This window comes from Mercurialis annua, linkage group LG3 (assembly GCF_937616625.2).
Source record: "Mercurialis annua linkage group LG3, ddMerAnnu1.2, whole genome shotgun sequence".
In the NCBI taxonomy this organism is placed as follows: domain Eukaryota; kingdom Viridiplantae; phylum Streptophyta; class Magnoliopsida; order Malpighiales; family Euphorbiaceae; genus Mercurialis; species Mercurialis annua.
The window spans coordinates 49,852,476-49,924,564 of record NC_065572.1 but is presented as its reverse complement, the minus strand read 5'-3'; the positions used below and the strand labels follow the sequence as shown (position 1 = coordinate 49,924,564).

At 36.9% G+C, this 72,089-nt stretch overlaps 3 protein-coding genes across 3 annotated transcripts; 2 read left to right on the top strand and 1 right to left on the bottom strand.

The window, feature by feature from the left end:
• Positions 1-18,185: 18,185 nt before the first annotated feature.
• Positions 18,186-22,222, bottom strand: LOC126674780 (uncharacterized). Its single transcript, XM_050369289.1, has 6 exons — positions 21,971-22,222; positions 21,704-21,900; positions 21,200-21,280; positions 19,157-19,396; positions 18,719-18,796; positions 18,186-18,630 (listed from the first exon to the last, which is right to left on the bottom strand). The coding sequence occupies exons 1-6, from the start codon at positions 22,074-22,076 to the stop codon at positions 18,373-18,375; spliced, it is 960 nt and encodes a 319-aa protein (XP_050225246.1). The 5' UTR covers positions 22,077-22,222; the 3' UTR covers positions 18,186-18,372.
• Positions 22,223-43,791: 21,569 nt separating this feature from the next.
• LOC126672583 (uncharacterized) lies at positions 43,792-45,807 on the top strand. Its single transcript, XM_050366538.1, has 6 exons — positions 43,792-43,929; positions 44,004-44,142; positions 44,248-44,365; positions 44,626-44,788; positions 44,976-45,235; positions 45,285-45,807. The coding sequence occupies exons 1-6, from the start codon at positions 43,792-43,794 to the stop codon at positions 45,805-45,807; spliced, it is 1,341 nt and encodes a 446-aa protein (XP_050222495.1).
• A 15,684-nt stretch (positions 45,808-61,491) lies between these two features.
• LOC126672581 (uncharacterized) lies at positions 61,492-68,569 on the top strand. Its single transcript, XM_050366536.1, has 3 exons — positions 61,492-61,534; positions 67,865-68,158; positions 68,397-68,569. The coding sequence occupies exons 1-3, from the start codon at positions 61,492-61,494 to the stop codon at positions 68,567-68,569; spliced, it is 510 nt and encodes a 169-aa protein (XP_050222493.1).
• The last annotated feature ends 3,520 nt before the right edge of the window (positions 68,570-72,089 follow it).

The following is a 72,089-nucleotide window of genomic DNA, read 5'->3' as shown; positions in this document are numbered from 1 at the left end:
GATTTAGGTATGATTTGATTGAATGAATGGATTATATTTGATTTAGTGTCACGGCCCAAATTATTGAGCCGAGACCGGCGCTAGGGAATGAGAGTGGTAGCTCCAAAACCCGTAGCAAGCCTAAAACCACTAATAATTTTTCGCATTTAAAAGTATAATACTGTATATAAAACATTTTCAGAAAACTCTTTTAAATAATATAATTATAGATATTAAAATATCATATCAGAGTTTACATTAAAATGAATCATTTGAAGTCAATTCACAAATCTGCTACTGACTCCTATTGACTACTGCAGCTCTAGGACCTCATACTTGTGCAAGTCCAACGACTTCTGGCACAATGAATATGGTTTGTCTGATCCGACTTCTACTACCTGCAAACATCAGAGTGGGGGGTCAGTATTTGGGAAAATACTGAGTGAGTATGCAAATTATTAACGGTATTATTAAATTTACAACATCGCATACTCAGAATATAATTCATGACTTTTCATTTCATAACTATCGTACTTAACCTCATCCTCCTGACATCGATAGCGAAGCCAACCGATGTATCCTGCATGCCTGACATCGATAGCGAAGCCAACCGATGTATCCTATATGCCTGACATCGATAGCGAAGCCAACCGATGTATCTCATACGTCTGACATCGATAGCGAAGCCAACCGATGTATCTGATATGTCTGACATCGATAGCACAGCCAACCGATGTATTTGATTCAACTCACACAAACCAATCTAATATATCATGCAGACCATAAACATCACCACAAGGTTGATGTATCAAAGCAATCAACCATAACAAAGTCCCATACAAACAAATCATATAAATGCGATGTATTGATAACAACATTCATAATATATGAAAATAACTTTTATAATAATAATACGCGAAAGTAATTTGCCACTCACAGTGACCGCTATTCCTTATATCTGAACGTAAGCTCCAGAAGACTGGTCCGTCAATCCTCGTCGAGCTTCTTGATTCGTCATACTTGTAGCTCGATAATCCGTCACATCTATCATAGGATTCTATCATTAAAAATATGCTTAGAGAATCCTATTCTAGCAATCATTCTAACCACCAAACATGACCAAAAGCGCAAAACGTAACCCGTCGCGTTCTAAACGTATCTTTCTTGATATCTATTACCAAATCTCATTCTTACACTTGGTTAATACCATTAGTGGTGTTCAACTAATCAATTAAGCCTTGCTTAATATGCTTATTCCAAAATCCTAACTCAAAACGTCAAGTTCCATGTCCATTTCATGCTATCGGAAGCTATTTTTCGCTCCCGGAGGTCACGATCGAAGTAGGGCATGTCGTGCTAGCTTGGCACGTCGTGCCCCTCATTTTTCATGAAGGGAACGTCGTGCCCTTCCTTGTGCACGTCGTGCACCCCTGGTGGTGCACGTCGTGCACCCTTGTGGTGCACGTCGTGCACTCTTGTGGTGCACGTCGTGCCCACGACGTTTTTGACGTCTCTGGACCGTTTCCGAGGCTCCAAATCCCTCAAAACTTATACCAATTCATATCCAATTCATTTAAACATGTTATAAACACTTTAATCACTCCGGAATCAACCATAAACGCCTCAAAACGTCGAATTCCATATAATTACGATATACACGGAAAAACAGCCCCATATTCTTCATTTTTCGTGGTAAAAACGTGTAACTAACCTTGTTTTGATGCTTGGGATAGGTAGAGGCTTGAATTCCGAAGAGATCGACGCGAAAATCGTCCGAAACGGACGCCGCGGAGTGACGATGTTTTGATCGGTAAGAACGAATGATTTCTGGATCCTTCTTCTGATCCTTAATCATAATCATTTTCTTATATATATATATATATATATATATATATATATATATATATATATATATATATATATATATATATAACATGGCTAAAGGTTAGCTTTGATCTTTCTTTTCTTCCTTTATTACAATTTATCCTTTGAATTTTTCTTTTGTTCAATTTAGTCCTTCGCTTAATCAATTTACCTTTTAACCAATTTGTATACGTATTATTTATATCTAATAAATAATACTAACCCAAAATTATTATTTTTCCATCAATAATCTTCTAATTGCTATTCTCGAGGCTCAACTGGCTAATTTACAATTTGGTCCTTGAACTTTTCAAAAATTGTAATTTAGCCCAAACGCATCCGCGTCCAAATTTTAAAAGGTCTCCGATTGACCCGAGACTTTTACCACTATTACTATAAAACATTTCGCGGACCTTGGCGAAATAATTACCCTTTTCGGGACTTGACTGGTTAAATTACCACTTTAGTCCCTGAACTCTAGTTTGGGACTTTTCTTGACATTTTTCCTTTCAATTCAAATTCCAACTTTAGAATTGGAATATGACATTAAATTCCGTATAATTACTTTAATTTCTTAGAAATTATTTTCCTATATCGCCATCCTGGCGAATCAGAACTGGACACGTGGTCCAATTAAATACTTAAATATTTTGGGGTATTACATTCTTCCCCCCTTATAAAAATTCGTCCTCGAATTTTTATATACTCTTTTCTTACTTTAATCCCCTTTACGTCTAGAATATTCATTTATGGTAGGGATTCCGTGTTTGTCTTACGACACTGGACAGCGCAAGGAATCGTCAATCCAACTTCTGTACTTCTTGCACTTTAATGTCAGTTATTACTGACAACCTTACTTTTGATTTCTTCTCTTTATTCTATAACACAATCTTTGTGTTTGTCCTTTGTCTGACATTCAATATTATAAACTTTTAGTTTAATACCGATATCCAATGATAGTTCGTTCTAGCGATACTTTATTACTAAGAACGATAATCCTTGTCACTCGATATTTCCCTTTTTTGACGACATTGGTCGTATCCATCTGTACTTACGATTCTCTATTCTTGATTCTTTACTTTTGTTTACTACGTCTGATCTTATCATCATTCCTCGTTGAGTAATATGAATACTCAGTTAGCTCATGCTTCTTTACTTACGTAGTTTCTTTTATATTGTTGTTGCTGTCATCCAATTGTTAATCATCGTAGTGCTAGGAACTTATCTCCTTATCCATTATCCTCTTTTGTATTACTGTTACTCCTCTTATCGTCGATTATCTTGGTTATTCATGAGGTGAATTCTCATGACCTATCCTTATAAAGTCTTTATTTACTTTCCTTCTTGTGTCAGTATATCTCGTATGTTTATTGACCTAATTCCTTTCCTTTAGTGTAACACGCTATTCTTGAAACTTCTTGTTCCTTCTTACTTTACATCAATCTGTTTCATTAATCTGGTTCTCAATCAGATAGGATTCTCATATTGGTCGCTGACTTCTTATGTTAAAGACAGCGTGTGACCTATGCTTACGTAAGCTTTTTTTTTTTTTTTTTTTGCTTAAAATCCTTAAATGAGGATCTTAATCCTCTTCCAACTATATACTTACATCAGAATGTCTTCTGATAATGTCGTTACTCGCTTCATATTTAATCTTTTTATTCATCATCTTTTCTCATTTCATCTACATTTTTCTTTGCTCCGTCACTGTTTAGACATTGTTCGTCTATTGACCTTCAAAGATGCTTCTAGCATTTATTGTCCTAACTAACTCCTTCTTATCTATACCTTCTTCCTAATACTCAATTTTAGTTTGGCTCTTAGCTTCCAAATCATTTCTCTTTACTATCATGTAGCGTTAAGCTTACTTCTCATTACTATCTACGATCTTGCTATTCCACTTGTTATTTCTACCTTTATCCGCATCGTTGATGTACTTCTTTGTAATTTTCCTTTGACTTATTGTCTTTTGTCAACCAATAGGATTAATAGTCTAAATGCTATAATCCTATGATATTCTTCTTACGTTCCTTATCCATGATCTTATCGTGTTTCTTAATCATTTTCTACTGCATTCTTTGCTTTCCTCTTCAGTGCATCTTGTACATCGTGTACTACCTACTCTTAATATCCACAACATCGATCATCAATAGAGAGTTGTGGCCTCCTTCGTCTGAATTTCTCGATGTAGTACGTTCTCATTTGTATATGTTTCATCTTATCGTACTTGTACTGTCATCATGGTCGTCTATGAAGCCGGCCATATAATGGTATCATTCCTATCACATCTCGCATTTCTAATATTCCTTATATCAGCACTCTGACCGTCGATCACCAATTAAATAATGGGTCACAGTTCTTTTTCCTGAATTATCGACGTAGAGCGTTCTCGATTACTTACATCTTGTCATATTGTACCTTTACTAACATCTTAACTGTCAGTGGATTCGATTCTATGTCTCTGTTCTTTTTGTCTTTCTTTGTTTCTATGCATCTGCGACTATATAGATTCCCATTTCTCTAATCTCCTTGTCAACTTTCCACATGACTTTTCTCTTTTTCATTTCCTCGATTACTTCTATCGAGTTCCTTGCGTCATACACAGATTATCTGTACTTTTCTTAACTCTAATAACTTTAACTGATTTCTTATTATCCATAATCTACGTTTGCATCCTCATACTTTATCATACATGTTATGTATCTTCGACATTCCCTCGACCATACGCAAAAAGTCAGTGGAATACAATCCCACTGGTAGCGTTCCTTAAGGAAAGGAGCGCATTTGCCTCCTAACCTATTTTAGAGCCACTCGTGCCTGACCGTTGGCTATCTCTGCATCCTCCCTCAGACTACGATCTTTTCGTACACAGGACCAGAAATGCTCACTCTGGTACTCCTCGACATCGGACTTGTCTGATCATTCTCTTTTTCCCAAAATCCTCTTCCTGAGAATCTTCTCATGGGAATATCTCAAACAGGTTTGATTGTGTCTAACATATCTTAATCCTTTAAGGATCATAATCAATCTCTCATATCGATCACATTATGCACTTTACTCTTTATTTGATCTAGTTTGAATTTTAAGGTTTAGCACCTCACAAGTATCCATTACATTTGTACTTTTCACAGTCTACTATTCTACTCTATAATCGAAGCCTTGAGGTGGAAGTTTTAATTCTTAATCCACCACTTATAGTTCTTGTTGTTTATCTTTCGATCTTTCTTATTGTATACTTCAATTATTCATTTTCATCATATCTTCTGATCTAAGTACCTTGATTTCCCCCGATTATTCTTAACGGGAACTAATGGTAGAAAGAATTTCCCAAGTCGGGTTACAAACTTAGTCCATATTATCTGGTCTATCACTGCTTTAATTGCTTGTCGAAATTAATCATGGGTTGAACCTTTCATCGACACCCTAGTTCGACAATACAGTTTGTCTTTCATCCGCTCGATATGTACGAACATCTTACTTTACTTTTCCTAGAGGATCTAGCATACTGCTTGATCCGTTAAATTCTTTTAGCCTTAAATTTATGTATACCACCACCAAACCTCTATAGGTGTTCCTTTCTTCATGTTAATACTGTCTTTGTATCCGTCGTCCTATTATTGGCACATAATTCCTTATATCAATTACTTTTACGGCTAACTGATTCACAATGACGTTGGGTTACTGCGGCATTCCCGACGCCTGTACATTTTTACTTCGTCTTACTGGGTTCCCATTGACCTTCATCTCGTTTCTGGCCTTCACCGGCCAAATGAATTAGATTACACTTGTTCTTGTTACCTCGATCTTCTTCTCGCGCTTCACATACTTGCTGTGCAACAGCACACGTTCACGCAGTTCTTTGTTCATAGTATAGCGATTATATAAAGGAATACTGATAAATTCCTTAAAATATATCACTTACTAATCATCACAACTACTCGTTGTCCACGTAAGTTGGACTATCCGAACATGTCCTACCTTGTGACCTTCCATGATTACGTCTTTCGTTGCAAGTCTTCTGAGTGTTTTAACTCATTGTAGACTTGCAAATTATCAAAACATATACTCACGTTGTATATGTTAAACGCATATTACTATCGTAGCTATAAGCATCTATGTTGACCGGATTCAAGAAAATCAGTGTCCCCTAGATTTTCTTGATTACGTATCGCATCTTAAGTCTTGCGAGCATTCCGCTCACATAGACTTAATCAAACATCATGAGTATCAAAACATATCATACATGTTCTATACATTATTAATCAGATATAAATTATTACCCGAACACATTTACTATTCTGATCATGTACTAGTTCGTTCAATCAAGGCTAAGTTCATTAGCTAGAGGCATAAATCCTATGTTCTCACAACTATACATATTCATTCGCCTCATAGCCTAGATCACAGCTTGCTCGCGAGCACTTCACTTCCGTCACAGAGTTTTGGTCTAGGTATACTTACATAAAAACAAAACTTCTTGAAAACTCTTTCAAATACAACGACTCATTTGAAAATTTCATTTAAATCTTAGCAAAATTGTGCACTAGGGTGATGACGTCTCTCATCCCCAAAGAGTTGCCACATCTCACCTCTTCGTCTGAACATAATGCATATGATGCATGTCCTATTAATGCATGTATTTATGTATGTAGTGATGCATTTCTATTAATGTCGTGGCAAGCATATATTTATGTATCGGGTCTAGGCACAATTATGCTTTCCAAATCGTTAAACAAATAACTTTAACAAGTTATAAACTTTACGTTTTGTAAGTTCTCTAGACCTTAAAACTCTGTCTCCGGCAAGTTTCTCCCACTTCTGTAACTTTGCATTCCTTCTTCACACTCCTCTTAAAATTTCGATCGATCGAATTTAATAGCATCTCTCACTTTATCTGATGCTAAACACACATATATATGACATCAAATCATAATCATATCAATTATATTCTATTTATAGGAGGTAATACCTCTCCTAAAAACTTCATTTCAAAAGGCATATCATGTATGCCTGTCTCATCGAAACAACATATACGTATATACCTCGTATATACGTGTCACAAGAAGCAAACAAGCATTTCACAAATCATTTTATCGTGCTTATCACAAAGCACATCATACTAACGACTTGGATCAGACAAACCTCAACTCTATAGCTGCAGTAGTTCCTAGGTTACTTGACCGACAAACGCATCTTAGCAGAGGTAACTGGACCAACTGCTCTGATACCACAATTGTCACGACCCAAATTATTGAGCCGAGACCGGCGCTAGGGAATGAGAGTGGTAGCTCCAAAACCCGTAGCAAGCCTAAAACCACTAATAATTTTTCGCATTTAAAAGTATAATACTGTATATAAAACATTTTCAGAAAACTCTTTTAAATAATATAATTATAGATATTAAAATATCATATCAGAGTTTACATTAAAATGAATCATTTGAAGTCAATTCACAAATCTGCTACTGACTCCTATTGACTACTGCAGCTCTAGGACCTCATACTTGTGCAAGTCCAACGACTTCTGGCACAATGAATATGGTTTGTCTGATCCGACTTCTACTACTTGCAAACATCAGAGTGAGGGGTCAGTATTTGGGAAAATACTGAGTGAGTATGCAAATTATTAACGGTATTATTAAATTTACAACATCGCATACTCAGAATATAATTCATGGCTTTTCATTTCATAACTATCGTACTTAACCTCATCCTCCTGACATCGATAGCGAAGCCAACCGATGTATCCTGCATGCCTGACATCGATAACGAAGCCAACCGATGTATCCTATATGCCTGACATCGATAGCGAAGCCAACCGATGTATCTCATACGTCTGACATCGATAGCGAAGCCAACCGATGTATCTGATATGTCTGACATCGATAGCACAGCCAACCGATGTATTTGATTCAACTCACACAAACCAATCTAATATATCATGCAGACCATAAACATCACCACAAGGTTGATGTATCAAAGCAATCAACCATAACAAAGTCCCATACAAACAAATCATATAAATGCGATGTATTGATAACAACATTCATAATATATGAAAATAACTTTTATAATAATAATACGCGAAAGTAATTTGCCACTCACAGTGACCGCTATTCCTTATATCTGAACGTAAGCTCCAGAAGACTGGTCCGTCAATCCTCGTCGAGCTTCTTGATTCGTCATACTTGTAGCTCGATAATCTGTCACATCTATCATAGGATTCTATCATTAAAAATATGCTTAGAGAATCCTATTCTAGCAATCATTCTAACCACCAAACATGACCAAAAGCGCAAAACGTAAGCCGTCGCGTTCTAAACGTATCTTTCTTGATATCTATTACCAAATCTCATTCTTACACTTGGTTAATACCATTAGTGGTGTTCAACTAATCAATTAAGCCTTGCTTAATATGCTTATTCCAAAAGCCTAGCTCAAAACGTCAAGTTCCATGTCCATTTCATGCTATCGGAAGCTATTTTTCGCTCCCGGAGGTCCCCCTGGAGGTCACGATCGAAGTAGGGCACGTCGTGCTAGCTTGGCACGTCGTGCCCCTCATTTTTCATGAAGGGCACGTCGTGCCCTTCCTTGTGCACGTCGTGCACCCCTGGTGGTGCACGTCGTGCACCCTTGTGGTGCACGTCGTGCACCTCTGGTGGTGCACGTCGTGCACTCTTGTGGTGCACGTCGTGCCCACGACGTTTTTGACGTCTCTGGACCGTTTCCGAGGCTCCAAATCCCTCAAAACTTATACCAATTCATATCCAATTCATTTAAACATGTTATAAACACTTTAATCACTCCGGAATCAACCATAAACGCCTCAAAACGTCGAATTCCATATAATTACGATATACACGGAAAAACAGCCCCATATTCTTCATTTTTCGTGGTAAAAACGTGTAACTAACCTTGTTTTGATGCTTGGGATAGGTAGAGGCTTGAATTCCGAAGAGATCGACGCGAAAATCGTCCGAAACGGACGCCGGACGGAGAAACGGCGGAGTGACGATGTTTTGATCGGTAAGAACGAATGATTTCTGGATCCTTCTTCTGATCCTTAATCATAATCATTTTCTTATATATATATATAACATGGCTAAAGGTTAGCTTTGATCTTTCTTTTCTTCCTTTATTACAATTTATCCTTTGAACTTTTCTTTTGTTCAATTTAGTCCTTCGCTTAATCAATTTACCTTTTAACCAATTTGTATACGTATTATTTATATCTAATAAATAATACTAACCCAAAATTATTATTTTTCCATCAATAATCTTCTAATTGCTATTCTCGAGGCTCCACTGGCTAATTTACAATTTGGTCCTTGAACTTTTCAAAAATTGTAATTTAGCCCAAACGCATCCGCGTCCAAATTTTAAAAGGTCTCCGATTGACCCGAAACTTTTACCACTATTACTATAAAACATTTCGCGGACCTTGGCGAAATAATTACCCTTTTCGGGACTTGACTGGTTAAATTACCACTTTAGTCCCTGAACTCTAGTTTGGGACTTTTCTTAACATTTTTCCTTTCAATTCAAATTCCAACTTTAGAATTGGAATATGACATTAAATTCCGTATAATTACTTTAATTTCTTGGAAATTATTTTCCGATATCGCCATCCTGGCGAATCAGAACTGGACACGTGGTCCAATTAAATACTTAAATATTTTGGGGTATTACATTTAGTTGTGCGGGTGACTTTAGATTTGGTTAGATTGGGTAGGTTTGGTTTTTTTTATTGAGGGGTATTTTGGGCATTTTTAAAAAAATAAGGGGTTTGGGGCGGTTTTAGGTAAAAAAGTGCCATAGGTGATCATTAGGTGAAGTTTAGCGGGCAAAATTTAGTCCAGAGATGTTGATTAGTCGAATGTCTAAGTTGGAGTGTCACAGGTGATTAAGAGAAAATAACAGAATTAAGTTAAACACGGTAATTATTTACAGAAATGCTAAGTGAACAAAAACTTTTCATTAGTGCTAACTTTCATTTTACAGATAATGCGCTAGCTTTTGAATTTATTTCATTTAGTACCAACACTTCCCTAATCTAACACGTGTAACAGTTTTATACAACTCTCTCTTTTTATGATTTATTGCTAGTGCTACTCTCTCTTTTTATGATTTATTGCTAGTGCTAATTTCAATTTTTTAATATAATTTTTAGGTATTAAACATTTTTAACCAATTTTCAAATTCTATCAGTTTTTAATATATTTTTTTGTGAAAGAATTCCTTCAATTCTTTAAAGTCGTTTTTTTTTAGTAGTAAACTCTAAAAAATAGCTACCACTTTTAATAATAAATAATTTATACAATAATTTTATCAAAATAATTATTTAAATAACACATGATACTTCATAAATTTGTTGAAGATAAATAATCACAACAAATCATAATTAAATAAAATTTAAATTAGTAATACATAATTTATAATTCGTGATAAATATTTTTTTTAACATATATTATTTTATGGATTAATACATTATATATATATATATATAATAGATTTTACGTATATGTTTTTAATATTAAATATACTATCATATATTTTAAATACACATAATATATTATTAAATGCATTAGATATATAATATATAATAATTTACGAGATATGATTGAGATATTTTTTAAACGTATTTGATTAATACTCTTATCTTGATGATATAAATTAAAGTCTATATGCCCAAAAGTTGGAACTTTTCGGTAAGACTCTCATTAGCCATTTTTTGAACTTAAAATCAATGTTCAATCAGCTAAATTTCTGCATTCCATCTCGATGCGTGAGATGAAACACCCAAATAAAAGTTATGACTTATTCTCTTAAATTGGAGAAGAGGGTTAGTTAATTAATTTCAGTAAATCAATTTATGTTGCTCTTATTATTGTTTATATATTGCAACTTATGTTAATCCAATTTGAAACAATTTCAATTGATTCAATTATGTTAGTTGACCTTGTTGTTGATTCAATTATGTTAGTTGACCTTGTTGTGTCCTCAAATAACCCTAATAATTGACTAATATTTAATCCAATTATGCCAATGTCTCTTAGTTATGTCATAGATATACCATCAATATATTTTTAGTTTACGGTTTCAATAATGTCTTCAATGAGAAGTTTAGTATATCTTTTTTTTAGAAAATGTATTTAAGTTGTCTCTGAGATGTATAGAAATATATCTGAGTTGTCTCTGATACATTATTGATACATCTCTATTACATCGAGGGATAAAGATGTCGAGGAAGAGATTATAACTTTCAAGAGGGCTAGTTATCATGTATTGACAGCCAGAAGTTGCAACCAAACCTTATCAAACTTGTCATTCAATCCATTTGCTGGAGGTGAATAAATTGTTTTTTTTATATTATTACGTTAAATAACTATAAGATTATGTATCAAATGTGTTGTATAAATATATTTGAGATATATTTTTTCAATAAGTTTCATTAATAATATGTGATTGTCTTCGAGATACATTTTTAATACATATCAGGTACATGTTAGAAACAGCTCAAATACATTTATTTTAAAATATATATTAATTCATCAAATTGTTTGACATGTTTCTTAGATGTATTTATAGATAAATTTTTAATATATAATTTATAAATGATAAATATGTCCTTGATATGCGTCTTCTCGTCAATGGATGTAGCTCAATGCATTCGAGATACATTTTTGGTACATCTCCTATACATTTTCGATACATCTCAGATACATCATCAATACATATCAGAAACAGCTCAAAAAATGTTAGTGTGGGTAATTATTAATTAGAAAGATGTTATGTAATATTAGATAAAATTAGCGTTAGTAATTATTGTTTACATTTTTGTTAATGAAAAAGTAATTTCAGTTTAAATTTTGATATGAGTTTGAGATTTGATAAATATGAGAACTGAGTATAATTTTTAAAATGCACTAATTTCATTTTTTAAGTTTATGCAGCAAATACTTGGCGTCGAGGTGGAAAAGTTGGATACAAAATTGAAATTCGGTTCGGTGCCACATATTTCATACATTTATGATACATATTAGATACATCACAAATACATTTATGACGACATTATATTGTTATTGGTTCATCTTTCTTATTTATATATCATGTATATACATATTAGATACATCACCTCATACGTCATATAGATATACCACCAGTACATTGTAAATACATTACTGATATATCGTAAATACATCAATAATACTTTAATATACATTGTTGATACATCGATCGATTTTTATACTAGTGACCCATACAAGTATTAAAATTATATTTAATATGTATTATGTAAAATGTTTACATTTTTTTACATAAACTCAAAGATTAACTTCAATTTGTGATAAATTTTATGACAACATTATATTGCTATGGGTTCATCTTTTTTTTTTATTTATATATCATGTATATAAATATTGGATACATCAATGATACATTATAGATACATCACCTAATATGTCATTGATGTACCACCGATACATTTTAGATACATTCATCATAAATACATCAATAATACATTATCGATACATCTTTAATACATCGTGGATACATCAATTGATTTTTAAACTAGTGAAATAGCCCATACAAGTGATAATCATATGCTAACGCTAGTTCATCTTTGATCACAAGTCAATTTAATTATTACGCTCGAGAGAGTGTTAGAAAATGAGACCATGAGTAAAGTATTCCCTCTTATGATACATTGCAGACTAAATTTTTTTAAAATTGTAATTTTTTTTTATAACATAAGCGTTAAGTTATGATACATTATAGATACATGTTTGATATAAAATTTATACATTGTAATTTTTATATTAAAATAGATGTATTATTAAAATTGTATTTAATATGTATTATTTATGTATCGTAGATGTATTGTTAAAATTATATTTAATATATATTATTTGTGTATTTTGATATGCATTATGTATAAATAGTGTATCAAAAACGTATTATTTGTATATTTTGTACGCATTACATGACATCTATTGACATATTTTCTGATTTTTTGCTCTATTTTTTATATAATTGATGGCACAATAGTGTATTTAATATTCTAGATTACAGTAGTAGAGAGAGATATTATTTATATATTTAATATGTATTTTTGGTGTATTTTAAGATGTAATATTAAAGTTGTATTTAATATGTATTGTTTGTATTTAAGATGTACCATATAAGTTGTATTTAATATGAAAAAATTCTGAAGTAAATTATGTCCATTTGAATAGTTTTTGAGACGCATAAATAATACTCCATATTAAAAATATAATTTTGAGACACATAAATAATACATATAAATAATATAATTTTGAAACACATAAATAATATATACATTTATTATTTTTATCAATGGTGATAGATTTAATGAAGGGGATACATATTGTTATTAGTTCATTTTTTATATATCACATGTATATAAGATGTTATATTGCTATTATTTGATGCGTGAATTTTAATTAAAGTATGTGATACATATATATTTTAATTTAATATATATTATACATACTGCTTAGAGACACATAAATAATACATATTAATAATTTATTTATTTATTTATTTATTTATTTATTTATTTTTGTTTTAGAAATAAGAAAAAATAATCATCAAATACGTCCTCGATACATATCTGATACATAACAGATACATATCTGATACATGTTTGAATAGTTTTGAAAAACTGACGCGTGACTGACGCACGTGTAAGACGCGCGTCAGACGCGCTTCTGACGCGTTTTTACAGCTGTTTCACGCGTTTTGACAGCTGTTTGGCACGTTTTTTTTTTTGCTTTTTTTTGCTATTTGAGTAAGACATGTGTCTCTTATTTATTGGTTATGTATAAAATGTAAACTTTTTAAGTTTTTAGGTGCTAGTGTAATAAATGAGTTTAGTTAGCATTTTTGTAAACTTTATTAATTTTTTGTATAGTTTTGTAATCTTCTCGGTGATTAATAGCTGAGAAATTGATTGATTGCTTAGTTTACTTTTTATTGATCCATCCAGTGTTTTGAATTCCTGGTTTAACCGACTCGACTGCAAAACAAAGTCAGTCTATCTGCTCACATCCTTTTCTGGAAATTGGAATTTTGGTTCAAACGCTTTAATTGGAAAAATTGTACAACCCAGATAATCATTAAACCGATTGACATAAAAACTGGCAAGTTTTCATAATTTAATTATTTATCCTTTTTAAACTATAAAAGTTCAATTATAAACAATGAGTTATAATTCAAATGGTAAGCGATAGGGAGTAGACGGTTTAGTCTATAGGTTCAATTTTTTCCACAAGCATTTTCTTTCTCCAATTATTAAAAAAAAAACTCATCTATAAAATCTAATTATATTTTTCGGTTGAGTCATGAACTGGTGGTCACACCTATTTTGTGTCCGTTTGGTTTTAAAAATGAGGAATTTGCACAAAATACTCCCTTTATATATTTATTTATTTTAAATACCTCAATTTTAAATTTTTATGTTTTTACTCCTATTCTGTATTGTTTTTATGCCTACCTCAATTAAGGCTTTTTTTTATTTGTAAAAATACCTCATTATGACAGCTATACATATTTTCTTCTTTTTCTCTTTTTCTCTTTCCTCTTCTTCTCTCTTCGTCTTCTTCCTCCTCTTCTTCTTCTTCTTCTTTCTTTCTTTTTCTGTGATTTTGTTCTTCTCCTTTTATTCCTTTTAATGGCATTTCTTAACAAATTCAATCTAATTTTTTATTTTTCATCCAATAACTCTAATATATAACACAAACTATAACGAAGCAAATAAGAAATCACCGATGAAAAAATTATCCGTATTCGTCTCAAAAAAATTGACCGTTCTGCAATCGTCATTGTTGTATCGTCTTATTCTGGATCTTCTTCTTATTCTTTCTATTTTTTTATCTGTTAATTTTTATTAACAATATTGTTCATATGTCTGAAACTGTTGTAAACTGTATGAAACTGTGTTTTTCAACTATTTTAGATAAATGTTGCAAATTATGTATTTGAAGTTGTTTGAAACCTTTATGTCTTTAAAAATGGCTGAAAAGTATGTTTTCAAATCGTTTTAAACTCTTTTATAAATTGTCTTTGAAAAATGGTTATATTTGCCACTGCCAACGCCATGTCCTCTTATTCTACATCTTCTTCTTCCTCTTTCTATTTTTTTATGTATTAATTTTTATTGATAATTTTTATTCATACGTTTGAAACTATTGTAAACCGTTTGAAACTGTTTTTAAAAATCGTTTTAAATTGTTTGTTTGAAACCTTTATAAACCGTTAAAAACTTTGTAAACTATTTTAAACTGTTTTTATAACTAATTTAATTTTTTTATGAAATGTTTGAAACTGCTTTTAGAATCCGTTTGAAACTGATTGAAACCTTTGTAAACTGATTGAAACTTTTATAAACTGTTTTTTGAAATTTTTATAAGCTGTTTGAAAATTTTTTTTAACTGTTTAAAACTTTTATAAACTGTTTGAAATATTTTTAAATTGTTTGAAACTGTTTTTAGATAAAGGTTGCAAATTGTGTTTTATAAAACTGTTTGAAACCTTTACAAACAATTTGAAACCTTTATAAATTGTTTGAAGCTTTTTTTTTTTGAAACTAATTAAAACGCTTATAAACTGTTTGAAACCATTGTATAATGTTTTAAAATGATAATAACTATGTGTTATAGAAATTGTTTGAAACCGTTTGAAACTGTATTCGAAACTGTGTTTAAAACGGGTTTTAATAGATTTTTAACGAGAACGAATAAATTACAAAATTTACAATTTTTTTTTTGTTTTTGGAGAAAGTTATGATTGTTGGATTTGAATTTCAAGTGAAATTTGAAGCGATTTCATTACGAATAAAAAATCCGAGCGGATCGGAAACTAAATTTGAAACTCACAATAAATTATCAGAAAGTAATGATAAAATTAGAAAAATCAATCAATTTAATTGTTATGAGCTGAAATTGTGCATATGATTCTTGTGATGTTCCTCTTACTAGATCTATAACTTTTCCTCTACATATCCAAACTTTCCAATAGTCAATACCAACACTGTAATCATTTTTCATGTCCCGCCTAATGTCATTTGGTGTATAATTCGTCTTCACATCCATGAACTTATGTTTTATAATATTTGCAATGACGGTTGAACTAACTTGACATTGACTGCCCATCCTCTTTTCCAAACGGCAAGTATGGATATCAAGCAATTTGCGGATCACAAATGATTTTGTGAGACCTATCTTTGAAGCATATAGATTCAGTTGACATTTTTCATCAACGCATTTTAACTTGTATTGCATTGTGCATGATTTCATTACCTGTTGTAAACCATTGGAAACTGTATATGAAACAACATTTGAAACTGTATGCATGTGTTGTAAACGGTTTAAAACAGTTTATAAAAGTATATAAAATTTAAAACTATTAGTGACTGTTTTGAACTTTAAAAAACTGTAAAATAACAATTTTCAAAAAACTATGAAACTGAATTTGAAAATGTATTGAATGGTTATAAACTTTCTACAAAACTGTTTTAAACATGAACATATAAAAAATCATAAGAAATAAACTCTAAATTTATTGAGCATTTTCTTGATACACTTTAAAACTGTTTTCTTTATTATGATACTGTTTGCAACTACACTATACCTTTCTATAACCTATACTATATTTGCAATTTACAATATATATGTTTTTAAGTAAAATAACACTTAAACTAATGTAAATTCTCGTAAACACATATACCACTGTTTTAAACTTTAAAATATTGCAAAATAGAAGATATAAAATTAAATTTTATTCAGAATTTATGTTGATATACATTGAAACTGTTTTAATTAATTTGACACTGTTAGAAACTGTACTATACTTTATTTTATAAACTCATAAACCGTTTTATTTAGTTTGTTACGGTTTGCAACAGATATATACGTTTTTAATCACACATTAATTCAATTTTCATGAAACATATCATTGCAACTGTTATCAACTATTATAAACACATATAAAATACAACAGAATACATTTGAATCTGATAATATAAAAACTATAAAAAATAAACGATTAAAACATTTTGCAACTCTTATATATGATTTTTATTATGTTTTAAACTATTTATACAGCTCGAAAATCTTTGAAACCTAATTAAACATATTAAAACAGTAAAATATTCAATTGAACAATTGTTTACCCTTTTTTTGCTGAATCCGCAGCTTTTGTTAATCGTAATGTATGAATTCGAATAATGAGGTAGTAATTCGAGAGGATCTGACAGAATATTGAAAAAAGAATTCGTGAAATTTGAAACAATTTGAATCTGATAAAAAAAGAGGATGGGCTGAAAGTTTTGAGGAGGAAGAAGAAGGTTGTTACAATGAAAACACATGGAGTAATTTTTAGGTATAAAAACAAATAAAATAAGGTATAAAAGTAATTAGCTGATACGGGTAGGTAGGAAAGTTAAGTCCACAATTTGTGGTAGGTAATTGCTATTTTTTTTATTATTTAGGTAATTTCCTAATTTTCTCTTTAAAAATACCCATTAACGTCCTCTTTATTTTGCAAACTTTAATGTCCTCTCTTTATCTTGTGTTGAGGCACTTTGGACATTTTTTGGGTAGATGCACGTTGAAAAGTGTTGTGCATTATTTGCTTTCCAAAAGTAGGCTAAAAGAATGCATAATTTTGGAAATTGCAATGGCAATTTAGTTTGATGACGGAATATCCACTCTGTAACTTTAGATCCTTCACACAGCTTATCATATGTACCAAGATTAATTAAATTCTTAGATAGATGACATAATAAATTAAATTCTACCACATCACCAAATCATTAAAATTATCATTTAGTGATGTGGTAACATTCAATTGATTCTGTCTATAGTAATGAAACCTAAAAATGTTTTTGATGAAGCCTGATTGTAATTAATGCATAAGGGAAACAAATAAAAAAAAATTAAGGAACAAAAACAGTATTATGATTCATCAACTATAGCAAGGAAAAGTTTTATTCTCAAAGAAATAGAAATATTTCAGCCGCCCTTATCGCCTTTAATTCTGTTTAAAAATGCTAATTAATTTCAGAAATTAAATAAATTCCTATAATATAGTTTTACAAAGTTTCTATGAAAACGATAAAGGAACTGATTTTATTTGGATGATTGATATTCGATTTCTTTGTAGCATTAGACCATTTATAATCATAAAATTAATGAAAAATATTAAATATTAAGATTCTGTAATAATTTAATTTGTCAAGAGTTAATAAATGATGCCAATTCAATCAAATTACAAATTATGATGGCTAAAACCTAGAAGGTAAAATGCAATGCAGTGCCCAACAACTAAAGCATTTTTAGATACTCATTAGCCATAGCGATTCTAGGGATAATCCTGAATACAAAGTCAGCCTGCACACCGCTGAACAATACAATTCAACCACCATTTTACTTTTACATTAAATTGAATCATCGAAATAAGTTAGATGGGAGCAAAATATACAGAATATCCGACTACTAAAAGCTAGCTGCTTTCACCTTAGTCGAGCAGATGATCGGGTTTCTCTTCTGAGATCGGATACTGACTGTGAAGGTTGAGATGAGCCACATCCAGCAGCTTGTGATTGCGCATTTCCGGAATCCCCATTTCTGTTTGTTTTAAGCCTCTTCCTTTTGGATCCTACTGGTGGCCGGCTCTCAACAGGATCATTCGGCTCATCCTCTGCCTCTACTTCAAGTTTCGGAAATTGGCAGTCCCATTGAGTATCACAGGTTGGGCAAACAAATTTACCCTGTAAGTGCTTATTTCAGTTAATTATGTAATGAGAGTTGATAAAAGATTAACCAAAGAAATCCACCAAAAGGTACCAATTCATTTACCCTGCTCTGAGATAATTTTTTCTTCAGACAATAGTGATGTATTCGAAATGTGCAACCTTCACTTTGGCACATTTTCGCCTGTAAGAAAATCTGGACAAATCATCACATGTGACAGAAATAGTTGATAATGATCTACCACAAATATCTCAAGATTCATGGGGTGATAGTAGAATAAATAATACTTTCTAAATGCATGCATGTCTCCTCAAATAATATGCTCTGTAGCTGAAACCCTAACATAATCCTCTTAACAATAAAGCCCATCTAACCCATGCAGGAGCATTTTACGGATCACTATCTGAAATTCAAAATCATAATGAGCCTTGCATAATATATTCAAATTAATGGGCTAATTTATGTCATCCAACTATCAACTAAAAGTCAATAAAAATAAAGATGTATTAGGTAGTAGGCATGCCAGAGACAGGGCAACAGAACCTTTATTGCAGCTTCATTACACACTTCACATGATGGAATACCAGAACTATGAAACCAACTTCGGAGGTCAAGGTAGGATCTGACACCAAGTCCAATGCCACCATCTGAGGTTTGACAAAGCCACTTGTCATGCACAAGTTCATCAATAGTTTTTTCCTTCTGGGACAAGGAGAAATTCCTCAATGCAGTAGGGACTTGAGAGGAAGCAGCTTGTGACTGTGATTCCGTTACACTGTAAACCTGAAACAGACTACAATTTTACTCAGGTGCCCACGAATGAATTGCACATCTATGTATATGTCGGTAAACGTGTATGAATAAGAACACCTTTGCAAATAAGAAAATGTTGTAGAGGTTTTATGATGCAGTGCAAACCCATTATGTTCGAACAGAAAAACTTGTCTGCCAATCAAAACACAATGGACGTCAAAGTTCAGACTGGGGAATCCTTTGTAACAACACAAGCTATTGGCGGATTGACCAGCACACCTTGCTAAGTTGTGAAACTGAGACACAGTGTTATTAATAATAAAAATCAGAAAAAGCGGATGGATGCTACTTATCAAACATTTAAGCTTGTCATATAGTCAAGCTAGAGCTAACAAACCTACTAGGAACAGCTAAATTAGAATAATCCTTGCATATATGAACTCTTTTTTCCTAAGATTCAAAAGATGAGGAGAAAAAAAAAACAGTCCAACCCAGTTACATTAGAACAACATGGTCTAAAAGGTTATTAGGATAAAATTAAGTTAGAGGCTAGGGTAAGAACTGAGACCAACTCCTCACGTAATTTGCGATACTGATATAAGCTGAGTTGTTATCTCAAAGCCATAATAATTGCCATATAATGCACACTGATCAGTTAGGATGTCATCCTCAAACTTAAGCCAAATGAATCCATCCATTTTATGCATGTTTGTAAACTAAAACATACTCCTTATTCTACATCCATTGTCATGATAACAAATAAGTAAACACATTTTATCTGCACCCCTGTTATGCGAACAGGCTTCATTGTTGGATTTGCTAATTTAGTTATTAAGTTAATTAGAGGAAAGCACATGAAAACATGTGTAAAGAGGAGCAGAAGAACCTTTAATACTGAGGCTGACACCTAAACTTTTTTAAATAAATGATTTCTCTGGCTTGTCTGCAACAGGATTCCTACTCATTTAACATCCAATAATCATTTTTCTCCTTTTCTTCTCTATTTCTCGCTCTCTCGTTTGACATCACTCCTTTCTCTCTCAGAAAGGAAAGATTCACTAAACTGTTAAGAAATAATGCAGAGTCACTCGCACTAATCCTCTTCTTCAAAATCCAAGTAGAAGCAAAATAGGCAAAGATAGATAAATAGGGCGTAAGCTCTAAACCATAATTCAATGAATCATTCCAGGTTTCATGCTCGATATTCCTTCCTTTTGGTGTACGTGGGTAGTAGGTACCATTAAACCATGTTGAGCAAATGAAATAGCATCACAAGTCGCTAATTTGGAGACAACAAGAAGGGAGAAGATGAACCAAGCATCATGTCTTCACAAGAACTTTTTTTTAAAAAATCACCGCTTCCTAAGAAAATCGTAATTAAATCTACCTTTTTTCATCAGAAGTAACAGAAAGGATTTACTACCTCCATTGCTCGTGTCCTTGACGCCATAATTTTATTGTACTCTTAACTTATAAGACATGTTGTTCAATCGGAAAAGTTACTATTTTTTATTGGAATCTTATACATAAAAGTTAACATTCTTGTTTATAATCATTAGAATTGATAGTTTTTTTAAATTACTATTAAAAGCAAATTAGAGTCATTGACAGAAATAAATTATTAACACATTATAGACTATAATTTTTATCCGACTTCCCCATAAGGCATTCACTTAATAGTTTACCGATCCTCCAATAAATAAAGGAGAAGTCAGTGAGAGTAGATAAGTTGTCTATAAGTTCAAATTGCCGAATCAAATTAGTTGTTCAAAGAAAAATATAAATGGAATCTATTAAATGCATCGAATGAACAGAAATTATAAAATTTGACACCTGATTCTCCAGCCGTAAATTGAGAGCTTCAATAGTTGATATGCTACCTTGGGCTGCGGTGTCCTGCACAATTGCATCTATCTGACACATAATCAACAAAATAGAATGAACAAAGTGAAGAACAGAAGCTATACCTTCAATAATTATAATAGGACTAGTTTGCACAAAGATGTGCATCTAGGCTCTAATGCCAGATTCCAATGACAAAAAGAGAGGGAAAAAAGTTAACTTGTTGGTCTCGAGAAATCAACGCATAGTCAAAATATGGACACAACAGAGTGAATAGTGATGACAAAACAAAGCAATGGCTCATTAACTAATTTAGCATAGTTGATCTATAAGAAAAATTGCAATTCACACAGCAAAACTGATGTCAAGTGCCTAGAATCCCAAGTCTGAATTTGTTACACATAATGTTCTAAAAATTAACTTCCAGTAAATTGCATGATACATGACAATAAGCAAGGAAAGCTTAGCCTTAATTTGATTGTAATAAAGACTTACTACGCCCTTAAAAAGAGTAATTTGGGGAGCTGAGAATCGAGTGCCGAGCTTGGATTGATCATCAGCAACACTATTAACAATCCCGTAATAAACTTCGCCATCATTTTGATTTCTACACTGCCTCAACTCCATCTGTACATACGAAAGTTCCTTGTTTATCTTCAATAAATAAGCATTCACTTCCCCATCACTCTTACCTGTCAAACAAATCAATCAAATAAGATTTCTGAAAATAATAATAAAAAGAATTAAAGAGATGAACAATACTAGGGTTTTTTCCGGTGACAGCAGCGAAGATCTTCAGAAAATCGTTATAATTGAGAGGGCCGCGTGACATTAGAGATTGGATGAGAGTGTGGTGCTTCCAATTCATCGTATTTCTTTCTTTTTTTCAATTTTCGAAAACCCTAATTTTTCAAAGAACTTGGGAAACACTATATTTATATTTTCTTTATTATGCATTGGCGGGAAGATGGATGATGATAATTATGGATGGATTTACTATTATATCTAGAATAAAGGATCACTTTACCCCTCAACTTGAATAAAGTATTAAAAATATCAAAATTAAAAAAAAAAAAATTTATCCTGAATTTGATAAAATTGGGTCAAAAATCTTCCCTCCCCACTCTCACTCAAAAAGTGACACACGCTCTCCAATTTTGATGGTGGTTTTTTTACACTAGATGGTTTTTAATGAGAAAAAGATTAGAATGATCCTAAAATTTTTAACATTTAAATTAATACTTAATAATTTAAAAACAAATAATCCAATCCCTTTTAATTTAAAATTTTATATAACAAATTAATTCCTAAATTATATATATATAACAAATTATCCCTAATTTTATATTTTTAATAAAAAAATTGAGAAATTAAAACAGACTCATGGGTCTGTTCTTAAGGAAGAAGAACAGACCCAGGTTTGTTCTTTAAAAAACATGCCGACGTCTGTTCTTTGAAGAATACACCGACATTTGTTTTTTCAGAAAATCAGAGGAGCAACAGCTCCCTTTCTGCGACGAGGAGGAGCTCTTCCTTGCCAAAATCAAAGAAAAAATAAATTTTTTTGGATAGAAGTGGACCCCCTATATTAATTATGATTAATTAGTATTTGAGTATGATTAATTAGAGTAAATAATGATTAATTAGAAACCCACTCTTCAATAAGGTGCCACGTCAGCATAGAAGTGTTTTTGAGCCAGTTTTTTCAAGTTCAGGGTAAAAATGATCCGATTTTCCAGTTTTTGACTTTTTTAATACTTTGTGCCAAACTGAGGGGATAAAGTAATCCTTTGTTCATTATTTTTATAAATTTTTTTACTACCCTTCAAATTCTCTATATTCCATACTTTTTTTTAGGCCAATTTTTTTAAAATTTGTTACAATGATTGTTTAATTTTAAAATAATAAATTAAAAATAATATTTGATACTTACCATTTAATATTTATATTAAATTAAATTTATTTATTATTAATTAAAAAATTATCATAAGATAAATAAATATTTTACTTGAAATAATAAAATAATATTAATTTATATTACTATTTTCATATAATAACTAATATTTTTAAATTTAATTATTAAATATTTATCATGATAAAATCTTACTTGAATTTGAATTATATATATTACTAGTAAAAAAATCCTTGCTTCGCTTCGATTCCAATGAGTTTTCTTAAAAGGGATTCTGTATTAATCTAACAGCATTGGGTTTTTTAATTTGAAACTAAATTATAAATTTAAATTCAATAATTTAATTATATAAATATTATTAGTTTACAAAAAATGGAGTCATTTAATATTCAATTTATATATTAATTCGAGAGAAACAAAATAAAAAGACACTATTTTATATTTTATGAAATTAGTTTTCTTGTAATTAATTAAGAGATGTTAGCCTTTTTGTTGTTTATAATAAAGTGAAAAGAAGTTAATATTCAATAACTTAACAACAAAATTTTCTAGATATAATGCTCAATAAATATCTAATTACTTGGTGAGTAAGTATGTAAAGATAAGTATTACCACATTATTAAAAATATAAATGCTTAGCCACGACATTGTTTAACTGACATTGTTTACCTAACAACGTATGCATCCATCGTGGCTATAAAATATCTACTTTTTTTATGTATAGTTATTTACTAAATACAGTACTATTTAATATATACAATATATGGGATTTTTTCTATGCTATGTATATAGATAGTTTGAATAAATAAAAATTGTAGTAATAAAAATAGAGTAAAGATTTTTATCCTGCACTATCTATGAGTGTACTCCAACTTTAATTATAAATAACTTTCATATCCTTTACTTTAAAAATCATTTATTTTTTAAAAATATTATTTGATGTTATTGAACTTAAAAATTATCTATATATAAGTATAAAAGTGAACCCATTGGATTTATTTACTAACATAACCTTAATTTGTCATACATATTTCAGTAGAATAACTTAACACAAATGCTTTATTTGGCCCAATTCCGGAACTTCCTGCTTTTTATAACAGAAAATGCCAGCCTTTTCTATTTAATTACAGAAAAGTTAGACAGCTTTTATGGTCATTAATTTTTTTGGCTTTATGTGTTCATAAAATACCCTTATTTTCTCTTCTAATTTTCAAACAAATCTGCATAAGTTTAGACATTTCATGCACTTTTTAGTAAACTAGCATAAGCTATTCTCTAAAGATTCAAATTTATCATCATTACATGTCCTTCCTACGTGTCATTGCTGATGTTTGACAGCCCGAAAAATTTACATTATCAACTTAATCTTCAAGATAAAGATAAAGATATGCCACATGTACTTGGTGTCCAAGTTTACCATAACATATCCATATAAAAATAATCTAAAGCATTGCTTAGACTCATAATAGAAATTATCCAGATAAATTAGGTTCATTATTTATCTTGCAAATTCTAATAGGATAGAAGATTTTTACAGCCATGAAACAAATACTAATAAATGTTTGTTTTTATTTATATAAATAATATGTACAAAAATCTAAACATTATCTTATAAATGTAGCCTCCAAAAGAAACTTAGCCTCCAAGATAAAAATAAAAATATATCAACTACTTGGCGTCCAAGTTTACCTCAATTTATCCATATATAAATCATTTCCGTGGCTCATGGTTTACCTTTCAAATTTTAATAGAGCTTATCACAAAAAACAAGCACCTCTTAATTTATTTTTTCTTATAAATTTATTTTCTCATAATCTTCTTTCTGAAGAACCGAGCAACTTTCTTTTCTTGTTGAGCTTTTACTCTCTCTCTTTCTCTCCCACCACCACCATCCATCATAACAACAACTACCATCTATTGTTTTATATGTCTTAATCAATCCTATCGTCCTAAACCCCAAGCCATGATTTTGAGAAAATAGAAGCTCATAATTTGATACTATCTTTTTAACCGAGGATATGTAGTTTTTTTTCTTTCTTTCTTTTAGACATTTTAACAAAAATTAAGTTTGAATACAACCAAAAGATAAAAAGAAAAATAAGTAAAGAAAAAAGAGAGTCGGCCGGAATTTTTTTTTTTTTTTAGAAAGCTAGGGTTTTTGTCTCTGTTCTGCAGAAAGCTAGGGTTTTTTTCCCTGTTCTGCAGAAAGTTAGGTGTGACTTTGAGTATATATGTCAAATGAATAACTAAGGGTCTAGATTGATCCCTTTTTTTATCCAAAAATTAAAATTAAACCATAAGTTATATGGTAGATGGATTCCTAGAATTTTATGGTGGAAATTGACATGGCTATAATTATAATTAAAACTACTATTATCATTTTTTGCTACTAAATTAAAATATATTTTTTCAGTTTATTTGACTACTCTTTAATTAAAACTACTATATAATGATTGATTTTGTATAAATTTTTGGTGCCTATTTTTATAAACTGTTTCATTTGTCCTGCAATTTTTGTTTACTCTCTTTTATTTACTTTATAAGAAAAAGATATGTCAACTTATTAATGAAATTTGTTTTATTTTTCAAAATATTTTTTGATGACAAAATATTTTAAATAGTTTTTGATGACAATATTTTAATTAGGATTAGTATACTTTTTTATTATTAATATATATAACCTAATTTTTTAACTATAATATATATTATTTTATAGTACACTATAATATTTATTTTTATTAGTTTAATGTTTTCTATATATTAGAGTTAAAAAAGTATCCCCGAAGCAAAGCGAGGGTATTACACTAGTTATATATAAAATTAAGCATGAGTTTCATATTAAATAATTTTTTATATTGATGAAAAAAAATTAACTAAAAGATATATCAATTTTAAAAACACATCAGTTGCATTTAGTACTACTAATTATGTGTAGCAAGTATACACTTGCGTAATCTATTTTTTTGTAACTTTTTATTTTAAAATGTACAAAGAAACTACTTCTGCTAATTAAAATATGAACTTGGTGTCCAAGTTTACAATAAACTTGGACACCAAGTTTGAAATTTCAATTTTAAATAATTTGAATAAATATACAATTGTAGTAGTTAAAATAAGTACCAAATTTACTGTAAACTTGAATAGCAATTTTTGGATTACATTCTAATTTAAAAAAAATTGAATAAATATACAATTTTAGTAATAAAAATAAAAATTAAGTTTATTAATAACCTTTTTACACCAGCTTTAGGATTGAATTTCAAATGAAAACGGTTTGATTAAAATACAAAGTTTCAAAAAAGTAGAATAAGCTAGTATATTCTTGCTGGCTGCTGCACATAATTAGTAGCTTGAAGTTAAAAGCAAACATCTGAATGTGGACATAGAAAAACAAAATTGAATTGAAAGAAAGAATTATATAAGTGTGGATTTTACAATAGTAAAACCAAAGAGTACGTAAAAAAGGGAATAAAAACAATACATACTTTTCTATAGTACAATCCAAAGAATCATCTTAATAATTAATTAAATAAGCCAGAATATATTGTCTGACTAATCGATCTCTGCTACTGCAGCACAAAGAGGATGAAGGCTTCACTTGGTGTTCTTATGGAGTGAAATGAGTTTTTCCAAGATCCCAGATGAAGAATTGCAGAAATTATCCTGCAAAAGAAAGATTTGCAATATCATTAAACGTGCTTTCATTCAAAAAAAATTTAGGAAAAGATACATAAATTTGAATTTAAGTGCAAATAATATAAATATCATAAATTTATGAAATTCTTTACATTCTAGTAATAATTCCGTCAATTTAAAGAATTCAGGAATAACAATAACCTTTCATATCTATAAACAAAAGATTTTAATCTTACATGTAACTAAAATCACCACGATGACTTTATTAAAAAAAACAAAAAAAATTAGTAGCAAGTTTGTATACAGAAAATCAAAATTAAGCAGTATCCATATAGAAAATATCATAAAAAAACAATTTTCTTTTACAGGGGTGACTCAGTATATACCTGCAAATCAGATTTCCTTTGAAGAAAAAAACAGTAATCATAATTACAGTAATCACAAAAAAAAAAAGCCATGTATATGTAGTAAAAAAATATAACAAAGAAGGTGTTGGTGTAAGAACAGGGAAAGAAATTGTACATCTTGCAGGGAATGATGTGCAGAATCTTGAAAAGAAATCTTTCTTCATCAACTTTAAAGTCCTGCAAAGAATAAAAAATGGAAGAATATCCACATAACAAATCTAAATTAAATCTTAATAATAAGGGCGGAAATAAAAATAAGAATTCAAATATGTATATAAGAAACAGAAGTTGAATGGCGTTGAAGGTGCCGACAATGACAGACCCATTAATCTGAGGATGCTGAGATCCGTTTATCAAATTATTAGTTAAACTAAACACAAAGAATTCTGAAAATTTTTTTTTTAAAAAAATAGAATAATATTTTTTTTCAAATCAAGAAACAAAGACACAAAAATAAAACTGGAATTAGAGGAAAGCTGTAGGTCGAAGAAATCCATGGAAAATATAAAATGAGAGAGAGGGAGATAAGTAGAAATTGAGAGAGAAACAAAAAGATAAGATCAAAATTTGGAGTAATTAGTAAGAAAAGGGGTCTTTTGGCAACTGGCATATGATAGGATATTAGCTGGCAAAATAACTCACGCCCAATTTTGTTCTGTAATTAAAATGAAAAGTGTGGGTATTCATAAGAAGAAGCAAAAAAGATGACCAAAGTAGACATTAAAACCATTTGTATCATACAGGTTATTACGAAATTATTTGGTAAAATTGAAGTTTTATGTAAAATTAACCCAAAATGAACAGTGTTTTGGGTTCATCTTTATACTAGTTATATAGATTGCATCCTGTTTAAGGTACAGAGGTTTGAGTTTAGAGAGATGAACACAATACTTATAGTGATTCACATTACAAACCGATCCTACGTCCACTACTCAATTAAAGATTGAGATTTTATAATTCATTAAAATTGATGTTTAAGCTTATCCAACTAATTATGCAAAGAGCTTTTCTAGAGCTTATCAAGAACCTACATTAATAGTTAACCAATAAATGATTACCAACGATAAAGAAAATCAATCAATGTAAAATTGATAACAATAATAAAAAATAATTGAAAATTGATTGTTTATATTAAGAGTTGTTGTGAGAGTGTTTGACCATATAAATGTGGTGGTTGAGGAGTATTTATAACCTCCAACAACTCTCCTCCAAGTCATCCAAAAAGATGACAATTTTTTTAATAAATTCTACAGTGTCACGCCTGTGACACATGAGTCACGCCCTCGACATGTCCCTTTCTCATATTCTTCCCATGAGCTTAAGCCATGTGTGAGCGGTTGGAGCGTTTAGATATGTTTGTCCCCCCCCCCCCCAAACGGTAGCTTGTGTCGTCGCACCCACGATATTGAAGCTTTGGTGAAAGGTATGCCAAACCTTTGAGTCACGCCCGTTATGGTCAAATATCACGCCCAAGATTGAACTATCGCGCCCAAGACTCATATATGTCATGGGCGCAAAAACGGTACTAGAATTTGAGAATTTGAAAATATTGATTCTCGCAGAAGATTTCAAATCGATCCACGACGGTCTTAATAGGTTCTTACATGCTAATAAATAATATTAAAACTTTTACATTTATTGTCAAGGTCAAAATTAGGGATCAAAAAGGATTTGATCCATCGATTTTCCCCTTTTTAATTTTAGCAATCAATTTACTCTAATGAATAAGTTAGAGGGAGTTCAAATGAACTTTGACTTTCCCTTACTTTATGTACTAATGATCAAAAGATAATTTAAAGGCAATACAGTAAGAAATTTTTTTAAATTTAGGCATTTAATAAAATTTACAATTTTGAGAGAAATTTATAAACAAATGCAAATATTTTTGCCCCTTTATCAAAAATAAAAAAAAATTAAGGCGTTATATATATATGCATGTATCAAAATTGAAATCGACAAATATATAAACACAAAGCATAATTGATTTAATTGATTGAAAAATAAAATCAAAACAAATATAAAAGTAAGATGCAAACTCACAGAACCACTATCCTCAAAACAAAATTTAAACTCCCCCTACTCTACTGGTTCGGTAGCTCGCTGACTCGTCGGATCTAGTTAGAGTTAGAAGTATATTAGGACTCTTTCTCTTAGGAAGTAGAGTAGGAGCGCAGATGAGTAAAACGGGCTTTAATCAGGGCATAAGGTCCAAATTAAGCCTTTTTAATTTAGTTGTTTTTATCCAACTCTAATGAGAAGTAGATTAGACTCTTTCTCATAGGAATAAGAGTTGGACTTAGATTAGGACTTTATTTTCATAAGAGCTATACATAGCTCAGATCATTATTATATAGGATCATCAATCAATTAATTAAAAATCAAGCCTAGTATTTTTTATCCCGCAATCTCCGAATTGTTTTAATTTAGGAGTAACTCTGATATTAATCTCGCCTGAGTTCCTTAACACCCATATTAATCCTATTAGTTTATTTGGTTAAGTCTTTTAACCCTGTAAATATCTTTCACAAGTTTGTTAAAATATCAGACCTCAAACCGATCCCACTTATAAATTCAAAACTTCGAGTTAGGAATATTTCCAGGCGAATATCTTTTGGCGACTCCACTGAGGACTTGTTTATGGTTAGCACAAAAACAGACTTTAAAGACGATTCCAGGCATACTCAGTCTATACGCTAACACCAGCTGAAGCGGAGTAGCGAGATAACGGACGAATCAGATTCAGATATTTCAAAGATTATGGCCAAGGACAAGCAACCACAATCAAAGTCGCAGAAGGGGGAAATTTCCCCGCCCGCTGATAGGACTGCCCCCCCCCCCCCACGGAGAAAGATTGATATGAACGACGATTCAAAGGACAAGTTCTCGCCGACTTTTTATCGGACCACCCGGGGTTCGGTATGGTCAACGCCACAGTAGGATGTACAGAACTGACCCCTTGGAAATTATGGTTCGATGGGTCTAGGACTGGTCAAAGTGCAGGAGCTGGTATTCATATTGCGTTGCCGATGGGGGCATCGTACAAGGCGTCGTTTTCTTTAAATTTTGTGTGTACCAATGACCAGGCCGAGTATGAGGCTTTGATTTTTGGCCTAGAGATCTTGGTGGACCTGGGGGCAACAACCATCCACGTATGGGGAGATTCACTACTGGTTATCAAGCAAGTCACAGGCGAATTCAAATGTGAGTCAGAGTTGTTAATCAGGTACTGCAATAAGGCGAAGCACTTGATAGAGGGCTTCAAAGACACAGGGTTGGAATATACCGAGAGGACCGAAAATGGTATAGCTAACGACTTGGCGCAACATGGTAATGGGGGCACCACGATAGATGAATCCATGCTATCGGTCTACCAACTAGATCTCACCCATGACTAGAGGCAAGAAATACTGAACTGGATTGCCCAACCGGATATGACAAAAAGGAGGTTAAGGACGGTAGCCCTGAACTATGTCAATCAGCGGGCGAATTGTATAAAAAAAGGGATTGATGGTTTGCTATTCCAATGCCTCGGCCCTAAAGAAACCATGTCGATCATGGCCGAGGTACACAAGGGCATGGCAGGAACTCACCAGGTGTAATATCCCAAAATATTAAATAAGCTCATTGGGCCACGTGTCCAATTTTAAGTTGCCGGAGTGGCGGTATCGGAAAATTTTCCGAGAATTTAAGATAAATAAGTTTTAGTAGCTCGGTTTTAGAAAATATATTAGCGAAGAATTAAAAATATATCTCAGTTCTAAAGTTAGAATTGGAGTTGAAAGGAAAAATATCAAGAAAAGCTTCAAAATAAAGTGCAGGGACTAAAGTGGTAATTTAGCCAATATGTTTCGAAAATGAAAATTTTGGGTTTTGACGGGAAAATATTAATATCGGAAAAGTTTAAAGAGTAAGTTGTAACAAAGAAAAGAAAAGAGGGATCAAAATGAGCTTTTAACCTTAATATATATAAGGTTTAAGATATGAATGAAAGAATAAGAGAGGGTGAGATAGAAGGATCCAGAGATTAAGCATTTCATCGATCGATATAGTCGTTTCACCGCCATTTCGCCGTTCGACGTCCGATTCGAGCGATTGTCGCGGCGATTTCTTTAGAATCGAAAGCTCTATCATCTCCGAGCATCAAATCAAGCTAAACATCTCGAGAATTGGTGTTAAAATCGAATTATAAGGGCTGTTTTAATGAAAATGGTATATTGATGTTGAATTCGATGTTTCGAGGTCGTTTTAGCGTTATAAGAAAAACAGAGATATGGGTTATGGAGGTGGAAGTGTTATAATCATGACGGGATGGACGGAAACCCCGGAAAATGAATTTTCGGGGCTGTGCACGTGGTGCACGACTGTGCACCTGGGTTGCACGATCGTGCACCCACCGAAATGCACACCCGTGCACCCCGACTCGCACCAACGTGTATTCGCGCCGTATTTGACCTAGGTGTTTGACCTTTTTGAATGTTCGACTTTAAAAGACGAATTTTGGATCCGAGAATTATAAGTTTTGAGATTAGCTCGACGTTTTGAGCAATTAACGATAATAGAAACCGTTAATTAAGATCTATGATTCTCGAATACGAGAATAGTATCAAGAATGAAAGTAAACCCTAAAGTTTGAAAGTATTAGACGTGTAACAACACGAGATTAATATATAACTGGTAAACGTTAATTAATATGTATTAGACGTACGAGCAAGCAGTGAGGTCAGTAGACGTGGGATAGCAAGAGCATATCATTACATAGATCACCTCATTGATTGGATAGCGGTCACTGTGAGTTGTACTTTACTTTCGTGTATTACATATTAAAGTTATTTAATATTATATTTTATATATACGTGTATTGTTTTTACGCATCGCATTACATATGATATGATTAAATGCTATATGTTTCTATCAAGTTTATATACGAGAAACTAGTATGCGATATGAAGGAACTAGCTACCTATTGGGTGTCAATAGGCTGTGTGATCACCAGTATCGAGTCAGTCTAGTGTGTTTGCATTTGAGAAATGATTTGATATATACATGTATGATATGATATGATATGAATATGAATATGAATTTCGAAGTTGGATAATTAATTCGATACGAGTGAGCACTTGGCTACGGTGTAGTATGGAGTCCCCGTATCTAGTGAGTTGGACTCACACTTTGGGATTAAGAGATAGGTCGTGATCGACGAGGTAGAGTGTGAACACTCCCGGGTCGGACCATTTGGATCAGTATGATTTGAATATGTATTTGCAAGTTGTGTCGCATGCTAGGATATTAGTTTCGAACGGATCAAATACCTGTTACATTTATTACTTTTATATTATTGTTTTATTGAAATACGATGCTATGTTTTTATAATAATGTCGTTAGTGAATTGCAAACTCACTCAGTATTTTCCCAAATACTGACCCATCACTTTTGATGTCTTTCAGGTGCTTAGCGTCTGGGCTTAGTTAGAAGCCAATTTTGGAATCCGGAAGTTAGCTGTGTATGTATAGTTCTCTGACTTCTGTGAGTGCTGCAGTAGTAGTCCAGTGTCGGCAGAGTCGTAGCCTTAATAGCATAACATTTTTTATTGTGTATATTACTTGCTGTCTTATTTATATGTTTTTGTAGGCTATGTGTATTATGTTTTATTCACGGCCCCAGATGCCGGTGATATGTTTTGATACACTAACTGATGTATATAGTACCGCGCGGCCAGTTCGTACATGGTACGGTAACTAGAGCCCGCGAGGTTTCATAACAGTTAGTGTAAATATTTGGTCATATGTATATATGTATATTTGCTTCCGTTGTTTGATGCTATTTGTTTATTATTTGCAAAAAATTGATAGTAGTTTTAGGCTTGCTACGGGTTCCGGAGCTACCACTCCCATTCCTTAGCGCCGGTCTCGCTCAATATTTTGGGTCGTGACAATGTTGGAATCAGAGCAGTTGGTCCAGTTACCACTGCAAGTTTGTTTCAGTGTTTGTTTGAGAGCAGTTGGTTCAGTTACCACTGCCAGTCTTGTTTGAATGTCTGTTTGAGTTGAAATACTCTGTCAGTAAGTAAACCTAGGAACTACTACAGCAAGAGAGTCGGACCTTAGTTGCTTGCATTTGTTTGATATGTGCATTAGTAGTATGTGGCATAGCGCGCGCGAATCAGGGTTATTAAGCTAATAAGTGATTAGTATCTGTATATACAAACGATTGAGGCAACTAAGTGTTTACTACTTACGCTAGGAGTATTAAATGATTATTTGCTTGCGATCTACGTGCAGTTGGATTAAATGCTAAATGTTTACAGCACTTTATAAGTTAATATTGGAGTTAAGTGTGGAAATGGGCTCAAATGGTCGCTTATGATTGAAATTGTTTCTTTTCAGCATGTCTGTGCAGAACGGAGCTCAATTACATGCTGCGGAAGAACGGGAGGAAGCGCCTCCTATATTTCAAAATGGGTTTCACAATGAAATAGGCGAACCATCTGGAGTCCATCAGAATGGATTCCACACAGATATTAGGAGGTCGCTAGAAATCTATCAGAATGGCTATATGTATGTAGCAGAGATTGGTAGTTCTTCTGGAATCAGAGGTAGAACACACTCGCCAGAGATAGAGTATAGTGAAGAAGAGGAGGATCCTAAGGAGAACCCAGAAGAGGCCCCAGAGGAAGAATTAGAAGGAGATTCTCAAGAAGAAGACTTTGAAGAGGAGGAGCTGTTAGATGAGATAGACATTGAAGAATACAGAAGTGAGCATTTCTGGTCTAGTGTGTGGAGATACCGCAACTTGAGAGAAGATGTAGAAATAGCAAATGGCCAAGTACAGATAGCTCTGAATCAAGTTAGGAGGCATATGCGCTCCTTTTCTAGGGGGATGCTACCAGTAGGACTATATTCCTCTGGTTTTCTGCGTATGGTTGAGGGAGTCCCCGATCTAAATGAAGATAATAGAACAATCAACCATAGATATGTCAGGGGCTTAGGACCTGAGTTTGCTGAGCTATATGAGTATGTAGGTGAACATTTTGGGACGCTCACTATGATGGCCCGTAGGATCGAGACTGACCATGAGTGGGAGGGCGATCACGTTCGACCCTTCTATTTTAGGCGTGAGTTCCATCCAGATTACGTCAACCCATCCTCTGGTATTAGGACTAACCCCTACTTTGTGCATAAAGACGGAGGCAACTCCGGTATAAGAGTTAGGGGCCGGCATACGGGCGTAGTTAGTAGGGAACCTAGCGTTCCGCATCAGGCACCCCAGGTATCACTGATTTATATGCTTTCTGCATCTGTGTTAATGTGTTTGCATTACTGTGCATATGTTTGCTGCATTACATAATAGAATATCAGTATTAGAATATGCCTATAGGATAATACCTCAGATAGCTAGGACTTATAGGAAACGATATCAACGAACACGTGCTTAATAAAGGAATATTCAAACATAATTTACAAAAAACAATAACATAATGAACTACACATAATACATCATATAATTATCGTGAAAGTAATTCCTATATTACGTTCTAGAGGTTGTGAGGGAAGAAGTAGAATACTAAAAGGAACTGATATCTATACTTGTGTATGATAGAACACAAGTATAGTAAGAAGAGACGAATGTGTAGACGATATGACTCGAACATATTGAAAGAGTGGATATAACGATAACGGCTATAAGAAGTCTTAAACTGAAATGAGTCAGTAGAGACATAGCACCTGGGTTGCACGATCGTGCGCCCACCGAAATGCACGCCCGTGCACCCCGACTCGCACCAACGTGTATTCGGGCCGTATTTGACCTAGGTGTTTGACGTTTATGAATGTTCGACTTTAAAAGACGAATTTTGGATCCGAGAATTATAAGCTTTGAGATTAGCTCGACGTTTTGAGCAATTAACGATACTAGAAACCGTTAATTAAGATCTATGATTCTCGAATACGAGAATAGTATCAAGAATAAAACTAAACCCTAAAGTTTGAAAGTATTAGACGTGTAACAACACGAGATTAATATCTAACTGGTAAATGTTAATTAATATGTAGCAGACGTACGAGCAAGCAGTGAGGTCAGTAGACATGAGATAGCAAGAGCATATCATTACATAGATTACCTTGTTGATTGGATAGTGATCACTATGAGTTGCACTTTACTTTCGTGTATTACATATTAAAGTTATTTAATATTATATTTTATATATATGTGTATTGTTTTTACGCATTGCATTACATATGATATGATTAAATGCTATATATTTCTATCAAGTTTATATACGAGAAACTAGTATGTGATCTGAAGGAACTAGCTACTTATTGGGTGTCAAAAGGCTGTGTGGTCACCAGTATCGAGTTAGTCTAGTGTGTTTGCATTTGAGAAATGATTTGATATATACATGTATGATATGATATGATATGAATATGAATATGAATATGAATTGCAAAGTTGGATAATGAATTCGATACGAGTGAGCACTCGGCTACGGTGTAGTCTGGAGTCCCCGTATCTGGTGAGTTGGACTCACACTTTGGGATTAAGAGATAGGTCACAATCGACGAGGTAGAGTGTGAACACTCCCAGGTCGGACCATTTGGATAAGTATGATTTGAATATATATTTGCAAGTTGTGTCGCATGCTAGGATATTATTGTCGAACGGATCAAATACATGTTATATGTATTACTTTTATATTATTGTTTTTTGAAATGCGATGCTATTTTTTTATAATAATGCCGTTAGTAAATTGCAAACTCACTTAGTATTTTCCCAAATATTGACCCATCATTTTTGATGTCTTTCAGGTGCTTAGCGTCTGGGCCTAGTTAGAAGCCAATTTTCGAATCCGGAAGTCAGCTGTGTATGTATAGTTCTCTGACTTCTGTGAGTGCTGCAGTAGTAGTTCATTGTCGGCAGAGTCGTAGCCTTAACAGCAGTACATTTTTGATTGTGTATATTACTTGCTGTCTTGTTTATATGTTTTTGTCGGCTATGTGTATTATATTTTATTCACGGCCCCAGATGTCGGTGATATGTTTTGATACACTAACTGATGTATATAGTACCGCGAGGCTAGTTCGTACAGGGTACGGTAACTAGAGCCCGCGAGGTTTCAGAACAGTTAGTGTAAATATCTGGTTATATGCATATATGTATATTTGCTTCCGTTGTTTGATGCTATTTTTTTATTATTTGCAAAAAATTGATAGTAGTTTTAGGCTTGCTACGGGTTCCGGAGCTACCACTCCCATTCCCTAGTGCCGGTCTCGGCTCAATATTTTGGGTCGTAACACCAGGTGGGTCCAAGAATGTGATGGCTGATCCATAAATATGGATTCTGCTGGCCCAAAATAGAACATGACTTCACCAGATATGCCAAAGGATGCGAACCATGCCAGAAATGTGGGTCGATCCAACACGTTCCAACCGAGGAACTTCATTCGATTATGAAGCCTTGGCCATTTCGTGGATGGGCTGTGGACCTTATTGGAAAGATTTACCCACTATCGTTTGAAGGAGACATCTTTGTTATTATCGCCACCTGTCACTTCACAAAGTGGGTTGAAGCCATACCACTAAAATCGCCGACACAAGAAGCGGTTATAAACTTCTTCAAGAACAACTTGATATATCGCCATGGTCTTCCTGAAACGATAACCACTTATCAGGGGATAATGTTCACAGGTGGCGATATGCTCGAATTCGCCTCCTAGATGAAAATCAAACCCGTCCATTCCACACCGTATTACGCTCAGGCTAACGGACAAGGAGAGGCGACAAACAAATCGATCAAGTTGATCATCAAGAAGATGATAGAGGACAACCTAAGACAATGACATAGTTTACTATTGGAGGCGATCTAGGCGAATCGAACAAGCCAAAAATCTGCCACAAGGACATCACCTTTTAGATTAGTATACGGGCATGATGCGATGCTTCCCATGGAATTATTAGTGACCTAAACTCGGCGTGTCCGCCAGAGCGTTTTGACACGAGAAGATTAATATGAAAAAATGACTCTGTAGGCTTTGACTCTGGATGAGAAGAGGTAAACAGCGCTCGCCCGCCTAGAGGCCCAGAAGAGAAGGGTGGTGCGTGCGCACAGTAAAAAAGTAAAGGCTCCACTTTATGCTAGAGGAACTTTTCTGGAAGGCGATACTTTCCATCGGTACAAAAGAGAGAAGGTTGGGCAAGTGGAGTCCGAACTGGGAAGGGCCTTTTAAGGTAGTTAAAGTGTTAACCGATGGGGCTTATTTATTGGCCGACATCAATGGTGAAGTCCATGACATGGTGATCAATGACCACTTCTTAATGAAATATGTTCCTAGCTATTGGGATAATTTAGATCGTCGATTATTTGGAGCCAGCGAAGAATAAGCAATGGTTTCTAGCGAACTTCAAATATAAAAGGCCGACTTTCAACCCTTAAAGATTTCGAAAATTATGACCGATTTCAGACATTCAACCCTTAAAGAGTTTGCCCCTGATCTGATTATATTCTTGATGCGCCGCCTTGTACTTTGCCTCCCCTTTCTGCAACTCGCCCAATAGAAGACCCTTGCGTTTCTTCAGGGCAGTTTCCTCGGACATGTCGTTAGCAAAGGACTTCTCCAGTTTAGACACTCTGTTTTCTTCAGCTGACTGAAGAGCAGCAATCTGGGCAGAAATATCCTTGACTTTTGCCTTACAGTCTTGGAGCTGGGTTGCGGCAGTTTTAACCGAAGATTTCAGAGCTTCAATTTGTTCTTTGGCTTCATTCTCTAGACGAACTGACTTCTCGTGCCCAGTCTGTACAGACACCGATTCTGCAAACATTTTTTTAAAGACCGACAGAGAGACAAGGATATTGGCAACCTTGGTCCGAGTCTGGTCACTCAACATGCAAGTAGGAGATTCGGCCAAGGAAGACATGGACGTCTTAAAGCTCAGAAGATCCTCCACCGATTTGAAAAGGTTAATACTTTTCATCTTCAGGAGCTTCATGGAGGCCAGGTGTTGTTCCCAATTTTCACTTTGCACCTCGGCGATGTCAGTGTTAGCATCAACCTCCTGATGGATCGGCTCTAGGTCAACATCGCTATCAGAGTCCAGGAAGGCCTTCACTTGGGCCGATACAACATCTTCCTCCAAAGCCACTTTGTCATCAAGAATTTGATAGGTTTGACCACAATAAAAGATTAGCTGGGAAGAGGGACTATGAAAATTGAACTTGCAAAAAATAGAACCTTGGTGCCGAGGGCAACAGTGTTTTTTGTCAGATTAAGGAGGAGGAGCCAACGGCGATAGCATTGGGTGGAGCGGCGATTGATGAAGGATTTGAGAAATGGTCGGTGTATGCTGAGATTTTGTGTGCTGGCTAGATGGCGAACCCGTTGTATGATCGCCTTGCTGTGTATCGCCTCTTGAACAAGAATGGCAGCTCTATGATGGTGTGGGTTGATGAGATGAGCTCCCTTCAACCGGTTTAGGGTCGAACATACTAGATCCCCTCGACTCCGCCCGTACTTTTTTGGTCCTCGGCTCTTTAGCTGATTTCTTGGCGGACCTTTTCTTTTTCGCCTTCTTGGCAATAGGATTCTCGTCCTCATCACTTTCAAAGTTATCGCCCTTCTCGAAATGAGGAACGCCAAGTGAACAAGAGGAAGAGTTAGAATGATGAAAAACAGAAGGAAATAATTAAAAATTTGTTACCTGAAATCCTATGGTAACCAATGCGGACTAACTCCTTAATGACTTTTTCGTCATAAGGGCATTAGATGCCAGTATACGTTACCCCCTCTTTAGCTAAGTCCGATTTTAATTGTTTAATTTTCCTTATTTTGGGTTTTTTAATTGGGATGGCCGAGGACATATTACGCTTAGGGACTGGAGGACACTTATACTTAAATTTGGGGCGAATCTTTTCGAGAAAATACTCATATGGAAATTCGTTATATTTTTCTTTCCGTACCTTTTTATTTTCTTACTGAAGTTAGACCAATCTACTCTCCTACGTTTTTGCATTTTAAAATTCATACCAGGGCGATCAAGTGGGTCATATTTGAACTTATAAAATTGCTCAAAACGAGCTATTTGGTAAAGATGAATGAGATTACCTATGAAGAGGTTGCGTTTTAGGGCCTGCAAAAGAAACAAATCGACATGAGTAGGTTTTCGGTTTAAAAGAGGTAAATCAGAAGTATGAAGGGAAAGAATTTATTGGGGGAGAGGTCAAAGGAGGTTTGAACTATATAAGCCCACCAACTGATGAACTCTGGGGTACAACTAGGATTGAGACTAGGGCGAGACAATTCAGAGACTGGGGAAGATAGGCTCGGTTAAGGCGAGAGATGTACTAGAGGTCAGGATAAGTTTCGAAGAAAGTTTTATGGGTCCCGCGATTATTGAATGCGATAAATAAAGTCAGGGAATGCCCTGTCAAAGGCCAAATTGACGAGACACATAGTTTAGGCAGTATGGCTCAATCCTACTTCGGTCATATTCTAACCCGAAAATTAAATTCCTGGACTTGAGGCACTTCCCCAATATGGTCCTCCAAGCTTCAACCTGGGACCGACTCTTGATTCCTCAGTATCCTCGCCCTCCCATCCGAAGAAAATCCATAATGGTGGGTATGTCAACCTTAATGCCGAACAAAATAGTTCAGGCGATCGTACTGAATGGTTATTGAAAATCTGAAGTACATCGAGTATATGCTGAAGGCGAGTCTCGGCAGAGATCAACTGGAAACCATATAGCTTGGCTTTGATTTAGGGACCGACGATAAAGAGTCGGGAAGTACAGGACAAGCCATAATTGAACGACTCAAAGAGGACTTCCAGGAACTTGAACACCCGTTGAGCTTGATGAGGAGCGATATCTCCTAAAAAGCAGTAGAGATGAGCCAACATGAATTCTCCTTGGTTACATTGGCATCCTTCGGCGAGTATTGAAGCGAGTAGAAAACAGTCTTGTGTTACTCGGGAGGAGGAGGTACAAAGGATGTACTTGGCAACAGAGAAAGCCAGTAAGGCTATGTGCTCCCGATGATCTGGTTTGTAAGGCTCCTCGCCCATGAATTGCTTAACGAATGGACCATGGCTCCTTTGTACCTTTGTTAGGGTGAAGTTAGGAACATCGGCATAGATATTGGGGTTAATCCTTTCGCCGTTAATCAAGATGTTCAACATGAGCGCCAGGTCAAGTAAGGTGATGGTCATCGGCCCAGACTTCAAGCAGAAACAGTTGATGGCGCTTGACTAGTATAGCGAGGCCCCCATGATGTAATGTTTGGCGATGGGTCGGCTGGCTTTGCATAGTTTTATCAAATCGAAGATGCCGATATCGGTCTAGAGTTGACCAAAGTGGGGAATAAGTCTGTTCGCCCAGTCTTGAAACCTAGTGTGCTCAATCGGCCAGTTCCTAAAAGTGGTGCTGACCTAGATGGACGAATGATGGGGGAGAGTGAACCTAGGTGGAGCACCTTCATGGAAAGGAGAGGCAGACTCGAATAGGTGAATGAGTGAGGTAAGGATAGGACCAACACATATATGGTTATCACCAGCGTCGACAGTTACCTGGAATTCAGCGTTTGGTGCGTTGGAGCGAATACCGTCGATCTTAGCGGTAACTTGAGCAGCGATGTCATTGTTTGAGCGGCCATGATGCCTATAGAAAAAGGATAATCGCCCTGAGAGTTAGGTGAAGAGCATGAAAAGGAAGAAAACGAAAAGGGCAAAAATTCACCAAAAAACTGAAGATTACAAGAGGTTGGAAAGAGAAGAAAGCTTTGAAAATTGCAAGAAGTCTTGGTAATGAGGAAATAACTTGTGGTTTTTCTAAAAAGTGATTTTAAGGGTAATCGAAGAGTTCATGGGGTTAATGCTTGACATCATGGGTTACTGGAGTGACAGCTCACAAATGTTGACATGACAATTGGGGGTACCGAAAGGTTAATAGATGAGCACACCTTGGGCCAGGTAGAGACCGGGCCGACAAAAACAAGCCCATAAATAATATTTCAGGACTTGTTAGGGGCATTGTTTACACCAGTCTAAAAGTAGGAGCCCAGATGAGTAAAAACGGGCTTAAATCAGGGCATAGGGCCCAAATGAAGCCTTTTTAGTTTAGTTGTTTTTATCCATCTATAATTAGAAGTAGATTAGAACTCTTTGTCTTTAGAATAAGAGTTGGACTTATATTAGGACTTTATTTTCATAAGAGCTATAAATAGCTCAGATCGTTATTATGTAGGATCATCAATCAATTAATTAAAAACTAAGCCTAGTGCTTTTTATCCCGCAATCTCCGAATTGTTTTAATTTAAGAGTAGTTCTGATATTAATCTTGCCTGAGTTCCTTAACTCCCAGATTAATCCTGCTAGTTTATTTGGTTAAGTATTTTAACCAAGAAGCCTTGTGAATATCTTTTCGCAAGTTTGCTAAAGCATCAGACCTCAAACTGATCCCACTTATAAATTCAAAGATTCGAGTCAGAAATATTTAGGGGCGAATAACAATAAATTTGCTTATGACTATATATAGATTGACATGATAAGTAGAAAACAAGTATTTACAAACAAGCATCTAACCTTAGAGGTTTCTAATAGAATAGATAAAAGGTGATTTCATTCAAATCACATGTACAAAACATAAACCAGATGTATATGTAGTTACTTTTAGAGATTACCATATGGAATACCTATACAACCACAAGATTTCATGGCAGTCCTAAGTTTCTATGTATTTTGCTTAGTTTTGAACTAATAATCATGATTATGTGATTAATCCTATTAAAATCGGATCTCGACGTACATTTTAAGCAATAAGAAGTATTATCATACTCAAACAATAATTTGAACATGCAAGGGTCAAATACTTTTGAACCTTTCAAGTGCGATTGTCTATCATTTTTCAGTCGATATAAAAAGAATCAAGATCTAATAAAAGTATAAAAGTGTTCCTTTGATTGATATGAGTCAATTGGTTCAAACAGAGATCGGTTTGGAGTTTGGCTGAAGCAAGCGAAATGAAGTTTCTAGACAAGAGAGTTGACATCATATGGTTCCAATTCGGAGAGTTGCCATCATGGAATAGCGCCAACTCGCCAAAACGATGTCGCTTTGGTGGCTAGATGGCATGGCGGCGGCGCTAACAGGAGCTGACTGCGACGCTAACTTGCAGTTGCCACTCCAAATTTTGAGTTTTCAGTCAATAAGTCATGCAAAACAGCAAAAAACACACGTAATTAAGCCTTTAAGACTAACATACAATTAATATTATATATAAAATGATTGCAAATACCCTAAAACAGATCTAGAAGTGACTTTAATGAGATTTACATAAAAAAACATCCAAGAACACGACCAACCTAAAAATGCATTCTAATGAATTGAAATTAAAAACATATATAAATTATGATCTACTTATATGTATATGGACTGATTTAAGGTCCTGAAAAATACTAATCCGAGTCTTGAAGTCGTTTTCTTATGATTCGGATGCAGAATTCAGTGTAGATCATTGTGCATCAGTTGATTCTTAAAGATATAAAATGCATAAATTTGATTTGGTTAAGTTCAATTGATTAATGGTGTTTGTGAATTAGTGTTTGTATGCATAGAGGTATTTCATTTTTATTAATTATTTTCCACCCATTTTCAAAAATAGGTTACATGTTGTATTTATAGCTACTAGATTAGGAATAAGGTTATCTTAAGTTTTCTAGATAGATATTTATATGTATTTATTATTAATAATATATAAAGTATTTTGGTAGCTGAGAAAAGGTTGGAAGTGCTAAAGAACGTTATGGGGTATGATTATATGTTTGTTGTTGACAACATAGGGGGAAGAGGGGGGCTGGTGTTTTTTTTGAAAGGCTGAGTTTGTAGTGGAAGTTTTGGGTTCTAGTGAGATCTTCATTGATTTAAAAGTGGAGTCTGGTACTACTGTTTGGCGACTAACTGGTTACTATGGGTGTCCGGAGAGATATCGGAGGCGAGATTCGTGGAGTATTATAAGAAATTTAAGTACGTTAAATTCCCTTCTGTTGTGTGTTATAGTGGATTTTAATGATATTTTAGCAATTTATGAAAAGCATGGTGGAGCGGTGCATCCGAATTGGCTGATTGATGGGTTTTGCGAGACCATTATTTATTGCGGTTTGGTGGACATAGGAGCCTCGGGTTATAAGTTTACTTGGTTGCGTGGTAGGAATATTGCGGACAGAATTGAGGACATACTGGATCGGGTTTTGTGTTCTCATGATTGGGTAGAGTTATTTCCTAATGTTGGAGTTCAAAATCAGAAAATAACCTCATATGACCATCTTCCGTTATTTTTATTTTTGGAGCAGCAAAACAATGTTGATTATAAGCGTGTGTTTCATTTCAATAATATGTGGTTGAATAATAAGGATTGTGAGGGTGTTATAAAAGAAGTTTGGGTGCGTAGAGTAGCTTCAGGTCTTGATGAGATGCTAAGTGATACAAAAGAGCAGTTAAAGAAGTGGAGTGATGACTGTGGCCCTAATTTTTAAAAAAGAGCAGCTAGCTTGCGGAATTGTATGGACCGGCTGATTAAAAGAAATGATGTTGGAGGAAGTTCTGAGTACAGCAGTCTAGCTTCGGAGTATCATGCTCTTTTAAATGATGAAGAAATCTATTGGAAGCAAAAAGCCAGGAGTTTTTGGCTTTCTCAAGGGGACACAAACTCAAGGTTTTTTTCAGAATTTTGCTTCTTCTTGTCGGAGAGGTAACCGAGTGGACAAGCTTCGGGATGAAGATGGGGTTGGAGGTTTACGAAACAGGAGGTGGACGGCATCAAGAGGAGGTATTTCAGTTCTCTATTTACTGAAATTTAGTTTGGTCCCACTGATATGTGCAAGTTTGATCCTAAAGTTACTGTTGATGATAATGTTGATTTAATGAGGCCTATTACAGATTATGAGGTTAAAAATGCTGTTTTTAGCACGCATGATGACAAGTTTCCGGGGCCGGATGGTTTTAGCCCGACTTTCTTTAAAACAAATTGGGGGGGTGGTAGGTAAAGACGTCACTAAGCTTTGTAGGGATTTTCTTTATTAATGGGTGGTTTAAATGATACAGCTTTAATTTTAATCCCTAAAGTGACTAATTCGGAGTATATCACTAATCTAAGGCCGATATCATTATGTAATGTGTCCAATAAGATTATCTCCAAAGTTATGGCTAATAGAATGAAGGGGTTAGTGCGTAAAATTATTTCGGAAAATCAAAGCGCTTTTGTTGAAAATAGGCTTATTACCGATAATTTTTTAATCGCTTTTGAAATTGATCATCATTTGAGAAGGAAGAGGAGGGGTAGATTGGGCACGACATCTTTAAACATTGATATGAGAAAGGGTTATGATAGGATTCGGTGGGATTTTATTGAGTTCATGCTTAGAAAATTGGGTTTTTGTGATGATTGGGTTAACTTGGTGATGGTTGTGTTTCTTCGGTTAGGTACTCTAGCCTTGGAAATTGTGACATGGCCAATCCTATTTTACCTAGTAAAGGCTTGCGCCCAGGTGATCCGCTATCTCCGTATTTGTTCATTATTTGTGCGGAAGGCTTAAGCTTGTTATTAAATGGCGGGGAGGAGGAGGGTAACATTCATGGAATGTCGGTGTGTAGAGGAGCTCCCTTGATTAGCCATCTTTTCTTTGCGGACGATTGCTTTTTTTTTCTTCTGTGCTTCATTAGAAGAAATGATGGTTGTGAAACGAGTCCTTAATAAGTACGAGAAGCCATCGGGACAAAACGTAAACTTCAAAAAATCAAATATTTTGTTTAGTGCTAATATGATGGCGTAGGAAAGAGTACCAATTAGTTCGGAGTTGGGAGTGAAGGAGTCGTTGGATAGTGGAAAATATATAGGCCTTCCTTCATTGGTTGGTAGAAATAAATCCCCTATTTTTAGTTTTCTTCGTGAAAGAGTTTGGAGTAAGGTGAAAGGGTGGAATTCAAAAAAATTATCTAGAGGGGGTAAGGAAATCTTAATCAAAGCGGTTGCCCAAACAATGCCCAATTATGTTATGAATGTATTTTTAATCCCTCTCCGTCTTTGTGAAGAGTTAGAACGAATGCTCAATTAATTCGTTTTGGTGGGGGAGGAATTGAAGGGAGCGAAAAGGGATTAGTTGGGATAGTTGGGATCGTCTTTGTATCCCAAAGAAGTTTGGTGGTATGAGGTTTAAAAAAATTCAGGATTTCAATATTGCTATGTTGGTTCGCCAAGCTTGGCGTTTTATTACCGTGGAAAATAATTTGATGGTGAAGGTGTTTAAAGCTAAATACTTTCCAAACTCTACTTTTCTTGAAGCAAAATTGGGTTCGAACCCGAGCTATGTTTGGAGAAGTATTTTCGAGTCTCAAGCGGCTATGGTAAAAGGCTCCAGAGTTAGAATCGACAATGGGAGGAAGACAAGCATTTGGAATAGTCCCTGGGTTTTGCCTGATAACAGTGGCCATATAACTACTCCTATGCCAATTAGCCTTTCTAAGGCTAAAGTATGTGATTTGTTTGAAATTGGTGAAAGTTGCTGGGACACGGGGCTGATTATGGATGTTTTTAATAAAGAGGATGTTGAAAACATTCTAAGCATTCCTCTAAACTCTCGCAATGTGGATGATGGATGGCTTTGAAGGTTTGACCCAAAAAGGAAGTGCTCGATGCGTAATTGTTATAGAGTTGTGGTTGGCGATGTCGAGGGACAACCGTGCAAGCTATGGGGGCTGATTTGGAAACTCAACATTCCATTACATATCAGGAACTTTTTATGGAGAACTTGCAAGGGGTATCTCCCATCGGCGGAAGCCTTAGCAAGCCAGAAGGTCTTTGTTTATAACAAGTGCGTTGTGTGTCAAGATGGCTGCGATAACGAGTCTCATATTCTGTATTTCTGTTCAGTGGCAACTCAGGTTTGGCGGGTAATAACAGTTCCTGAAATGTTGACAGCTGAATGTATCTCAGATTGAGTCGTGCTGTGGTTGTGTAATACCCCGTAAATTTAAAGAACTAAATTTTTCCACGTGAGGAATAATTTATAGGACCGGGAGAACGTAAATTAAATTTAAGGATAAATTTAATTTATAATATCTCCTGAAATAGAAAAATAGCTATAGAGTTAAAATATAAAATTTGGATATTTATATTTTAACTAACGGGAATTAAGAAATGTTCTAAATTAAAATAGAATAATTTATAAGTCCCGTGTGAATATTTTTGGAGTCAATATTCACGGAATATTTTTAAGAAGTTACTAAAATTTTATAGAATTTGGAGATATAAATTTATTGAGTGGGTCTAATTTAGCCCTAATAAATCTTAAATGATTTATAAAAAATAAAATATAGATCCCGTGAGAATAAAAAATACGTTTTTATTCTAATTACGAATTATGGAATTCATGGTTAAAAATTCATAAAATTCGGACTTCGTTGTCCGTTTTAGTTACGGGCAAGTATTTAAAAATTTGGGTTAAAATAACGCGAAAATACCTAGAGGCTAGTTTGGCTTTTAGCCAAACAATATATATATTATATTCAAATGAACATTTCATTTGAATCAGAGAACTCAAAACCTAGGTTATAAGTTTCAGAGAACGGCGACGACGCACGCGATGATAGGTTCGCCGATTTCGATCGGATTTCTCGTTTCTAACTTTATTTTCTTCGGTAATCTGTTATTAATCAAAGTTATAACCATTATTTTGAATCTGGTTATTTAGAAAATGAATTATATTCGAATATATAACGGTTACCGTATCGAATCAAACGTATATGTAATGATTTTACGTTCCAATAGCGGAAATGGATAGATTGGTGTTTAAATAGGTGTTTGGGATCGAAAAATGACGTTTTAGCACGTTAGAAAGCCCGGGAAACGCGGATTCCTGGGGCTGTGCACGACTGGTGCACGAACATGCACTTACAATGCACGAACGTGCACCAGCCATGGTGCACGAACATGCACCGGCAATGGTGCATGACCATGCACCAAAGTGCACGAACGTGCGCTCAAGGTGTGCACCAGGCAGCACGACCATGCACACGGTTGCACGATCGTGCTGCCATGACTTGAAGGGAGGGATGTTTTGGGGCATTTTGCCCTAACTTTCGACGCACGTAATCGTGGAATTGTGGATGATTCAAATGGACATTAAACCTTAAACCTGGACGTTTAAAGGACTAAAAAAACTTGGACAATTAAGGGAGTTCGATTAATTAAAACTTAAAGACATTTTGATTAGATCCTCTATTAATCAAAGTGATTAATAGTTAGAGGACTAAGAATCGATATCGAGGATGAGAATAGACTAGATATGTTATATATCTAGTAGTGTTAATAGAGTACTCTTTAAAGTTAGAATTCTTGTTTCAATTGTGTTTAACAATTATTTTCTAACTAGATCCGACGAGCAAGCAAGCTATCGGACCAGGAGAGTAGAGGGTGACCGAAAATGGTTTTTGTGGATAACGGTTTTGTGGGTTCGCATATTTATTTTTGAATATTAACGCCAAAACATTTATAACTCAAAATGTGATTGAAATTGCATTGCATAGAGTCGATTTGAAACCAATATAGATCCACTGGAACGTGCTATCTATTGGGAAACAATAGGACTGTGTGATCACTGGTATTAATAAATTATTGCGTTGTACTGCATAATGGTTGGGTCTTTTGGCCAGATGCTTGCAAAGCGGCCTAGACCTAACAGGTTGTCCTGGGGAGCCAGTAATTCAATTTACGGCCCAGCAAACCTTACACAGAGTTAAGATGAATGTGACTTCATGAGTTCACAGTTCATCCTGTGTTAAACAAGTGAGCATGAACTGTGGTATTAACCATAATTAACCAAATAGGGTTTTTGGGTCGGTTATTTGGCTGCACAAAGTGTTTACATACGATTTCTGTTTTTATTAATATGCTTAAGTAACTATGTGAATTCACTCATATTTGACCCCCGTTGATTCCTCTTTCACAGGTAAATGGCATTTTGACGTGACAAGACTTCCAGTTCTTTCTATGGAAGTCGTAAATAGATAAAGGTCACTTTAGAGCTGCAGAGTAGTTCTACTATTCCACAATAGTTCATTTGTAAATGTTTTAACTCTGATGTGCAACTACTGTTAACTATCATTTTGGGATAAAAGCATGTTTTATACAAAAGGGCTTTTGCCAGATGTTTATAAAGAAACCTGGTTTTGATAAAAGTTTTATGATTGTTTGACATGCTTTAAACGGTTACTTGATGTGTTAACTAGTTTGCACCGCTGGCATTGTTTTCGGACAGGGTTATGTTAGGATACGTGCAGTGTACACGTACTGCCCCCAGTCCATAAATGCAATCGCCTGATTTTGATTACACGTTTATCTAAAGGTTTTCAAATACTTGCGAAAAGAGATTAAGACATTTTATGTTTTCAAAATGCGAAAAGTTTTTACTGTTTTTCCTAGGCTTGCTACGGGTTTTGGAACAACCATTCCCATTTCCTAGAGCCGGTCTCAACACGAGTTTCTGAGTGGAACCCGGGTCGTGACAGGTGTACTGATCTGAACATGGAAGATAAGTCTCTTGTTGCGATGATTTGTTGGCATCTCTGGCTCAACAGCAATAATCACGTTTAGAAGAATACAACAGGGACGGTGGAGACTATTCTGGCAGCAGCAAGTTCTCAATTGGCAGCCTGGAAAGTTGCTCATTCCGCGGTGGTTCCCCTCAGATCAGTAGCTTTGAGTAAGAATGATGGGTCCATTCAGTGGAGTCCTTCTATGCATGGATTTCTTAAAGCCAATATAGATGGAGCTATCTTTTCTGGGGACAATGGGTCTGGTATATGTGTTGTTGTTAGGGACTCAAATGTGATAATGGTTTGTGCTCGTCAAGTACATTTGTGGGGTAACTTCAGTCCGAGAATGGTTGAAACCATGGGTATTACAGAGGCGCTTAGTTGGCTTAAGGATTGTCCGAATTCGATCGTTGAGTCCGATGTGATGAAGGTGGTTTTGGAGCTGAGGAATCTGAGTCTTGTTGATCCAGACTTTATTATTGTTGATTGTTTAGATTTGGCAAAGCATTTTAGTAATATTAGTTTTGTTTTTGTGAGGCGATCTGCGAATCAGACATCGCATTGTTTAGCGCAAAATGCCACTTCCATTACAGGTCATTAGCACTTCCCTGAATTTCTAACTGATGTAACTGCTTTGGATATTGAATAAGTCAAAGTTTAACTGTTTAAAAAAATAATGTATTCTGGTTATAAATTTTGGATGAAATGAAAAATGGTTTAAAAAGGCAGCGAAAAGGATTTTTTTAGTTCCTAAAAGTGTCAAAAAGGACTTTAAGGGCAACTAAATTAAATTTTAAAATAAATGGCAATCGAACCTACAAAATGGTCCATAATCTCTTAAGACAATGAGATTAGTCCAATTACTGCGACTATTATCACAATCCCTTTGAATTTTTATGGGTTATTTGCAATGAATACGCTTTAATCCTTTATATTTGCATACGCCAATCTAGTCCACTTGGATTCTGCCAAGCGGATCACTAGCTCGACATCTCGCTGAGTGTCTCAAAAAATCATCATGGGACACTTCAGTCCTTTATCGTTTTTCTACTTGTTCAAGAATGAGGTGTCTATATTGCTATTTTTATATTATGAATTATGAATTAATTAATTTAAAAAAATAAATGAAAATTTAAATTTTTATTTATTGATGAATCACCAAACAGAATCCGAGCTTTACCGACCTGCACACCACAAGCAAACAGAGGTCAAAAGGAACTCCGGTGGGGGTCACCGGACGTTCACTCCGACGCTCAAGTAAGGTTTTGAAGGAGAGGAAGAAGAAGAAGAGAAAAGGAGAGTGCTTAGAGTAGAGAAAAGAAATTACCTAGGGTTTGTCCTTAAACCCTCTATTTATAGTTAGGGTTTAAGGACAAACCTGCCTTGCTGGCAGGCTGTGACCCCAGTGGTCCCAGAAATCAGTTATGCTGACGTGGTAGAATATCCCTGCGGGAGGCACGGGTTGTTAGGTGTGTCAGAGGGAACATTCCTCACGTACCTGTCAGAAGATCTTTTGTGGTCCCAGGATCTGGTACACGAGTGAGCGCTCCGGGGCAGGACCTCGGAGCCTGGTCAAGCCTTGAAGCCCGGATAACTTGGGAGTCAAGTTATCATGGCTCTTGTATTTGAGAGTTGTTCAAAGCTCGGACCAGATGGTCCGGTCCTTCAGGCTTAGGAGCTCGGAGCCCGGCCTAGGTCTGAGTTGAATATGACTCAGATCCCGGATAGAATTCCTGGTCCGACCTTATCAGGCATGATTGTCTCGGATGATGTTTGAATTCCCATTCAAGAAGGTCGGGTATTGTTATCAGGTCGGTGAAATGCTTGACTTAGTGATGTTCGTTCCTGGCGAGGTTGCTTCGCCCCTATTAGATGTGCTACGTTATCACTAGTCCCCCCCCAGTGTGTCGGATATTTATGTCCGAGATGGTAGTGTTATCCGAGTTATTAGGTCATGTGATCCTGGACGTACTTGCTTTGTTTTTGGGTGATCTCTGACACCGAGCCGCTTGTCAGGAAGATGGGTGAGCTGATATAATTATGTGAAAGGACGTGACTGTTGAGATGTCCTGTCTGACAGCTGTTGGAGCCGTTGTCCTATGTGGCGGTTACTTGTTGTCTACGCTGGGTCCACGTGTCTAGCAGTTAAGGCGTGAGCGCTTTCCCAGGAGACGTTCTGAGTGGGGAGAGAGAGAAAATTAAAGGCGTGGCTTTTCATTTTCCCTCTCTTTTCAGTTATAAGTTTTACTCTTCAAAAACTAAGAAACCTTTCCATTTCTCTGTTTCTCTGAGTTGGAAGATTAAGAAACTAACAAATTCTCAGTTCATTGCCTTCTAAATTTCTCTGTTTCTCTGAGTTAGAAAACTTTTTGTTTGTTCTTCGCATCGTTGGGGAGATTTTGCTGGTTCTGTCCATTGAAGTTGTTTGCTGCTGTGTTTGCGTCTTCTTACGAAGGATTTACTGTGCTCTTAGTTGTCTTCTCCAAGGATTCCCTGTGCTATATACAAGTAAGTATTTCTGAGTTTTCGTTTTAGTTTTTTGTTTTTCCAGTTTTGAATACGTGTTTGAATTTCTGTGTTCTTAGTGATAGGCCTCTGGTTGTGTGTTTGACTTTTGATATCTGCCTTTGTAATTTTGATTTTGGATTTCTGAATCATAGAGAGAAAAAACTCCCATCGCGTTTTGTGGTATGTTGATTTTCCAAAAATGGATGAAATTTGTTCGTGTTTGCCTTGTTATATGTATTTTAGTACTGTGACTTGCTAGATCTTTTGTTGTTGATTTCCAGAAATTGAAACGCCTTGTTGTGCTTGAGTTTTTGTTTTGCTTTGAGCAATGAGTTTCCAGAAATTCTGGAAATTCATTGTGATGTTCTTCATGTTCTGATGGTTTCACCCCTTAGGAACTCTGTCTTTGATCCATAATTTTGATTCTGCTACAAGTTTATCTAGTTTTTCCATTTGAAACTTGTCTCATCCGAGCTGGTTTCTGTGCCTTTAGGTATGTCGGGTGAAACCTTAGATCATGAGGAAGGGAGGGGTTATGATGATCACGGTGTGGGCACAGACGAGCCGTCTATGGAGTTCGTAGTCGTTCGCGCTCTCCGAGGTAACACCCCGGATGTGGAAGAGACCGGGACCTCTCAACCTTTACCGGCCGAGAAAGGGAAAAAGAAGAGAAACGCTCCAGAGGCCAGCGAGAAAAATGATGATCGTGATATCAAGGCCTCACGGTGCACCCTGGGTTTCTTGCAAGCTGTACGAAGGGCTTTTGGCATCCCTGCAGAATACGAGCTCTCTGGTCCCGGAAGGAAAGAGGCTGAACGATGTTCCCCCTGCAAATACCATCATGCTAACTCTGGAGCATTTGCAGTCCGGGATTCGGCTTCCACTGCTCGAGCATTACAAGGAGTTGAGCCGTTACTTCGAGGTGCCCTTGTCGCAGATTCACCCCAATGGTGTTCGACATTACAGTTGCTTTTTGAAGCTCTGTGAGAAGACTGGGGTGGTTCCCAGCATGAGGTTATTCTGCTGTTTATACCTCATGTCTCTGAAGGACCGGAACCACTTCGCCTACATGCGGTTCCGGAGTGAAAGAAAAGACGTTCCCGGGGGACTGGTCTCTGGGGTGGTTGATTCCCTCCGGGACTTCAAGGAGGACTATTTTCAGATATCTCACCCCTCAGCGTTCGACGGGATGGTCACCTCGTGGGTGACAAAATGTTACAAGCCGGATAAATGGTTCCACGTCCCGGGACCATTGGAAGATAAGGACATCCTGATTTTGCGGGATGATGCTCCTCCGGGGAAGAAAGCACTGGCTGATGACTTGTGCCCGAAGATTGACTTCGAGTACTGGAGGAACTTGGTGCCCGGTGCTGGGGGTTTGTCCCTTGTCTTTCTTTTTTTTTTTTTTTTTTTTTTTTTTTACGTGCCCAGCTTGTCTTGTTGTTTTTTACATTGAATTTTATCATTTGTGTGAATACTGACTTTGTCGTGTGCATTTTTGTTGCAGTGAACAGCATAGATCTGAGCAAGCTAGCCGGAAAGAAAAGAAAGAGGCCGGCGAGCCGAAATGTAGCCCCGGCTCCTGCTCCACTTCCCCGAGCTACCGAGGTGCCAAAGTCACCTGCTGTCGAGATGCCCGCTGGCAAGGGACCTGAAAAGCCCGTACAGGGCGTAGATGTTGTCCCCCTCCGAGTTCGTTTACCGGAGGGGATCGAGGTGCCAGTGGGTGCCGAGCCTGTCGGGAACATCCCGTTTGTGAATCTGGACTCTACCGAGACGGTGGATGGTCCGATTCGGGGCTCAGCAGATCCCCAGGGGGCCGCTCCCGCGCCTGCCGGTCAATGCTCCAGGGCTCCGCCGACCCGAGTGCCTGATCTCCCGGACATATCGTCGGGGTCGAGCACTACAGCCCCGGGTCCCCAGACCATCACTCGAGCCAGCTTTGCCGAGTGGGTCAGCAGGCACAACGATGGTCGACCAGCTACCCTGCATGACCTGGTCATTGCGGGCGACGTTGCTTGTGTGACCACTCTTCCTGCTGACCGGGAGCACTACAAGTCCCACAGGCCTGAGAACTTGTGGGCTGTGGTTTCCTCCTTCTGCCTCCAGGTAAATATCTCGTATTCTCATCTTTTTACTTGTTTTGTCTTTGTTTTTATTTTGACTTGTGTTTTTTGTTTATCGCAGGCCTCGCAGATGGCCTACATGGCCGATCAAAACCAGAGCAAGGTGGAGATCGATCTGACACTGGCCAAGGACCTTCTTCTAACCGAGAAGAAGAGGGCCCGGGAAGCCGAGAGGCGGGCTTCCGAGGCGGAGAAGAAAGCTTCTGAGGGGGCTGCCCTGGTTGCTACGCTGGAGTCTCAACTGAAGAGCTCCGAGGATCGCCGAGCTGAGGACCTCGGTGTGCTGGAGAAGCTGCGAGCTGAGGTGACTCAACTCGAGAATGACAGAGTCTTGACCCGGGACGACTTCGCAAAGCAGCTGGCCGACTTGACAACTCGGAACGATCTGGCTTCTAAAGGTCTTCGGGAGACCGTGGCCGACCAGAAGAAGCAAATCGCTGAGGTCACCCAGCGGGCTGAGAAAGCGGAGGCTAAGGCTAAGGAAGTCACGGACCGGGAGGAGAAGGTCTATGAAGACTTCCGCCGCATTCTCTATGTCAGCGAGGTCCAAGCGGGCGAGTATGTCCGAGGTCGCTTTGGAGCCGATGTGGATGTTTCAGACTTTGTTCTGGACATCGAGGAGCTGGGTCGGCGAGCCAAGGAGCTGCCAGAAGACTATGATGTGCCCGCCGACATCGAGGACTACCTTGCTGATGACCAGGAACCGGGCTCCAACCCTCCTTAGATAGTTTTTTTTCTTTTTTTTGCCTTGAAAATTTTGAACAATTTTTGTAATTCCTGAATATTGAGCTTTGAGCTCTTTTTGTAAGATTGAATATTTTCTTTTGTATATACTTGTTTTTCTGAATGAATTTTTCCTGTTTTCTGTCTTTGAAAATTTTGACTAAGTATGTGACAACATGTTTTTTATAGCTAACTTAGCTTAGTTTCCGAGCTGGTTCCAGTAGTGTAAATTTTCTAGTTTCTATGTTGTTTTTTTATATATGGGCCCTTGACTCAGACTTGGGATAAAAAATGCTAGGATAGGTTCTTGGTTGTTCATAGATCGAGCTTGATCAAGTTGCTCGGCGCGGATAACCTGTTATCTCTGGATGACCCGGGATTGTCATAGCTCGCAGGTGGCACATAGCCCGTGGATGGCACATAGCCCGTTGGTGGCGCATAGCCCGTAGATGGTACATAGCCCGCGGGTGGCACATAGCCCGTAGATGGCACATAGCCCGTAGATGGCACATAGCCCGCGGGTGTCACATAGCCCGTGGATGGCACATAGCCCGCTGGTGGCACATAGCCCGTGGATGGCACATAGCCCGCTGGTGGCACATAGCCCGCTGGTGGCACATAGCCCGTAGATTTTTTACCGAGTAGAGTGCTCGGGTTTTGGAAAAGACATGAATTCTTTTTAATCTTTTTTATTCATTGAGGGGAAAAACTTATGTTTGAGTTTTACAAAAGCCTAACTCAAACATAAGTGAAAAAACCCCTAGGTACCTCGAAAATGAAAACAAGTAACTACTGATAGTATTTCCGAAGAACCTGGGAGTTCCAAGTTCTCGGGAGCACTCTGCCCGACATGTGTGCTATCTTGTAAGCTCCTGCTCGTCCGACCTCAGTGACTCGATAGGGGCCTTCCCAATTGGGTTCGAGCTTTCCCACTCCCGCGTTTCCCTTAGCAATGTCTGCCCGTCTCAGGACCAGATCGCCGACTTGGAAACTCAGGGGTTTAACTCTCTTGTTATGATACTTAGCCATTCTTTGTTTGTATGCTTCAATTCTCAGCGCTGCCTGCTCTCTTCGTTCTTCCAGCAGGTCTAGGCATAACTTCTGTTCTTCTTCGTTCTTAGCCTCATCGAAGAACTGGACCCTTAGAGTCGGCATCCCGATTTCCACAGGTATCATTGCCTCGCACCCGTATGTCAAAGAAAACGGGGTGTCTCCTGTGCCTGCCCTCGGGGTGGTTCGGTAAGCCCATATGACCTTCGGTAGCTCTTCCAACCACTGTCTATCGAACTCCCCCAGCCTGGCCTTAAGTCCTTTTAGGATCGTCTGGTTAGTTACTTCGGTCATCCCATTGCTTTGCGGGTGAACTACCGAAGTAAAACGCAGGTCAATGTGCAAGTCGTTGCAAAATTCCTTGAAGGCTCGGCAGTTGAACTGCTTTCCGTTATCAGTTACCAACGCTCTGGGTATACCGAAACGACACACAATTTGCCTCCAGAAGAAGTCCCTGATCCGAGCTTCTGTGATGGCGCTCGCTGCCTCTGCCTCGATCCACTTTGTGAAGTGATCTACTGCCACTATCAAGAATTTTTTCTGCCCCGTGGTTGGCGTGAAAGGTCCCAGGATGTCAATTCCCCAAGTTGCAAATGGCCAAGGACTGGTAATTGGACACTGCTCTGTAGTTGGAGCATGTCGGATGTTCTGATGCCTCTGACAGTTTTCACACTTCTTTACTATCTCCTCTGCTTGTCTGACCATTAGGGGCCAGTAGTAGCCTTGCAACACTGCTTTCTTGGCCAACATGCGAGGAGCTATATGTGCCCCACAAATACCTTCATGTATTTCTCTCAACACATACTCCCCTTCCTCTGCTGTCAAGCATCTCGACCACGGGTGTGTGAATGACTTTCTGTACAAGACTCCGTCGAGGAACGCGTAGTACGGAGCTTGTCGCAAGATTTTGTAGGCTTTGTCTCTGTTTTCTGGCAGAGTTCCATCCATCAGGTAGTGGGCTATGCCTTGCATCCAATTTTCCAAAGGCTGAGTTAGGAAAATGGTTTCGTGGTTGTCGATGCTGGAATGTTTTTGAACAGAGAAATGGACCCCCGGTATCTTTTCGTTCACTGTTGTTGCTTTGGCTAGTACATCGGCCTCTTGATTTTCCAAACGAGGGACTTGCTCTACCACCCATTTCCCTCCGAGCTCCTGAATCTTGTTCAAGAAGAACTTGACTCTGTCCACGTATCTCCTCAATTCCGAATCCCGAGCTTCAAAAGTACCCAGGATTTGACAAACGACTAACTGAGAATCACTCCTTATTGTTACGTGCTCATCTTTGACCACATTTACCATTCTTAATCCGATCAACATAGCCTCATACTCCGCGGCATTATTGGATGCCGGGAAATCGAATTTTACCGAGGTTCGGAGTGTAACTCCGTGAGGGCCTTTCAAGACTACTCCTGCCCCCGATCCTTCCAGATTTGATGCCCCGTCGACTTCTAAGACCCACCGTAGAAGTTGTTCATCGGGTTCCTCAGGTTGGTCACTTGCTGTGGTCTCGGCTATAAAATCTGCCAACACTTGTGCTTTTAGGGCCGGTCTGGGCTCATACCGGATGTCATATCCTCCCAGCTGGACCGACCAGCTGACCAGCCGTCCCGACATCTCTGGCCTCTGCAGCGCCTTTCTCAGAGGTTGGTTCGTACGTACTACAATGATGTGAGCCTCGAAATATCTCCTTCGCTTTTCCGCCGCCACTTTTAATGCCAAAGCAAATTTCTCAATTTTTGGATATCTGACCTCCGGGCCTTTCAAGACCCTGCTGAGATAGTAAACTGGAGTTTGCAGACCCTTATCTTCCTTTACCAGGACTGCCGCTGCTGTCTCGTCATTCACCGAGAGATACAAATATAAGATTTTCCCAGGCTCAGGTCTACCTAGCACCGGGGGCGTGCTGAGGTAAACCTTCAGTTCTTCAAAAGCTGTGTTACACTCCTCTGTCCACTTAAAATTCTTTGTATTCTTCAGGATTTTGAAAAATGGCAAACACCGTTTGGCCGAGCAACTCATGAATCTTCCCAACGCCGTTACTCTCCCGTTCAACTTTTGTACTTCTTTCACCGAGCTGGGTGCTTTCATGTTCATTACTGCCTCGATTTTCTCCGGGTTCGCCTCGATGCCTTTCTCCGAGATGAGGTGCCCTAGAAATTTCCCCGAGCGGACTGCGAAAACACACTTTTCCGGGTTCAGCTTGAGGTTAAAACCCTTCAGCTTTTCAAAAGTTTCTGCCTGATCCTCTGCGTGATCTTCGATCCCCTTGGATTTCACGACTATGTCATCTACATAAACCTCGACGTTCTTGCCCAGTTGATCTTTAAAAACATGATTCATGAGTCTTTGATAGGTTGCCCCAGCATTTTTCAGACCAAAAGGCATCTTCTTGTAGCAATAAGTCCCCAGGTCCGTTGTGAAAGCTGTCTTTTCTTCGTCATCTTTACTCATCGGGATCTGGTGATATCCCTGAGAAGCGTCTAAGAATGCATAGACCGCAAATCCGCACGTCGCGTCCACCAGTTGGTCAATGTTTGGCAGAGGAAAACTGTCTTTTGGGCAGGCCTTGTTTAGATCAGTGAAATCTATACAAAGCCTCCATCTACCGTTGGACTTCTTGATCAAGACTACATTAGCCAGCCATTCAGGGTAGTCTACTTTCCTGATGAACCCGGCTTTCAAGAGCTTCTCCACTTCATCTCGGATAACAATCTGTTTCTCTAGAGAGAAAGTTCTTTTCTTTTGCTTGACAGGCTTGCATTTGGCATCCACGTTTAACTTGTGCGAGATTATCTTCGGGTCTACACCTCCAATATCCTCTGGCTTGTTGGTAAACTCCTCCACATACTGTTTTATTCGAGCTATGATAGCTTCCCGGTGCTCGTTTGGCCAATCTACCCCCAGCTTTACACACATCTCGGATCCCTCTGTAAGTTCAATCGTTTCTAAGTTTTCTCGGGGTTTCTGAGCTTTTTTCTCTCTGAGGAGCAGCTCCGGTGTATCGATGCTCATCGTTTCCACCGTGCTGCCCATAGTGGCCATGTAACATTGCCTAGATAGGGTTTGGTTTCCCCTGATAGTTATGACCTCGTTTTCCACTGGGATTTTCATCATCAAATAACGAATACTAGTCACTGCACCTGTGCTATACAACATAGGTCTACCAAGAATACCATTATACGCAAGCGGCATGTCAACTATCATGAACAGTGAACGTACCTTCCGTGTTGGTTCCGCCAGGATTCCCTCTGTTCCGTCCTCCTGAGGTGTTTCGATGCCGAGCTCCAAATCTAGCTCGATCATGCCCTCTGGGGTGACCGGAGCTCCCCCCAGCCCCAGGAGGGGAATGTTCACAGGTTTGAGGTCAGTCTTGGATCCTCCCATTGTCAAAAAGACTGACAGAGTCATTAAGTTAACCGAGCTACCATCGTCCACCAGCAACCGTTTTACCCATTTCGATCCAATGATGGCTGATACAATCAAAGCGTCTTCATGAGGAAAATCTACTCCTTTCGCATCCTCTGGCCCGAAAACAATGTTAGGCCATGGCGACCCAGTAGATACCGACATGACCATCTTTTGCTTTTTCTTTCTGCGTTTTCGACTGTACTCAGATTCCGAAGTTCCTCCTGAGATTGTATTAATTACCCCCGTGACCTGTGTCTTTTTTGATGGGGATTGGGCTTCCCTGCTCCCCCGGGCTCCGACCTGACCGAGTTGACCCTCGTATTTCCTCGTTCTTGGCCCTCCTTGGCCACAACAAAATGTTGTAATCGCCCCTGGCAGACTAACTTGTCTATCTCACTTCGCAAACGTCCACATTCCTCTGTTTCGTGGCCATAACCATCATGAAAATCACAGAACTTGGATCGGTCTCCATCCTTCACTAGCCTCGGTGGATAACGAATCTCTTCATTGTTGTGCTTGATCCAGGATAGAATCTGCTCCCTCGGTGTGTTAAGTGGTACGTATTGTCTTGGTACTCCTGCTCGGTCCACGTATCCTTCCGTTCCTCCTCCAATACTGAAACTTGGCTTCGTACCAGGACCTGTACTTGGCGGACTGGTTTGAGCATTGAACGGCTTGTTACCCCTGTACCCCGAAGTCTCATTCAGAGGTCGGTACCGATCTTGGCTGCGGTTGGATCCCTGAGTATTCTGCGTTTTACTGGGAACTGGGCTAGCCATCCCGTAAGACTTCCTCTGCCTTTCTTCGTCGAGATTGATATAATTCCAAGCCCTGTCCATCAACTCGGTGTAAGTGTCAACCGGGTTGGTGATCAGGCTGTCTCGGAAGACTTGCATGCTGGTATTATCTTTCATAGCATCGATGGCGGTATCATCGTTCAAATCTTCTATCTGATCGCCTCGGCATTGAACCGAGCGATGTAAGCTTTCAAACTTTCTCCCTGCTTCTGAAAGCATTTCTTCAAATCACTGGATCTTTTCTTTCGTTCGATGCTCGGGGCAAAATGAGTTTTGAAAGCCATAGCGAGCTCCCTGAAACTAGTAATAGAGCCCTCCTTGAGGTTCTGGTACCACTTTTGCGCGGCGTCACTCAACGTTGAAGGGAACACTTTGCACACCGTGGCGTCCGAGACACTTTGGACTCTCATGGCAACCTGAAAGCAACTTAAATGAGTCATCGGGTCGGATTTACCGTTATATCTGTCAATGGGCGGATATTTAAACTTATCTGGAAATGGGTCATCCCATATGGCCTTTGAAAAGGGGCTAGCAATGCCACAGGTAGTAAAAGGTCGAGACTCTGCCTTGTGCCCTTTATGCCTATCCAGCTCGGCCTGGACCAGACGAGTAACTTCGTCATGCAAAGTTTTCTGATGCTGTGACGCTGCACCCGAGCTGTGAACACTTTCTGCCCCGTTTCTCCTGACCGGTGGAACTCCTGCCCTCGCGGTCCGCAGAGGATCTGCCTCCGGGTCTGGGTCTCCCCTCCCCAAACCAGCGTCACCGCGCTGTGTCCCCGGTGGTAGATTCTCGTCTTGCACCCCCTCCCTTCGAGGAGGAGGAGGATCATTCCAACCTTCGTCTCTCGGAAAAGGGCGATCATGCCGACCTTCGTCTCTCGGCAGAGGGCGATCATGCCGACCTTCGTCTCTCGGCAGAGGGCGATCGTGCCGACCTTCGTCTCTCGGCAAATTAGTGTCACGATGATCTTCGCCTCTTGGTGCTTGATGCTCTGTGGGACCCCTAGGTCTGGGTCTTAGGTGATCGCTCCGACCTTCTTCTCTCGGAGGACGACCATCCTGAAACTCAGCAGCTTGGGGTGGAGGGGCCACGGGGGTGGCCGAGGGATTGTAACTTGGGTAATACTGGGACATGACTGCAAAATGCATCTGCTGGGCTTGGTGCAGTTGGCGAGCCATGTATTCTAAATATTCTTGAGCTTGTAAGACCGCCGGAGGTATATCCTGCCCAGAAGTTGTTCCTGTTCCCGTAGCCACCAGTGTAGCGTCTACCGGGAAGTTGAGTTGAGTGGGAGACAAGGTATTGTGGAGGAAACTCTGAGGCACGGTGGTTCCTGGGGTTAATAAGTGGGTGTGACTTGCATCTGAAGCAAAAGGGTTCGCCCTAGGATAGTTTTCCAACCCATATAAAGGCACAAATCCAGCTCCACTGCCGGAGGCCCTGGATCCTCCCACCTGAGCATTCGCCGGAGGAGTTAAGCCAGTGATCACAGAGGTCCGACCACTAGCAGAAACTCCACCAACCAAGTTAGTGTCGGTAACCGTAGTTCCCAGAGGATCTACCCTGTCCAAAACAGGATCCTCAGCCATTGTTTCTTGTCAAGATCTGATCAGCAACGTCAAGAGAACCAGAGTAGAACAGGGGAATACAAAACGATTTTCCACAGACGGCGCCAAGTGATGAATCACCAAACAGAATCCGAGCTTTACCGACCTGCACACCACAAGCAAACAGAGGTCAGAAGGAACTCTGGTGGGGGTCACCGGACGTTCACTCCGACGCTCAAGTAAGGTTTTGAAGGAGAGGAAGAAGAAGAAGAGAAAAGGAGAGTGCTTAGAGTAGAGAAAAGAAATTACCTAGGGTTTGTCCTTAAACCCTCTATTTATAGTTAGGGTTTAAGGACAAACCTGCCTTGCTGGCAGGCTGTGACCCCAGTGGTCCCAGAAATCAGTTATGCTGACGTGATAGAATATCCCTGCGGGAGGCACGGGTTGTTAGGTGTGTCAGAGGGAACATTCCTCACGTACCTGTCAGAAGATCTTTTGTGGTCCCAGGATCTGGTACACGAGTGAGCGCTCCGGGGCAGGACCTCGGAGCCTGGTCAAGCCTTGAAGCCCGGATAACTTGGGAGTCAAGTTATCATGGCTCTTGTATTTGAGAGTTGTTCAGAGCTCGGACCAGATGGTCCGGTCCTTCAGGCTTAGGAGCTCGGAGCCCGGCCTAGGTCTGAGTTGAATATGACTCAGATCCCGGATAGAATTCCTGGTCCGACCTTATCAGGCATGATTGTATCGGATGATGTTTGAATTCCCATCGATCCGGTGACCCCCCAAGTCACGTGCTCTAAGATTTCAAGAAGGTCGGGTATTGTTATCAGGTCGGTGAAATGCTTGACTTAGTGATGTTCGTTCCTGGCGAGGTTGCTTCGCCCCTATTAGATGTGCTACGTTATCATTTATATTTAACTTTTTTTTATCTATATTAATGATAAATGATTAAATATTATTCTATAATTTTATTTAAAATATATTTATCAGTAATATATTTTTGGATATTTATATGATATTTTATTTTAGAAAAAATCAACTTACACTTTCATCTTGTGATAATTTCCTATCATACACTATTCACTAACTTATTTAAACTTTTACTTATCAGTTTTTGACTTTTTTCTGATTTTTTTATTTACGAAAAACACCTTTTTTTTAATTTCACAAATACTTTTTTTCACTTTTAATAATTTATTCTGTTTTCATAGATATTTTTCTGGATTTTTTTTTTATTTTTTAATGTGTTTTTAAATTGTAACAATAGTGTATATATAGTGTATTTATGGTGTGTTTATAGTGTAAAATAATGTATATATAGTATTATAGCATTTTTTTAGTGTTTTTTTTGTGTATACCATAAAAACACCGCAAATACACCATAAACACTGCAAATGCACCATAAATATACTAAAAACGGCAGAAATACACAAAAAAACATAGATATCCCGAAAAACACCATAAATACACGATAATACACCAAAAAAACACTTTAACGTAAATATATTATAAAATCACTATAAATACACCATAAATCACTTTGTTCTTTACAAAATTAGTAGCACTAAACAAATATATGAATAAGAGAAAGACAAAATAATTATATGAATAATAGAATAATCTCATAAACAAAAAATTATAAAAATACAATAATTTATTTATAAAATGTTTGAATCATCACAACAAACTTAAAAAAATTACACAAATCTAAAAACGATGTTGAAAAATTCATAGCGCGAACAGAAGAGACGAACGGACTAGTGCGAATGGAAGAAACGAACGGAAAAACGACCGGAAACAACAAGAAATCCATCGGAAGTAGACGAACGGAAGCGCGAACAGAAAAGTGAACGGAAACGACGAACATAAAAGCGACCAGAAGAGACAAACTAAAAATGTAATACCCCAAAATATTTAATTACCTAATTGGACCACGTGTCCAGTTTTGACTCGCCAGAGTGGCGATGTAAGAAGAATTTTCGAAAAGATAAAGTAAATAAATTTTAAGTAGGTCAGTTTCGGAAAAGATAATAACAAAGAATTTAATAATATATTTCAAGCCTAAAGTCAGAATTGAAATAAGAAGGAAAAATGTCAAGAAAGGCCCAAAACAAAGTTCAGGGACTAAAGTGGTAATTAAGCCACTTCGACTCAAAAATTGAAATTTTAGATTTTGACGGGAAGGTATTAATATCGAGCTTCGTATTATTTATTGGATATAAATAATACGTAAAAGTTATAATTTAAGTATTAATTGATTTAGCTATGGATTAAATCGTACGAAAGAAAAGTTTGAAAGATAAGTTGTAACAAAGAAAGAAAGGAGGGACCAAAACGGACTTTTAGCCATTCAATATATGAATTTTCGTTTGAAAGAAAGTGATCAGAAGGAGAAGAATAACCCAGAAGCTTCAAATCGCCGATTACGATCGTTTCGCCGCCATTTCTCCGTTCGACGTCCGATTCGAGTGATTTTCGCGGAGGTCTCTTCGGAATTGAAAGCTCCATCATATCCGGGTATTAAATAAAGGTAAAAATTGCGAGAATTGGTGTTAAACTCGAAATATATTGGCTGTTTTAAGGGATTAGGGAATTAAAGTTGAATTTGACGTTTTCGGATTGTTTTTAGCGTTTTGATAAAAAGTAAATGATGGGTCTTAAAGGAGTTAGTGTTTTAAGCATGTCGGGAAGGTTAGGCATCGTCGAAACACCCGGAAAATGGATTTTTCCAGAGGGGCAGCACATCGGGTGCGAGCGCACACCGCAGTGTGCGGACGCACACCGCACACTCGCACACTAGTGTGCGGACGCACACTGCACTGTGCGGACGCACGTGCCTTTGTGCGCCCGCACAGTGGGTCCATAGGGATCAAAATGGGCTTTTTGCCCAAATCAAACGGGATTTTTATATTTTTGAATATTAGACCCTAAAAACGATTAAGGACCCCGATAATTTAAAAAGTGAGGTTTTAGCTTGACGTTTTACATGAGCAACGATAATGGAAAACGCTAAGGATAGTATACGTTTCTCGAATACGAGAAACAGGGTTCGATATATCGTGAATACGATAAAGGAATATCGAGTTCACGAACAACATTAGGAATAAAACAAAACCTTATAGTTTAAAGTATTATACGTATAAGAATACGAGATTCACGTCTAATAATCAAATGTAAATTATTATGTATCAGACGTGTCAGCGAGCAGATAGGTCAGTAGACGTGGGATAGCGAGAGCATATCATTTTATCGACCACGTTATTGATTGGATTGCGGTTTCTGTGAGTTGCACTTTACTTTTGTGTATTACATATTAAAGTTATTTTATATATATATGTATATTGTTTATTCGCATCGCATTATATATGATTGATTGAAATGTTATATGTTTTATTAAGTTTTTATATACGAGGAACTAGTATGCGATCCGAAGAAACTAGCTACCTATTGGGTGTCAATAGGCTGTGTGATCACCAGAATCGAGTCAGTCTAGTGTGCTTGCATATGAGAGATGATGTAATACGATATGATATGAAATAACACGATATGAATATGAATTTTGAAGTTGGATAATGAATTCGATACGAGTGAGCACTCGACTACGGTGTAGTATGGAGTCCCTGTATCTAGTGAGTTGGACTCACACTTTGGGAATAAGAGATAGGTCGCGATCGACGAGGCAGAGTGTGAACTTAGCTAGAAGCCAGTTTTGAAGTCTAGAAGTCAGCTGTGTATGTATAGTTTCTGACTTCTGTGAGTGATGCAGTAGTGGTCCCGCGTAGACAGAGTCGTAGCCTAGACAGCAGTACATTTTGAGTGTATATATTACTTGTTGTTCTGTTTATATGTTTTTGATAGGCTACAGGTAGTATGTTTTGCTCACGGCCCCAAATGCCGGTGATATGTTTTATTACACTAACTTTTGTATCTGGTACCGCGAGGCCAGTTTGTACAGGGTACGGTAACTAGAGCCCGCGAGATTAACAGAACAGTTAGTGTAAATATTTGTGTATATATGTTATGTATATTTGCTTCTGTTGTGTTGTGTTATTTGTTTATTATTTGCGAAAAATTTATAGTGATTTGAGGCTTGCTACGGGTTCCAGAGCTACCACTCCCGTTCTCTAGCGCCGGTTGCGGCTCAATATTTTGGGTCGTGACAATGTTGGTATCAGAGCAGTTGGTCCAGTTACCACTGCAAGTTTGTTTCAGTGCTTGTTTGAGAGCATTTGGTCCAGTTACCACTGCCAGTTTTGTTTGGATGTCTGTTTGATTTGGGTTACTCTGTCAGTAAGTAAACCTATGAACTACTGCAGTAAAAGAGTCGGACCTTAGTTGTCTGCATTTGTTTGATATGTGCATTATAGTATGTGGCATAGTGTAATACCCCAAAATATTTTAAGATAATTAAGTCGTGTCACATGTCGAGATTTCCGATAAATCAATTTAAGGGGAATTTAATTTAATTATATCGGAAATGTAGAATGAATTTTAATAAATCAATTAGCGGGGCATTAAAGAAATAACTTTGGAAATTAATATAAAATAAATTATAAATCCCGTAACGATAATTATTTCGCCAAAGTCCGCGAAACAATTTATAGTAATTGTGGTAAAAGTTTTGAGTCAATCGGAGATCGTTTAAAATTTGGACGCGAATAAGTTTTGGACGCGAATAGGTTTTGGACTAAATTGAAACTTTTGAAAAGTTTCAAGGACCAAAGTGCAAATTGACCATTATATATATAATAACCGTTCATATGAAGGAACCATCCAGAGTCAAAACATCACTTTCATTTCCTTCGTCAAAATTCACGGTTCCGTCGCTCGATTCTGTTTCTCGTCCGTTTCCTACGTTCTATAACTTGAAACGATCGTATTTCAGTGGCGTATCACGGTAAGCTTGACGTTTTATCATTTAAACGAATATATTTTGAGCTATATCGATTCAAAGTTTTAGGCCACGAAACGATTTTATCGTTGTATCGATTATAGAATCGTATTTGGATGTTTTGACGTTAGATTACGCGTTTTGGATGAGTTTGGGGCGTTTTTACGCTAGTAGCACGTCGGAATGCCGGAAAACAATTCTGGTGGATCGTGCACACGAAGTGCACGAACGTGCACCAAGGTGCACGAATGTGCACCTATACATGGTGCACGACCGTGCACCACCAAAGTGCACGATCGTGCACCCCAAGGCACGAACGTGCACCCCTGACCCTCGCACCCCGATTTTTTTGTTTAACGCCCGTTTGTATACACGTGTCGAGATTGGAAATCGATTAAAATCAATTGATTATCGATTAATTTGAATAATTAACCTAACGAAGTTAAACGCTAATGGATTTTGAAATGATATACGATCCGTAAACGAGTTAGATTCCGTTTAACGGGATATGCGTGAGAAGCAGACGGCATGAAAGTAAAACGTGGCGTGTCTCGAGTCTACAGTCAATCTTAGAATAGGATTCTGATATGAGTCAAATGTTTTTGATATTGTTTTAGATCCGGCGAGGCAAGAAGCAGCTGGACCAGGAACTCGGGAAGCTTGACGTTTCTAAGCCCCGACGTATTTTTGGATAAGCGTTTTCAGTGATTTTATACGATTTGCTTTTAAAGTATTTACGCAAGCAATTATTTTATATTGCTTTATGTTTGATTCGCATGTTTATAGTACGAAATCTTTATATGAATTGCATATACGCTTGATTTGAAACCAGTATTGATCCGATGGAACGTGTTACCTATTGAGCGGCAATAGGACTGTGTGATCACCAGTTTTGATTTGATACAGCTATGAACGAATTTTGAAGTTGGATATACGAATGCGATACGAGAGTGAACTCGGTTACAGTGTAACCTGAGCCCCGTATCCAGTAGGTTGGACCTACCAGTGGGTTGGACCCACCATTGGGATTAAGAGATTTGTCGCGATTGACGTGGTTGAGAGTGAATACTCCCGGGTCGGACTATTCGATAAGATATTCTCTGAGTTTATACGTTTAGCATGTTCAAGGATTAGGGTTTCAATCGGATCTTGTGCTTGGCTGCATACAATTGAATATTGTTTTACATTTTATTTGAATACTTATTAGTAAACATATGAACTCACTCAGTATATTCCCATATATTGACCCCTCACAGATTTCCTTTCAGGTTAAAAATGCTTTTGACGCAACGGACTCCTATCCTACTTCCAGAAGTATGTATTTTTGAAGTATGTAAAGAAACAATTCTGTACTCCTAGAGCTGCAGGAGATAGGTGTTTTGTAAGCCAGCATGTATGATATGGTTTTCTGTAAATATAACTTTAATGTTTTAAAGTTTTAAATGTTTTATGCTTGTTGCGTTTTGATATTTGAGACTGTCAGAGGATATGTATGTCTGGCATGTGTTTCCAGCATGACATGTGTTTATGTTTGTCATGCATGACGTATATGATATTTGCGAAAAATTATTTTACGTTTTGAGGCTTGCTACGGCTTTCGGAGCAACCACTCCCATTTCCTAGCGCCGGTCTCGGCCCTGAGATTGGGTCGTGACACATTGCGCGCGCGAATCAGGATTATTTAGCTAATAAGTGGTTAGTATTTATATATACGAACGACTGAGGTAACTAAGTGTTTACCACTTGCGCTAGAATTGTTAAATGGTTATCTGCTTGCGAACTACGTGCGGCTGGATTAAATGCTAAATGTTTACAACGTTATATAAGTTGATATTGGAATTGTGTGTGGAAATGGGCTCAGATGATCGCTTATGTTTGAAATTGTTTCTTTTCAGCATGTCTGGGCAGAACGGAGCTCAGTCACATGCTGCTGAAGAACGGGAGGAAGAGCTTCCTATATTTCAAATAAGTTTCACAACGAAGTAGGCAAACCATCTGGGTTCCATCAGAACGGATTCCACGCAGTTATTAGGAGATCGCCAGAAATTTATCAGAATGGTTATATGTCTGTATCAGAGATTGGTAGTTCTTCTGGAGTCAGATGTAGAACCCATTCGCCAGAAATAGAGTATAGTGAAGAAGATGAGGAGAATCCAGAAGAGGATCATGAGGAGGATCCTAAGGAGGACCCAGAAGAGGACCCTGAGGAGGATCCGAAGGAGGAAAATCCAGAAGAAGAGTTAGAAGAAGAGGAGTTTGAAGAAGAGGAACTGTTAGATGAATCAGACATTGAGGAGTACAGAAGCGAGCATTTCTGGTCTAGGGTGCGGAGATACCACGATTTGATAGAAGACGCAAAAATAGCAAACGGTCACGCACATATAGCTCTAAATCAAGTTAGGAGGCAGATGCGCTCCTTCTCTCGAGGAATGCTAACAGTAGGGTTGTATTCTGCTGATTTTCTGCAAATGGTTGAGGGAGTCCCTGATCTAAACAAAGACAACCGAACCATCAACCATAGATACGTCAGAGGCTTAGGACCTGAGTTTAGTGAGCTATATGAGTATGTAGGTGAACATTTTGGGACGCTCACTATGATGGCCTGTAGGATCGAGATGGACCGTGAGTGGGAGGGCGATCCCGTTCGACATTTCTATTTTAGACGTGAGTTTCATCCTGATTACGTTAGCACATCCTCTAGAATCAGGACCAACCCCCACTTTGTGCACAGAGGCGGAGGAAACTCCGGTAGAAGAGTTAGGGGCCGACATACAGGCATAGTCATTAGGGAACCTAGCGTTCCGCATCAGGCACCTCCAGGTATCAGTGATTTATATGATTTGAGTATTTGCGTTTATGTGTTTGCATTACTGTGTATATATGTTTGCTGCATTGCATAATAGAATGTCAGTATTAGGATATGCCTATAGGATAATACCTCAGATAGTGAGAACCTATAGGAAGCGATGTTAATAAACACGCAACTTATAAAAGAACATATGAATATAATTTACAAACACAACAATATAATAAACATACATAATGTAATTATCGCGAACGTGATTCCTATATTACGTTCTAGAAGTTATGAAGAAAGGAATAGATTTTTGGAGAAGGATTGATACCTGCGTTTGTAAATGACGTGATACAAGTTTATGGGAGAAGTGGATGAAATGATTACAGTAATATAGGATTTTGAACTGAATTTGGATTATAGGAGACATGGAAAAGAGAAGGTGGTGTTAACAGAAGAATAGACAGGAAAACGACAGAAAGTGACAGCAATACAAAAATTGATAATGTACCTAATAACAACAGAGAAAGCCATTAATAGTCGCAGAGTGTACAATCTAGAGTAAACTTACGATTTTATGAAAATTATGAAAGTTCTTAAGATTTTTCAAAGTACAATTGCGCTCAGACATCGTATACGACATTGCATAATCACGTTAAAAATGCATAAAAGAATAATTTTCAAAATGTAGATCATGCATCATATTTTTTATGGTAACAAAGAAAAATGTGATTTCGAGCAACTCTTTAGTGATGAGAGGCGTCATCACTCTGATCTACAATTGTACTAACGGTTTCAAACGATTGATGAAAAATAGTTTAAAGAGCTGGCCAGCCAAAGAATGTTTGAAATCTTTTTGTTCAATAAGTGAACTCAGATGTAAAACTCTGCGACGAATAATAAAAAATTCTTAATAAATAAGAATAAGATTTGTAAAATAAACTCCAGTAACTGAATAAAGCCATGTTAACGATTAATTGCAACAAAGCTTATGAGGCTAAAGTAAGATGCGAATAAGGAATTATCGTCGGAGAGCGTACGCAGTCAAGATGCGATGCACTGACAGTATCTGAGAATACAATATATGTCCTCATGTTAAAACAAAGAATGAAGCGACAGAGAGTCATGTTAGACGGAAGAAAGGAAGTAAAGGATACGAAACGATGGAAAAGACGATCTTGTAAGATGTGACGGTTCGAAGTTAGATGGATTAAGAGATACATAGTGTTATATGATGGATATTAAGTAAGCTACTAACATCAGTATCAAAATTAAGAGTTACATTAACTGGAAGGAGAAGTGTTAGGGGAGAACCCCAATGTAAAGATAAAGTAAACGCATACCAATGTGCGTGTGTGTAGACACAAAGCTGACAGGAAACGAAGAAGGATACATGTATATATACAGATTTCGCAAGAAGGATTAGAGAAATGAAAGTTCTAGAAATACGTTGGGAGGATTGTCAGAGTAAATACAGTAACAGTAAAATTGTCATAAACAGATGAAGGACATAAGGGATACAAAAAGTAAAAAGACAAAACTATACTTCATTCAGTGGATAAGGAGTGAATTACATTTAAGGAGTTATGAGGTTATAAGGACAAAAGTTAATATTAGTATAGAAAAGTTGAGTTGTTTAAAAGACGATTTGGACCATATATAAGTATTGAAGAAGCATAAAGTGCACGGGGCGATAAAGTTGAGACTACCCCCTAATTTTGGGATTTATAAAGTTAAGTATAACCTATACATTATGCATAATCGGAAACACTTTAAGAAGAAGACGAAAGACAGACTAAGGACAAACGAAGAAACGATCATAACCAGTACTAAGACGATACCTTAAAGAGCGAGAATAAAGTCGTGAAACTATTCGAGAGTAAGAAGCATAAGTGTAAGATAAAATAGGAAATTGTTTATACAGTAAGAAGGAACTACGATAAAGAAAGTGATGGAAACCTATAGGATTGTCAGATTTAGGATAATTTAAGTACAAAAGTAGATGAGATATTAAAGATCTATTGGATCAGTCAAAGATTAAAGTGACGTAGAGGAAGAACATCGTTGACTGAAAATTCAATAAGAGATTCGAGGCGAACCTCAAAGGAGCAACTAGAGGGAAGGTGAAGAGGATAAGAATACTAGTATTAGTAAACAAGGGCAACTGTACAAGCCATACGATCGAAAGTAACGTGAAATGAAACGTTTAAGACAATGGTAAAGGATGAAGGATCACGACCAGTAGAACAACGTGAAGTTCACGATAGCTTAAAGAAGCAAAGGAAGGAGAAATTAAAGATAGTAAAAGATGTATCAGATTCAACTACGTTAAGAAACATGTCACGACCCAAATTATTGAGCCGAGAACGGCGCTAGGGAATGGGAGTGGTAGCTTCGAAACCTGTAGCAAGCCTAACAACTAATAATTTTTCGCATTTAAAAGTATAATATTACATATAAAACATTTTCGGAAAACTCTTTTTAAATAATATACTTATAGATATTGAAATATTATATTAGAGTTTACATTAAGAATTAACTATTTGAAATTAAATCATAAGTTTTCTATTGACGCCTACTGACTACTGCAGCTCAAAGAATTCCTACTTGTGCAAGTCCAACGACTTCTGGCACAATGAAGATGGTTTCTCTGATCTGACTCTGTCTACCTGCAAACATCAGAGTGAGGGGTCAGTATTTGGAAAAATATTGAGTGAGTTTGCAAGTTACTTGTAGTATTATCAAAATATAACGTAACACGCTTAATACGTATATAAATTTATGATACAGGCAAACATTTTTAATTTAAAAATGTGAGTCCAACTCACTAGATACGGGGACTCCAGACTACACCGTAGCCGAGTGCTCACTCGTATCGAAACCAAAGTGTGAGTCCAACTCACTGGTGGGTCCAACCCACTGGTGGGCCCAGCCCACTAGATACGGGGACTCCAGACTACACCGTAGCCGAGTGCTCACTCGTATCGAATTCATATCATATCATGCATAAATATATATTAAATTCTTAATCACAAAGTCAGGTACTCTAAACTGACTCACTAGTGATCATGCAGCCTATTGGCACCCAATAGGTAGTTGGTCTCTTCAGACCGCACATTAGACACTCATCTTCAAAACAGCGAATACGACAACATTCATATAATCAACTTACCAAAAATAACATCTTACACAAGCACATTATTTTCATGCGATATATTGATAATAATATTCATAATATATAAAAATAACTTTAATAATAATAATACGCGAAAGTAAATTGCCACTCACAGAACCCGCTATCCAAAACTGCATTATCGTCCGCTCACGTAGGTTCCATGCGTCATTTGATTACGTAGTTATTCCAGCTCGTCGGCCCGGTAGCTTATTGATTTGTCAATTACCTATTCAAGTCACATGTACGTTTAATCTATAAACGTCAATGTGGTACCAAAACCCTAATCATACTCTTTATGTTCTATGTTCAAATTTCATCAAATTGAAGTCCGT

What these genes read in the sequence shown, in the direction of transcription:
- LOC126674780 (XM_050369289.1), bottom strand. Translation starts at nt 22,076, where the DNA reads ATGAATTGGAAGCACCACACTCTCATCCAATCTCTAATGTCACGCGGC. An exon ending in ATTTACGGCTGGAGAATCAG is followed by an intron (nt 19,397 to 21,199) that starts GTGTCAAATTTT and finishes AGTCTGTTTCAG; the next exon opens with GTTTACAGTGTAACGGAATC. An exon ending in GTAATGAAGCTGCAATAAAG is followed by an intron (nt 18,797 to 19,156) that starts GTTCTGTTGCCC and finishes ATTTTCTTACAG; the next exon opens with GCGAAAATGTGCCAAAGTGA.
- LOC126672583 (XM_050366538.1), top strand. Translation starts at nt 43,792, where the DNA reads ATGAAGAAATCTATTGGAAGCAAAAAGCCAGGAGTTTTTGGCTTTCTC. An exon ending in ATGGCTAATAGAATGAAGGG is followed by an intron (nt 44,366 to 44,625) that starts GTTAGTGCGTAA and finishes TTCTTCGGTTAG; the next exon opens with GTACTCTAGCCTTGGAAATT. An exon ending in GTAACATTCATGGAATGTCG is followed by an intron (nt 44,789 to 44,975) that starts GTGTGTAGAGGA and finishes ATGATGGCGTAG; the next exon opens with GAAAGAGTACCAATTAGTTC.
- LOC126672581 (XM_050366536.1), top strand. Translation starts at nt 61,492, where the DNA reads ATGGCTCTTGTATTTGAGAGTTGTTCAGAGCTCGGACCAGATG. An exon ending in TTCAGAGCTCGGACCAGATG is followed by an intron (nt 61,535 to 67,864) that starts GTCCGGTCCTTC and finishes TGTCTGTATCAG; the next exon opens with AGATTGGTAGTTCTTCTGGA. An exon ending in AGACGCAAAAATAGCAAACG is followed by an intron (nt 68,159 to 68,396) that starts GTCACGCACATA and finishes GATGGCCTGTAG; the next exon opens with GATCGAGATGGACCGTGAGT.